Genomic DNA, 72,089 nt, shown 5'->3' with positions numbered 1-72,089 from the left:
TCAGGGACAATTGCTGCATTTTGGGTGAAATTGCTGGCAGGCTCTATCACCCCAGACCCCCTCCCACTGCTCTCACCCCTCCCGACCTCCTAATCCTCCAGTGAGGAGACGGGGCCCTCTCTGTCCGTGCAGACCCCCCACCCGGAGGGACCCTACCAAGGCAAATTAGACCAGAGGGGTGCCTTTTGTTTCGCAGCACTCTGCGAAAAGAAAAAAATCCAAATTATTTCTCGAGCTGGAGCAATTTGACATGCTGTGATAACTGCTCTGCAAGAAACTTCTTTGACAGTATTGAAAGAGAAGATTTTGTGTCGTAAAATACCCTCCCTCCCTTTAAGAACCCTTCGTGCTTACAAAAGACCCACAAACTCATTAGGCTGTTTAATTACGGTCTCTTTCTTTTCTGTCCTTCTATCTCTCATCTCTGTCAAAACACGGGTGAAAAGACTGGTCCATTCAAGGCAGTTAGAGCTCTCATTAGAATGCTCTTCCCAGTTTTCACTTCCACTTTCACAATCCGTTTCCCTGTCTCAGTCTCTCGGTTCTTGTTGTTGGTTTTTTGTTTTTTTTGTTGTTTTTTTTTTACTTTCTCCCTCCAAGCTGTGTCTTTCACTTTACACTTTCTCCCTCCAGTCCACTGGTCTCCGTTGTCCCGGCTCTGTGACGGACTCCCCACTTAAGTGATGGCTGTGCTCTCTACTTGTGGGAACTAGAGAGGTTGGACTACAATTCAGCAGCTCTCTCCTGTTTCAAACAGTTGAGCTGAAACAAGGGCTTGGTCATTGTATGAATGTCCACTGCCAAAAAAAAAGGAAAAAAGAAAAAAGAAAAAGGTTCTAACACTAAGCTCCCTGTTATCACACACTTCATGAAAAGTGTGTGATAACCAAAAAAATTTAGTGGATAGAAATCCTTCCTCTTTCTGAGAGTTACTTGACAAATGGGCAATGCATTTTATATGCAAATTAGAATCACTCAAGCTTTAAGGGAAGAGATTGATCCGGACAGATCAGTTTTACAGATGTAAAGCTCATAATTAATATTAGAAATTATCTTTAGAACACTGAAAGATCATCTTGACAGTATTTTGTGAAAACAGTTTATCTGTCCTTGTCAAATTCTCTTATTACTACAGGGACTGCCTTGTCTGCTTAGGCAAATATTAAAATATTTAATGTGAAGATAATCGAAAAATGAATGTGTTTCTTCTCTCTGTCTGCCATCTTTCCTCTTTTTACAATATTTGACAAACATTTTTTCTTCATCTACAAACTTTCCAACATATTGTGAAACTAATAATCAGAGTCACACTGTAAGTACAGTACCGTGGAATATTCTGGACAACATTTTTGTTATTTGTGTCTGTCAATATGTTAGAAGTGGTTGTGCCACACTTCTTGCTAGCTAAATTGCAGTTCAATTCAGTCATGAAAATCTCTACGTGTAAGAAGCATTTTGTTACACATATTACATTTTCTGATGAGGAAAAGCAATGGTTTAGCTAAAATGGCTCTAAAGCAGTTTCTAATGAAGCCCTGTCAGGTACTGGCAGCGGGAGGATAAACTGGTCATGGTTATTTTGTTTCATCTTGTTCAGAGTTGAGGTAAACACACACTTTCTACTGGCTGTCATTCCCCTCACGATTAATGTTATCCCTATGGCCAAACATCTCCATTCTTTAAACACACCATCCTTTGTCATCTTGTCAGGACTTCAGCACCAAACAGGAAATTTGACTTTTACAGATCCAATTACGGCATCCTCACCCCACCTCTTACCTTCTGCACACACATCTTCTTCAAAAAAACTGAACACACACACAAACACACACACACACACAAACAAGGCATGCAAACAGAAATGTCCGTCCGGCTGCAATCATGTCAGTCAATCCTTCACTTTAAGGGGAATCTCAGAGCCCAAAAGTACATTCTCTATGCCCATTCCATTTCACTGACTACACACACTAACAGCGTGTCTTCCATCACTACTAAGAGATCAATCCTATTCACTCAATACTGAGGTGCTTCCCAACAGCTCTGCGTTCCCTCTGATCGGAATCAATGTATGCGCTCTGCCTGTCTGCCAATGCCAGTGATAGGAAGCTATCAGTAAAGTTACCTTGATCTGTATTGATATATTTAACGCAAAAGAATCTATAAATCTTTTTGCCCAAGTCTCTCTCTCTCTCTCTCTCTCTCTCTCTCTGTGTGTGTGTGTGTGTGTGTGTGTGTGTGTGTTACCGAGTCTCTGTTCAGCCAGGCGCATACAGGATATTAGCTCTTCTCCCAGCAAATTTGCTTCTCACATCTATTTCTTTCTTCTTCCACATTCCTGGCTTGTTATTGAGCTTAGTGTCCACAAATGCCATTGATCCAAGCCGCCACTCGGATCCATACTCCAGCGCTTGAACACTCTCTCAGCATGTTAGTAATGCTAATCTTGCTCAACCTGTAGAGCCATTGATTTTATAGATCTCCTGAAAAGTTGTGATAATGATATATCATTGTTAAATTTGGTAGAACAAACTGCTTTGTCAATCTATCAATGCAGTGCGCAGGCAAGAATTCTAAGGTGGTCCATTACTGAACTTCCTTTTCTGTTCATGTTTTCTGTCACTCTCTACTCTTTCCTCCTCTTGGCTGTGAGGAGATAACAGGCTTCTGGTCATGCTGGTAAGATCAAAGGCTGGACACATCTAACCACACAACACTGGAACAAACACAGCCAGTGAAAGCCACTGATTGTAACTGGACGCACATTTACGGTATATACTCAACAACAATCACACCATCACCCCAGAAAATCTCACTTAATCAACGGGGCAGAATTAAACCCACCTGCCAGAGAGAGCTGATGGCCGTTGCTAATGGACTTACTGTCAGGGCAACAGTATTCCAAAAACTCCCCGTATGGAATAAGGTACAATGTAAGGTACATGTTTTTTCGTACGTTAGAGGGGGAGAAAAAGCAAGATAAAAAATGTTTACTTTGGCAACAGCATTCCTCTAATATGAGTGAGGAAAGGAAGAGGGGAGGAAGGGGAGAGGTGAAGGATGGAGCGCAGGGCAGGAATACGAGCACAGGGAATATTGAGGCCTGGAGAGAAAACTAATGGGCTACACGGCAGCAGCTAAAACCAGAGGTGCAGTCAGGCAGCAGTGGCCTGACACAGCTGAGGGCCTCAGAGGAGTGAGGCCCTATTAGGGGAGGATAAGGGTCTGTTTGGAAGAAGACTCCTCTCAATGCTGCACTGGGCACCAGCACAGGGTGTGCATCAATTAAAGAGAGAAAATATGACATGGAAGTAGAACCACATTAAATAAAAAACAACAAACTGGCCAAGCCCAGGGCTCTCCCCGCTATGCCGCTCCAGAGAGGGAACGCTCATCACCAGCTCTGTAATGTGAGGGTCGATTCTGTCCGTGAGTTTCTGCGTGTGTGTGTACGTGTGTGTGTGTGTGTGTGTGTGTGTGTGAGTGTGTGCACGTGTGTGTACGCGTGTGCGTGTGTGTGTGTGTGTGTGTGTGTGTAAGGGGGTTTGAGAGTGGGTGCATTGTGCAAGGCAGTCAGGAAATGAGCAGCTATGCCTTCTAGCACAGGGCAGAAAACGTAAATGAGGCCTACAAAGTCTAACAGAGAGAGAGAGAGAAAAAGAATAACATGACAATGGATGATGGCTGTGATGATGGCTAATGTACTTTTAATTCATCTTCAATTCCTTCCTCTCTCCAGGCCTAGAGGCGATCACTCTGCCAGTTCCAGTGGCCTACATTTCCTCTGTTTAAGGGACATTAGAGTATGTGCTGGCTATAGAATCTCCTCACACAGAGAACTTATGAGCCCCGGCCTCTGATGGGCCAACGCTAAAAACCATTCAGACAAATAGGTGAAGAGAGCCTTTATCAAGGCCAATGGATAAAAGGCGAACAACGAGATCTGGCATCAGGCCAAAACTCTTTATTGGTGTCTAAAGACTCATAAGTCAAGACATTGTGGCATGCCCCAGAGCTACTTGTAAGTGCAGGAAAATTAAACTAGTAGTGTGCATCTAGCACAGATGAAAATTAAATTCCCTGTCAATCATTACGGTGAAGCAGAACATGGACAGCAGCAAGACGGTAGCCTTCATAATGGGGAAAAAAAAAAATCAGAAATTTCTTAACCTTCTCCACACGAATGAAGTTTATGAACTGTAACTGCACACTGTTGTGGTCTTGGAGAGTGTGAAAGTGAATTTATCACACAGTTTCACTCCGACGTGGATAACACCGAAGAGCAGTTAGGGAACAATTCAAAGCTTACGACAGTTCAGTTCTTCTCTACGATACCACAGGGAGAGATCAGCTGGCATAGATCAGTAGAGTAGGTTCAGCAACACCCTAAAACCTCACAGAGCCTCAGCATGATCTATCTGCATATCTTCTCATTGGCTAGATATCAGCATTAAGCAGCGTATTTACATCATCACCTCTGCCAACTGGCCCCTTCTGCATGGCTGACACACGCTCTCTCTGACAATGCCCTGTAAACAACAGTGAGCTGAACTGACACCCACTGCTGATAAAGGGAGAAGAGAAATGCCCATTTTTAGTTGTTTGCTTGTGTGTGTGTGTGTGTGTGTATGTGTGTGTGTGTGTATGTGTGTGTGTGTGTATGTGCGCGCGCGTGTGTGTGTGTTTTGGTTTAGGGTGGGTTAATGCGATTTCCGTTCCGCCTGTCGGCTCCAGAGACCTGGCTTTGTGAGTGTTGGTCAGGTGAAGTCTCGGCTCAGCCCCCTATGGCCATTAGTGTGGACAGGAGACAACCCAATAAAGAGAGGAGAGTTTGACACGCACAGGTCACTGCACAACTGGCAGTCAGAACCCATCTCCACTTACAGCAATAACAGGGAGGAGGCTTTCGAGAGCCTAATTACTGGTCACTTTCACCGCAGCATTACACAGATTCTAGATGCTTCTATGAGAGCCAATAACATCAGCGGCAGAAGGGCACAGCAATCAGAGCACTCTAAGGAGTGAAGTTACGTGTGCAAACAATCTCCCGGTTACTTCAGGGAGAAGGTTGCACTCAGAGCGTGGGGGAGGGGGATAGGGGGGGGGGGGGCAATCTTCATGTCAACCGTTATCTCCTTAATGCGTTGTTTTCTGTTTATTAATACCCCTCCCCACTCAAATGTTTCTTTGCTATTTCCTTTGCATGCCATCCCGCCCCTTGAAAGGCACTGAGAGGAAAGCCAGCAGTGAATCTTTAAGGATTTGACTTGCAAAAAGCACCTCATATATTGTTTATGAAAAAAGCAGAGTTGCCCCCCACCCCCCATCCCCTCCCCCCCCTCCCCATCTGCCCCCTAGCATGTTAGTTTGTTTTATTTACTTATTTTTAGACTCGTGCACTAGTTAGGGAGAGGCGCACTTGTCTGTGTACATCTGTGCAGATGAAGACAGACTGTGTCCTCATCTGTCATTTCTTATAAGGAGAGTCAAAACGCTTCTATTCAGGTTAAAGATTCCTGGGTGACATTTCCAATTGAGTCAACAGATTTTTTTTTTCTCTTAAAGAAAGAAGAGGGAGAGGGGTGAAAGACAATGAGAATTCTGAGTGTGTGTAGCTGTAACGATGAAACAAAAAAAAAAAGGTAAAAAAAAAAAAGAATCTGTCACCCATGTGTCAACTCTCTCCACTTGGCAGAAACTTCCTTTTGTGCCATCATAAGGATGGAAGAAAAAAGAGAAAATTACCCTCCATAATTGGCATCCTGATCAAAGACAGCCATGGCAGGAGAACAATAAAACCTTTAATTTATCAGAATTCATTATGAGCTACCGTTGTAATGCCAGGAAATATTAGAATAAATAGTGACGGAAGAAAAGAGAATCAAAGGTTTTCTGTTGAATGGTTTTGTTGACTGCTTTTCTCTCTCCGCTGCTCAGGAGGGTGACAGAGTGAAGAAGGGTGGGGTAAGAGAGGGGTGGGGGGGGTTCACTTACATACCTGATCACAGTTCATTCTAATCATGACCTTGACAGGTAAACATGGTGGGGGTGGTGTTAAAATGTGTGGGTAGCAGCCTCTTTTGCTGTGCCTGGTGTGTGACTGGGAAGGGCATAAAGGAGAAGGGGGACTGACAGGACGGCTTGGGGACCATGTTCCAAACTCAGTGAGGGGACAAGTCCACTGAATCCCAGTGTCCACAACGGATAATGGACACATCACGGCTGACTCATAAGCCTTGCCATTCAGGGTAGCGTGGCAGCAAAACAACCATCTTCATTATTCATTAAACTCAATGTCGTCTCTTATGAGAGCACTACCGAGGTATGGGGACAGGGATAACACAGGCTAATAGCCTAAAGACTGTGTCCTGCACTTCAAGTTAAGAAGCAGACCCAGGTACAGACAGGGGGAAAACAAAATACTTAAAATTGTAATTTCACGACATCTTTGCCGTTAGCTTGCTGCTATTTCAGCAGGAAACAAGGCTTTTCCCTCTTACCTGTCACACTGGACATGTGTCCATAATGATGGACCCTGCTTTTTATACTCAGTCATTCACCCATGCAGGTCACAGATTATTTATGATCTAAATAACCTCCCCACCCCCATGTGGCACTGCACCAATCTCTAACTGCCGTGTAGCCAATGACAACCTTCAACCAGGGCCAGCTGAGGCTGTTTCCTGTTGACAAATACATTACTGTACATCAATTAGACTGATTCTCCACACTGGGCCCAGACTGCCGACATTAATAAGGAGAAGAAGGATGAGCCCCCCTAAAAGAATTACGCTGACCAGGGTCCTGAAGTGACAGAATGAATATCGGGGTTATTGCCACTGGTGGGCTCCCTTCACCCTGAGGATTTTACTGCAGTGGTTCACCTCTGTGACTGTCCACTATTCACCTGCCCGAGTTCTCCTTTGGCTGCTAACACAGCACGGCAGCACAACCTATTACCTACATTTCTCCACTACAGATGCCCTGACGCACAGCCCCTGTTTTTCTCATTACCCCAGAGAGCTTCTGGGATACACACACACACACACACACACACACACACACACACACTGCTTTTTCTGTATGCCTGCTTGGACATGTAGACATAAGCTCTAATATATGGTACTGACAGATGAGAAAAGAGCTCTACTCACACTCTCTGTGAAATGTCATCAGGGTCGGGGTGAAAGATGTAGACAGGCTGAAATGCATATTGGATGTGGCAATGACTTGAGTAAAGCTGAGGACACCAGAGAAGACCTAATATATGGGTGCATATGTTAATTTTATACAGTATCTCTCATACGTGTTTATAAACTCAAAATTTGCTATTTATGTTCAAAGACTTTGAGCTGATTTTAATCAAGAAATAATTAAACAGGGACATAAGCCAAAATTCTATCAAATTTTAGATGCAACCCATACGTTTGATGATACATATCAAGAGTCAACAGCTCTGGGAAAGTTTGTGTGCGAGTCTCATTAAATTCACTTACACGAATGCGTGACCACATTAATCGGAAAGTGAACCAGGTAGCGGTTGGGTAGAGGTCAGCCATTGGTTGCATGTGATTTGCAGCTACTGACGAGAACCCTGCAGTTGTGCCTCTGGGTAGCCATGCACACCTCCAGCAGGAAGACAATAAGGTGAACACAACCCGGTGACAGACAACAGGACTAGGAGCTAATTATCACTTCCTGCTAACTGCAAATGATGTCCAGTGCTGAGCAGGGAGAGCTGGTTAGCCATTGGCTGAAAAGTGTTCTTTGGTGGAGTGGTGGAAGGCCTAGCAGTAGCCTCAGTAACAGAAGGCCTGGGTCAGCTCTACAGCATGAAGACATGAGAGCTGAACAGGGCAACTCTACCAGTCAGAACTGGCAGGTATAATTGCACTGAAAATCACTTTAAATCTGCTCCGGAAGGAGCCCAGGGCACGGGGGATGTCAGCACCAGTCCCATGCGGTGAAATATGTTAAGACTGGAGCGTGCTCACACATTCACACACACACACACTGTCTCTCTCTCTCTCTCTCTCTCTCTCTCTCTCTCTCTCACACACACACACACACACACACACTGTCTCTCTCTCTCTCTCTCTCTCTCTCACACACACACACACACACACACACACACTGGACAGATGAAGCTGTTGGGCTGATTCTGCAGGTTTTCCTCTTGGCATTGAATCCACTCAACTGAGAAGACATTTCCTCATTAGCCAGCTTCAACCACAGACAGCTGTGGGGCTATGAGAGTGAAAGTGTGAGAGTGTGTGCGTGTGTTTGTGTGAAACTAAGAGGTATAGAGTTGTATGTCTAAAGGACTGTTCTCTGTTCTCGTACATAGCCCCTTTTTGATTTACACAAATGAATGTCACCCAACATATCAGGATCATGACTTCTGCCTATACTATATTCTGAGCATGTAGCAGATTACTGTATCAGCTCCCACACTCTCAGCTTTTAACTCAGATGTCAACATGGCCCACTCACACAGTTCTCTGTGTCTCTGTGTGGGAATTGATCTGTGGTCTTCAGAGTGAATTCGATGGGCAAATATGGGTCCAGGGATGTCAGGGGTTGAAGAGCGGGTTTTGAACCCCGTCCACTACGCTGGGCCTCACGGCAACACGCGGGTAGAGAGACTAAGTCCTACAGCATGGAAGATGAGGGGATTGTAGTTGAGATAAATCACTAAGTGCCTCACCTTGGGTCAGCGATCACATGAGAGGCCGTCGGCAATCTCTATTTGAAGCACTGTCTTCGCACCTTCAGGGTTGTGCACCCTGACTCCTCTATAAATCAGCATACATTTCTCCCTCCCTCCTGCTCTCTCTCCCTCTCTCTCTCTCCCTCTCTCTCTCTCTCTCTCTCCCTCCCTCTCTCTCTCTTTCTCTCTCTCTCTCTCTCTCTCTCTCTCTTCCCCTCTCTCCAACCCTGCCTGTCCCATTTCCAATATTACAGTTTAACCATAAAGAACAAAAAATGGAAATAACTAAAAATTTGAAAATAATAACAACAATTCAGTGTATTATCTGCATGAGGTATGTGTGACAAAAAAAAACCCACGTATTTAAGTGTATGGTGGAGCAGAATGTGCCTGTTCAGTAGGGCTGCTCTCAGCACATGGTATGGATTGCAGTGTCTCACATGTGTAGCTGGAGGATACTGAGGCTTTCTCACGCCATCGGGTCTCAGCTGGATGGCCGGCGGTCAGTGGAAAAGCCCATTTGCGGGGGAGAGATCTCTGTCCGGATGGGACCTCCTGCTGTGGTCGGAACGTGGCCGGGGCAACCCAGTATTACAGGAATGCGCGGCGGAGGAGAGCGTGTGGTGCAGGGCCGGAAGTAAACGGCCCGGTCTGATAGGCTGGTTGCACAGAGGTGCTAGGAGAGAGGAAGTGGCACGAACCCAGCCCGGCTCTCCCGCGGAGCGGTGCAGAGAGCGGACCAGTGCCACATGTGCCGTCTGCTGAGGGATAGCATTCTTACATACACACGGGTGATAACCAGTGGGAGAGGGGTTTCCCAAGGCCAAGAGATTCCAAAAAAACAAAGGGGATAGATGCACTTAACACACAGGTTAAAAGGTGGTTATTGCCAAAGTGGACACATCACAATACCCAGCACTCCAAAAAAGAAGTAGAAGACCTTCTAATGACTGAAAAACAGACAGACATTGGCAGCATAGTTTAAACACAGCATTACTGAAGTGCTCTAATATATATATATATATATATATATATATATATATATATATATATATATATATTCATATATATTCTTATACACACACCGCAGGTCTGCTCTACAGTTCTACAAAGAGACACATGCTAAGGGTGAGGCACAGATGTAATACACGCACACTAAACCATCAGTTTGCTCTGCTCTCTAAACACTTTGTGACCATGCACATTCCTCTATGCCATCTGACCGCCAGGAATGATTACACACCCATAATGACAATCATTTGATGAAATTATGGAACACAGAGGCAATTACCAAATTATTCCAAACTGTCATGAGCACAGCATACGTAATAATTTCAAAATTAGCCTCCAATAGCACTGCAGTCATAATTTCCCTTTCAAAATAATCACTATTTTGAGATCATATGTCATTAGGTATCCCTCTTAATTCAAGCTGTGTAATTTACTCTATTTTACAGGTCCAAAAAATTTGTTTGAGACATTTAATCAGATGGTCATTTACCCTAATTGTTGTTCCTGCAGGAAATGAAGACAAGGATGTGTTTTTTAGAGTAAAAGGGTTCTGCGGCCTTCATTCCCTTACCTGCACACATGTATTATATAACCAGAACACAAAAATAAATAAATCTTACACGGTACCGGCACCAGAGGTCAAAAAACATAATTGCCATAAGAAAGTTGTGATAAACATAACTGTAATAGATGTAATAAACTGACACTGAGAAAATCAGTTCTCTACCATAAAGCTCTTGCAGATGACCTTTAGGAGTGCCGTGGTACAGTGTGGGGTGATTCACTCTTAACAGTCAAGACAGAGCTAGTCAGAGATGAGGTATGGCTTAAGCATAGACTTGAGAGAGTGTCTGTCAGCCTGGCCCGGCTGAACGTGGGTCGTCCACCGCTCGGAGGAAGAGTGGACAGCTAGTGTCAGGAGTCATGAAAACATGTGATGGAGGGGAGTCAAAGCAGAGCCAAGGCGTGCTACAAGACAGCACGAGTCAACACCACACTAGCTTCAGGTAATACTCAACATCACCTGGCACCAAGAACCCTGACAGTATGACACCACAAAAAAAAAAAAAAATGCTGTTAGAGTGTGTGTCAGTGTGTGTGTGTGTATGCATGTGTGTGTACTAAAAAAAAAAAAAAAAAACTAGAATGATAGAGAAAAAGATAGCAGGGGAGCGAACGCCAAAAAAACAAGGCAAGGGAGTGGGGGATAGAGAGAAGAAACATATTCTGCTCAGAAATGAACAGCCCATTAGGGTTTGAAAAGCTGTCGTACCCATCGGAAAAGAAAGCCCCCTGTGTCAGCCACTCACACCAGATTCTAATAATCATCGCTACAGAGGGGAAAAGGAATAATGCATTTTATGGTAGAAAAAAAATATATTTATAACAGCACGATTTCAACTGTGCTTGTGAGGAAGAGAAAGAGGCAGTAAGAGAGAGTGAGTTTTAGAGACAGCCACAGAGAATGAGAGAGTGAGCGAGAATAATTTTACTACTTCTATTAACGTGACGCGATTACAATGGCTTGATGGGCTGTCTTATTTCATGGAATATTAAGTTCAAATGTGGCTAGCAGGGAGGACAATGGAGGTAGTCAGGGAGGTTGGGGGGGGGGGGGGGAGGGGCATACTGGCCTCGCACACTTCCCCTGGGCAACCCACGTCCTGCTCCAGCAACCAATAAACACCACCCGATCAAAGAATCAGTTTAAAAAAAAAGAGAGATCTGGAAGCACTGTTTGGGTGAAACTTCTTCACAAGTCCACTATCTAAGGCACATTCATTCTGACAAATGAGGCTGAATCAAAGTGTTGCTAACTAGAGATGGATGCCAGTGAAGGACGATGATTTGACAAAAAGGCTACACAATCAACTACTGAGATGGAAAATTGTGATTAGTTTATATATATATAGTATTAGGGGTGTAACGGTACACAGAACTCACGGTTCGGTTCACACCACAGTTTGGACATCACGGTTTGGCACGAGTTCGGTACAACGGGAAAAAAGCAACAAAATCCCCCAATTGCATAAGGCTAGGTTTCTTTCATTTATTCTCAACAGACAGCAGTGCAAGTTAGTTTGTTCCACCTAGTGTCATATAGTCCCCCTGAGGTAGTTAATACAGTCTGTAGTGCATTAAAGGTCGTTAATTAAGGGCCGTCTATTTTTCGTTAAGAAATGTGGTTTGCCTCTTACTACAATGTACCGCTAAATCACGACATAAGGTCCTTGAAAACTTGTCATGATCTGGTTCCGCATTATGTTGATCAAACTTCACTCATATGCGACACTCCTAATATATATAATATATAGTCACTTAGTTAGTTAGTTTAAATCACTGAGTGTAGTAGTAGTTTTCACCACATTTTTATGATTAATCTGTTCCCTAGTTTTTCTTTCGCAATGTTTGTCCCCATTTACAGAGATACCTCCTCCAGCCAACTGATTTTTCTCCTCATAAGGTCAAGGTTTTTTCTTTACTTGTTTGTCTGTTTTTTTCCCCTTTTCCTTTTTTAAAGAACACTACTCACAGACTGTACTAAGAGCATTTGTTCCTTTTGACTGCAGTTAGCAAAAAAAAAAAAAAAAGTATGTGCCCAGAAGAGGCTTCGTGGATGAGGAATTTTGGAGTTGTTTTCGCTGTATCACACCGTTCACTGTTGTCACTGCTCCTAACAGAGCTTTCTATGTATCTGTGTCTAAAAATATGCAGTCTTTGGCATATGCTGATGGTGTCTAAAAAAATTCATAATTCAAAAGATTTTTTTTGTTTTGTTTTAAGGTTGTGCATGTGACAAAATATCTCTGAAAATTAAAATGGCAGTTACATAAAATGGAAGACTATTAGTGGCTTCACAAAGGAAGCAAAATTAATCTAATATAAACATAAGAAAATCAGCACAGTATAGATCTAACCGTACAAATATAATAGCAATAAGATATGTTTGCAAGGCATATATGCTGTAATTGTGGTAGGTGACAATGATGATAATGATGATGATGATGATGATGATGATGATGATGATGATGATGACAATGAGTGGATCTGTGTCAATGTGGAGCAGAAACAAATGAATTTGTATTAAAACGCAGTCATGAGAAAGCATATGAGATATTGGTCTCACGTGTTTCTCTGTGTGAGTAAGTGAAAGACAGAAAGAAAAAAGAATAGAACGAGATGGGGAGAGAGAGAAGGAGAAAAACTGAGTGCGTGTATAAGTGTATGTAAGTGTGTGTGTGTGTGTGTGTGTGAGTGTGTGTGTGTGTTAATGTGTGTGTATATGTTAGTTCAAAATACTGCATCTGTTTGACCAAAACCAAAAAATAAAGATCTGCTCTTCTTTCAAGAAACTCTCCCGTCACTCTTTATCTCTGAGCTCAAAGAACGAGAGCATACAACATAGCCCTGTGCGGCACAAAGTGCAGCATATTAGCTGATAAACCAAAACAAGCCTTCTGTTTTGTTTCCTTTAAGATGAAGTGCTGCTTTCTGTCAAGTGTCAGAATACCCATACTGCATAGATGTTGTATACGAACCAAACCGTGGTGCCGGAAACGCGGCTTTTCTGAGAGCAGCTTAGACTGTTTTATGACGAAGAATTGCACCCAGCACAGTGAACTGTGCTTGTACTTTGGAGACCGCTCAGTACTTAGAGATGTCTCACACTGCACTCTTTCAAGTTTTGTCATAACCACGCAGTCTCTTCCAAAATGAGCTCAGTTCTCGTGTATTGGAGAAGGTCATGAAACAATATCCTATAATTGCAAACCCATCGGTTCATCATCGCGGCATCTAATGATCATCAATCCTCTCTCGTCTGTCTTTTATTTGCACCATTCATCCAGATTCAGGAGACAATGTTTGCCACTCAAACACTCCCCATTCTTACTAATGTCTACTTCAAAATCACACCAGAGCAATACCTTTTTTATTTCAACAGTGACATTTCAATCAGAAAACGCACAAGTACCAGACTGCTTTGTATCTGGCAATCTATCTGCTGTCAGAATATGGAGCATGCAGAAAAAGGCATCAAGTTCATTTTCAGAGTGACTGTTCACACTAACACTTTGTACCCCAGCCCTCTTCTTATTCTAATGATATTAAAGTCAGCTATGCTTCTCCACACTGCTTCTTGTCATTTATCCTAAGCAGCTTGAGGAATTTCATAAATAACTTGTGTCACGAGTAGAGAGAAAAATGAAGAAAGTTCTGTAATCAGAAACATTAGCCCTCAAAAAGTCAACTGAAGGTTTAAGCGAGACGTCACTAAATTAGTTACAGAACAGAGCTTTCCACTTTGTGCATTTTCATGGCTTTTTCAAACCACTGAATACCAGCTTCTTTTTTTTTTTATTTAAAAAGTTGAATATAGAGAGGCCTAAACCTTCCAGCACTTTAGTCACACTTTCCTTTCACAGGAAAATCACTAATGTTGCCATTTAAAGCACAATGGCCCCTGAATAGCAGCATGACATCACAGCCCAGGTGGAGGCTGAGGACTCCTCCTGACACTAGAGCCATGCCAGCATGAGCTATAAGAAAAAAGAGAGGACGGGCTAGTAAAGGAGAGATGCTCCAGTAGTGTAGCATATTCAACATCTTATTTAAAACAATTCATTTTGTCTCCTGGTAAAGCTGGACTCTTTGATGCCTCATTGAACAAATGCACCTCAGCTACTTCATTCACAGTTTCGGAACACTCCATCAGAAAGGCACAAAAAAAAAAAGTGCTGTTGCACGGCAACACTGAGGGGGGAAAATGAAGTCAGGAGGTAAACTTCTTGCCATAAGTCTTGATCAGATGAGAGTGAGTGTTCAAGCATCGTTATCCAACCCTGGCTTTTATGGGCCTCCACTCCACTCTCTTACGGGTTGCATTACAACCCCCTCCACCAAAAGGCAGACTCTCTATTCATCATTACCAGCTTTACACACAGCATCAAACTAGTCCAATTTAAACTTGCTCTGCTTTATACCTCTGTAATTACATTACAACGATGCACACAGCCAGGATTCTAACTCAGTTATAATTCTTACCAGTTATATGTAGAAACTGTGTGACAATGCAATGACAGATGAAGGAGAACTCTTACTTACTGCCCTTTTATTATGTAATTTAACCTAAATCAACAGAATAAGCAACGACACACAAATGGCTTCATTTTTCTGAAAATCCATTTATGGAAAGCTTTTACTTGCTTTTTAGTTAACTTTTTAATTGTAGCTAAAAGTTTTTATACTGAAAACATAACTTCAAAAGAACACCAAATTTTTGGTAATACTGGATACATGTATCGTGAATAAAGTATTAAAAAAGATATAGTATGAATTATCCCGGTAGGAAGTGTGTATTAATAATACATATGTAAAAATAAATAGAAATATGTCAATTATTACCCATTCATAAGATAGTGGATAGCATCTTTTGGAAGGAGACCCATATAAAATACATCAAACAGGCAAAATGAAAACTACATGAGAATAATGAATTTTATATTATATATAATACTGAAAAAGAGAACAGACCCTGAATAAAAAAAGTTCTCTGAATGAGACATTCAGGCATCGCCGTTTCAACCTCACAACAATGCAGAAGAGCCTTCAAGGAAAATTTCATTTGAAAAATAAAAAATCAACCAAAATACTATACTAGATTTATCCTGCTTAAATCCATAATATTCATGGACATTTATGGCCCTTCTATGTTACTTTACTTATCACCACACCACCTTTACTGTATAGCTGCCTTCTAGGTTTCTCTCTCACTGCAGACAACACATGGCAGGACTGCAGTGTGTAACTACAGCGGGGATGTGTGCTCTTGGCAGACTGCTGGTGTTTCTGTAACAGATAAGAACTCTCCAACACTGCGTTTTGTTTCCTCTTCTTTTCCTCCACCCATACAGATCTCTGGGTGCCTCTACCGTCGGACAAAGGAAGGGTGCAGAGAAGTCTCCCATATTAAATTCTCAACTACTTATATCCGCAAAAATCAGGAGCTGATAAGGGCCTTTCCATTGTTCATTAATACAAAGAAAATAGTAGCAGATGGTAAGATAATTCAGATTAGAACAGAATTTAAAATATGACTTTGATTTTCACTTTCTTGGCAACTAACAAATGTTTACTGTGCCAAAATGATAAAATAATTTGGTAAATTCCACAATTCTACCTTCAGATTAAAAGCACAAAGATATTACTCAGCAATCCTGCTAAGAGAAGCCTACTAAATAACAATTTTAAAGTTTGTGACATATTTGTCACACACTGAGCCAGATTAAAATTTCTATGTGAACCTTCATTTCCCTTAAATATAAATTCGAGTCAAAGAAGTACAGGCGGATACCATTTACAGTTTCACAAGAACAGATGCCATTTGCTCCCTGTAAAGTAAAAGCCTCGTGTTTTGAGTCCTGAGCATGAAGCTGACTGCTGCTTTATCTGACTGAAGCTGTTTGGTCCTCCTCTTGTCCTCCACATCATAGGTAACAGAGGACAATAAGGCAAGTGGCATTTGGTCAATTTGATCCCTTGCCAAGAGCCACATTAAAAGACAGAGAGTCTCACTGAAACCAGCGACAGTGTTATATGCTGCGTGTGCCATCTCTGCTCTCAGACCAGACCCACTGCTGTGTTTCCAGAGAGGGGTAAGCACAGATGTAATTATCATGAAAGCTAACATCCTCCTAAAAAAAAAAAACAAAAAAACTTCACTTCTTTTTTTTTTAACAACCTCTAACAATTCCTCCTCCATTGTATTGTGGTCTTTTGGGGTGCTACAGGGAGTGGGGCTGTACCTCAATTTTCATATTTGATAAAAGCAAATGGAAATGAGAGGTTCGTGCGTGTGTGTGTGTGTGAGATGAGGGTGTGTGTGTGTGTGTGTGTGTGTGTGTGTGGAGCGTGTGTTTTTAAGCGTGCTCCATGAGAGGCATTGGAGATACACCCGTCCCTTTAAGTCAACGTCCTGCTGGGCTCCTCTGAGAAGGATCCCCTCATTTGAGGAACTCTCTTCCTTTGTATTCCTTTTGCTCTCTCTCTTTTTTTTTGTCTCTCCCTCACTCTCTTTTTCCTTGTTTCTTTTTCTTTCTCCTCTCATCGTGTCATCCCTTGATCTGTCGGACGGTGCTGTTGCTCTCTGGTCTGACGAGAGAGAGGGGGAGTAATGAGAAAACAAAGTCAGGGCAGAGCAGCCACGACCAAACGCGCAGACACAAGACTGAAAAAAAACCCCCAAAAAAACCTTTCAACTGCATGGACATTAACACAGGCATCAAACTCAACGCTCTAGCTATGCAGCTCTCTGACAATACAAGAGTTTTCACTGAACTTACAAACAAATCTCTTCATCTCAATGACAAAATAACCTCAAAAGGAAAACATTAAACACAAACTTTACAGCCTTTTGGTAAAACTAATCTTGAACAGAGTAGTATTATAGAAATATACTCTAATTAAAAATAAAAACACGCGTGTGCTGTTATTTCTGTGTCCACTGAAACAACAAAGAGAGGCAAAAGCACTGTCATAAAAAGAGGAGAAAAAAAAGGCACTGCTGCATTGTTAGCAGACTAGTCAACATCAGGGAGACAGTTTAGTGTACTGAGGCTACTTTGGATGAGGTCGTTCTCCATCCTCCCTTTTCTCTAATGCCAGACACTGGATCATGACAAGCCTTTATGAACAATGTCCAAGTTCAAAATGAAAAGCTTTCCTGTCTGAAATAGAAACTTTTTTTTTTTTATGTATTTCAGTATAGGTCTTTTACTCCTCTGGAATAGTATCTAAATTGGGTATCCATACCTTTTTTTCTCCTTTAAGATTGAAATTCACCTATTAACTGTACTTCAAATAATACAGGTGTTTTATAATTTATACGACAAAATCAAAAAGACAAGGCGTCATTAACACCTTTACCGTGTATAATGGAAAAAAATGATTTGTTAGAGGTCTGAAAATAGGTCCTCTTATTCCTACCTATAATTATATCTTTGAAACATATTAAATTCCAGGTATGGCTTCAAAATGTCTCCTCCAGAGTGCTAACAAGGCCTGCTGAAACTCAAAGAGAGAAGGCAGTGTTCTTAATTACAGTGCTGCATATATTACTATAGGGCACACTAACCCATGTTCCAGCATTAATTACAATATAGACAATTCTTCTCACCCTTTCCTCTTCAAGCCTGTTTCCAATTTAACTTTTTCTTTTCACTTCTGAGCCATGTGTTGCATATTGATAATTCATCCAATTAGCAAACAAAAAGAGAAAGTGCAAGAACTTGATTATGTAAAGTATAACTCCTTTTGCAGTAACAATTTAAATAGGACACTTTGCCCCCCCCCCCCCCCCCCCCCCAAAAAAAAAAAAAACAGTATAATCAACCAGTGAGGTGTCTCTCATCATTTTGGGTAAGCTACCGTGAAACCCTCTCATGCCCCCCCTTCACAAGTGGCTCTCTGTGTGGACTACAAGTCATCCTAAGTCTTATTTCCATCCCCTGCTTTCAACACACAGCATTCTTCAGTAGCCTGTCGAGGGTCAGTTCCTCAGAGCCCCCGGTAGACTCTCTCTCTCTCTCGCTCTCTCTCTCTCTCTCTCTCTCTCGCTCTCTCTCTCTCTCTCTCTCTCACTCTGTTTCCCTCCCTCACTCACACATACACATACACTCATACACACACACACTCAGCACACACAGCCCAAATGTAAGAGCCACCAACGCCATACTGTTTGAGTCCAATTCCCAGGATTTATAAGATAAGCGAGAGAATTACATTGAGTGTGCATGTAAATGGATGCACAGAATACAGATATGCATGGATGCTCACACACGGACATATCGTTGATATTTTTGGGTAGAAATGGTCAGGGAAAGCATATATTCATACCTGCACATGTATCTATGATATGATAGAGAGTGAATCTGGGCAGGAGGAGAAGCAGAGGAGGGGTGGGGTTTGGCTGGGAGGGGGTAGTTCAGGGCGAGGGATTCTTTGAAGTCTGGATTCCAATTAAACCCCTGACTGAGTTCTAAGCGCACAAGAAAAATGACTGAGGTACATGACATGGCCAGGTCCCCTCGTCCAGCCAAGCCTTTCCATTTTAGCCCCTTTGTCTCCCTGCAGCTTCTAATATTTATGAACACTCCCCTCAACATAACCCTCAGACCAGCAGCCAGCCCCTCCCTTCAAGTGAGAGAGAGAGAGAGAGACAATGAGTGAGAGAGAAAGAGAAAGAGTGAGAGAAAGCAAGAGAATGAGTGAGAGAGAAAAAAAAGAGAGAGAGAGAGAGAGAAAAAGGATAGAGAGAGAGAGACAGACAGGCAGACAGACAGACAGGCAAACAGAAACACTGACAGCCCCCCTTGGACCCCAAGGTTTCTCTCTCAAAATCTCATTCAACCACACAGAGAATCTCTGATAAACACATTCATACACAGCACAGAGGGAAAAGGACTTGAGAAAGAAAGAAGCAAAGTATGAATTATTAGTGAAGCAAATTTAGAATAAAAGAAACATTAAAAAGTAAATATGCACATACATATGAAAAAAGGTTACATTATGCGTTACATGGTAGGCTTCCAATTAGATGACCCCACAAATCTCACCTGGGTGGAAACAGCATTCCAGAGCTCACTCATCATTTAGATATTTATGTTGGTATTTCCACATCACAAGCTGTCCCACTACTGATGTTTTTAATACACATCTTATTAGAGGAAATACTGGACGTTAAAAAAAAAAAAGATCTCCTTTCTTTTGTGAAAGGCAAGTGCATATTTATTTGTTGGCATATTTAGAGAATGTTTAAAAACATTCAATATTATCATAAATGTCAGCAATCAGAGGATCTATTACAATAGTACTGCCACAATATTTTAATGAAATATTATTTTAATTTTCTAACATATTGCTTTCAGCCAAATGATCTGTTTTTGAATAGTTTTTCTTTTCTTTTCTTTTGAATGGTTTTACCACAGAGGGAACTCAGGCCAAACACAAGAAACACCACAACTGCCAGCATTGTGTTGGTAATACAACAAACTCCGTGGTTTCTTTTCGCGTACGCGGCTGAGATGGGGGGGGGGGGGGGGGGGGGGTTAGGGGCATTACCCGAACCCCTCCAGCCTGCCTCCGCAGTGCAGGGATGACAGGTAGAGCAAACGCCACACGCCCAGAGTCGGTTTAATACTGAAAGCAACCGGCACACCTTTACAACATCCACTATCTGGGTTGCCGTTCTTCACAGTTTTGTTTTCTCTTGAAATAGTGATGGTGAAAACAGTGTCGAAGCACTCTAGCTGGGGGACATGTTTTTTTTTGGTTGAAAGGGAATAGAGAGAGATGGTGGATTTCAGAGCTATCAGTCCTGCAAGGCAACCGCAGGCACTGTATACCAAAAAACACACCTCAACCGCCAAACACGCTACAGATTCACAATTCATCTCCTGAAAAACACCCTGGTTTTCTCTCTCTCTCCTTCTATGTTTCATCTGTGCACGCGTGCACACACACACACGCACGCGCACACACACACACACACGCATACACACACACACACACACACACGCATACACACACACAAACACATTCATCTATGTAATTCCGAACACATGCACTACACACACAGGTAATACACAACACAAAATGTGTAAATGTAATCATATTTTCTATTTTTTTAGTATATGTCTCAATGTAGTAATTACAAGGAAACAGAATTCTTGTCATCAAACACACACATGCACGCATACATATAAACATATTCGCACAAACACACCCACACACACACAAACACACATGCGTACATATGCACACAAAGCAAAAGGAATAATATTTTTAAAGTGTCGCTCCAAACACCTGGTCAAATGCTCATATAATTCCCAGAGGGAATTTTCTGCGCTTGAACATTTGCTTGTGAAGAGCAGAAGCTTGACAGCAGGTTTTGGGCAAAAGGCACAGAGGTTTTATGATGTCCATTCCTAGCCCAGCCTGAAACGGAGCAGCAGGGGAGGGGGTTAAGACAGGCAGCGTACCTTTTATCACGCTGGAGGGAGACAGGGAGCTCGGAAATGCAGAATAGTAAATATTTCATGTTGATAGGTGACATAAACAAAGGTTTATTTTCATTCTCACTTTTTAACTTGCAAAATTTTTGGGATGGCAATTCATTACAGCAGTCCATCTTGACATGCTAATCCAGCCCTGAAGAATGGTCTCCAGTATTTCCCGGCCTGAGAAAATATCTCAGCCGTCACCTGCTCCAAGTCACCCAACCCGACTTCACTTGGAGGATTCATTTTTAATAGCGATTTAGGGGAACAAAAGAACTGAATATCAACTTTTCAATGCTAAAACGAACGTCACAGTGGTAACATGATCTACATAACATGCAGTTTCATGTTCCTGTCATTGAGGATGGCATAAAGCATTTGCACAAAGAATCTAAAAATACTTTGCATTTTTGGCAAATGAATACAATTAACTAGTTGGTGGCCTCATAGGTGAATGGGGAAAGAATAGTGAGTATGTCACAGTTCTCAACCCCCTGCAACCCCCCCCCCCCACCACCACCACCAGCTGGTTAATATATCAGATAATCAAGTCTCCATGCACCCACCTCCTGCATCTTATCCTCTGTACCCCTCTTCAGCTCTGTCCCTTTCACTGCACCCCTCTTTTAGATGAGGCTGTCAGGGTGCCTGGGGGAGCCAGATAACTCTTTGATAGAGAGACGTGAGGATGCTGTTGTCAGCAGCCTGCACCTTCTCCACGCCAGATATGAGGAGGAGTATTCACAGAGAGCAGCAGGGGCCTGAGCTAACATGGATGCCCAGAACAGCAGCAGGAAGGGAAGCAGCAGGAGGAGAGGAGAGAGGGAACAGCGCAGGATGAGACAGGAACCACAGCGGCCTGCTAGAAGACAAGCGAACAACTGGGCCCAGGAAGCTAGTGTCTGTGTGTGTGTGTGTGTTGTGTGTGTGTGTGTGTGTGTGTGTGTGTGTTGGAGCAGAGAGGTAAGCACTGCACTGCTTTCATTCCATTTCTTCATTCTGTTTCCTTGGGGTAGTTGTGCTGGGGGGGGGGGGGCATGCGGAAATGGAGAGATGGAAAGAAAAAAAATGAAAATGAAAAGAAATGAAAAGAAAAAAGGAAGAAAACATGACCACTATTTTTACAAGACAAATGTGGCAGTTCATAAGACACAGCAATGTGAATAAGGGATAAGGGGACTGGCAGGTAGATAGCTCACAGAGACTTTACATACACATGGTGCACTGAAAAGTCCCCATAGACAACAGCACTCTTCATTTAGCACAAGCATAAAGGGAATATACTGTATCACAGCTCTAGTGTATACATATCCATATCATGCAGCACTCTCTGTGAAGGTTTACTTTTGAAACAATCAAACATCAGAAAGAAAAATTACTAGCTCTTACGATAGAGAACAAAAACAACGTAAGTTAGAACAACTTTAAAATTCAAACACCCCTCAAATATAAAATAATCAGTGTATATGCAGTACATGTTACCAGTGTAGTACAATAAACAACCATGTTTTATGTATATGCTTTTAGACCACTACAAAATTACTGAAAAAAAAATATTAATAAATAATAAATAATTAAATTATGTCAGTGAGCCACATTTAGTCTATTGATGTGTGCTAGAATTATTAGCATGAGCAGAACTAAAATCATGCTAACTGATGAGTGCATAATGTTTTTTTTCTCCACAAAAACTCAAACAAAACACAGTAAAGCCATGAATTCCACACACTTTGATTAGCTGTAAAAGCACATCATTTTTACTATCAAGCAAAGCAGAAAGGGTGTAATTAAGTTTTTGGAAAATGTTATTAACGTATGTCTTGTATTTTAGTGATTGTCTTTGAAGCAGTAATGGTAATCATAATGCACCTGGTCCATTTTGTTCCTGTGTATGATAGAGCGAGTGAAACCGGCAGACAGAAAGAGAGAAAGGGAGAGAGAAAGAGAAACGGTTTGAGAAAACGACTGATACTGCCCTCTTCTGCACACTACCTGAATGAGACAGACTCCATCTTGTCATGGGCGTTATCGAAGAAGAAATTTCCTGATTTTCTTGTCAAATATTCAAAACATTTCATTTAAATTTAAAATTGTATTCTTTTAAGTCAGCCCGGCATATGATTAATTATAAAGTTTTTAATTTTACAAATTAATAATATTAATTCATTTCATAGTTTTACATAAACTGAGCATAGTGTAAATGATTTTGAATCTTTCTAGAATTGCTACCGGAAACATAAATAATTCTATTTCTCTACTGGATGACTGAGGTATAGCTTCCCTTTGCACTCATTCTTTTCATTCATGTGAATATGTAAGGTAAGCATCTATTGTCACGGTGTTATATGAAGCAGACGAGAAGACAAGGGGCCCATGTCATAAAGGTTGTTTAGGAGGAGAGTGAATGGGGACTGATAGGTCAACCCTAGTCACATTTATGATACATTCTGTACATGTGGGTGATATAGAGCTGAAAGGATTTTAGCCAATCACACGTGCCAAAAACATGCGGACAGGCAGACAGCATCGTTGGCCGGGAACCAAGGCATCTGCACTTGAATCGCCGAGGAAAAACCCCAAAACACGAACAACACGCTACCCCATACAACGCAGCTACAGTTACCAAAATATCCTGTACGACACACAGCTCCTGTTAAACCAAAACGTACATCCCGATTATTTAAAGAGACCAAGAGGACCTCAACATAGCCTGAAAATCTCTTCAGTGTTTTTTGAAGAACATAAATGTACCAACCATTTAACAAAGAGCATCAAATACAATGGATATGAATTATCCAGCTTTCTTCCAATATGGGATCTTTTTCTTGTATATATATATATATATATATATATATATATATATATATATATATATATTTTGCTTGTCATATTTACAAAATATTTACAAAACAGAGATCAGGCTGCTGCAGCATTTGGACAAAAAAAAAAAAGACCAATATTTTTTGGTATACTATAATAAAGAGAAACAGATAACATCATATTTTAATCCAGAAATGAAATATACTCGTAATAAAATTGCAAGGATTGAAAGTTAAAATTACAATTATTTTCTTAAGACTTGCAATCATGCTGATACTTTACTATGTGTTTTTAAAGCTTTTTTAAAATTTGTTTAAGTGTACAATGACTCATGCCTCCATAAAAGTTTTATGGTTTGTATAGTTTTGTATGTTTAGGTTTATATTTTTGTTATTGTGTTGTTTTTTGCAATATTTAGAAATCTGGTGTCTATGATTCTGTATGTCATGACACAGCTATGATAATAATACCTACTTGTTTTGAGTGGTACAGACTTGCTTGATCATATGCTTCTGTGGGTGCATGTGTGTGTGTGTGTGTGTGTGTGTGCCAGAGACTGCCTGGTCTTCAACCCTGTTAACATCAAGCCTATACAAAACCCTGTGTGCGGTGGACAGCTCAGAGGCTGTGAAATGATGACCTATTTTTTCAAACCCGTATTTGATTACCTGGTTTTATTAAAATTGGATCCGAAGAGGCCAGTTTCCCATTTGATTTTAATGAAGGGAGCGTGGTTGACAGGAGGCTTTTGATTTATACACTGTTATTAAGGCTGGCCAGGAAGGCCGAAGCACAGAGAAACCAGGGCCCAGCAGTAGCCAGTCTTAGCTCCTCTCAGTCACACACACACACACACACAGATGCGCATGCACACGCACACACACGCACACACACACACACACACACACACACTCACAGATAGATGCAGCAGTCCCCTCTCGCACACACCTCCACCTCTCTGTTCCAAGACTTCCTCCATTATTCATAGTCAAATATGGAAGGCCAGAGATACACACTGATGCATGGATGAATAATAAATGCATTCACCTGAAAACAAAAAGTGTTGAACCTAGACTACCATTTACTATTGGAAGAGTTTTAAAATACAAATTCTAATTTAAATAAATTAAATTTTCATGTATCAAGAAATTGTGATTTGTAATTAAGTCACTAGTTGTGCTCAGTGACTCCTACAATTGTAAGATATCTACTGTGTTGCATTAAAGCACTTCAATCAATAAATTGCAAAATAAAATGATTTATAATGCATTTGTAAATATTTTTAGTATGATTTTTTGGCAGTATGGACATGGAGCGGTACTCTGATGAGACTGCAGATGAAGTTGAAAGAGCACAATACTGGCACAGGGCTGAACAGGAAAACCTAGTGCTTCCCCCCTCTATCCAGCATCTGAAATGCTCTGGTGTGGAATAAAGAAAAAGGGGGAGAGAGAGAGCAAGAGAGGGGGGGAAGAGAGAGAAAGAGAGAGAGAGAGAGAGCCTCTGTGCTGACTGGCCGACTGCACCCCTGTCCCCTGTCCTGTTAGGGTTCATGGACAAGGGCAGGGGCCAGACAAGGGCCAGACAGGACACAGAGCATTCAGGATCAAATGCAGGGGAGACAAACCGCTGATGCCTTTCACCCCTCATTTCATTAGAAGAATTATCCAGCTCCTGGGATTTGTAAATAAAACATGTTTAAAGTATTGTGCATTCTTTTCTGTTTATTTTTTAAGGAAAATTATAATTGATAATTAAAGGAGACTCATAACAAATTACATGTTATAATCCCACTGATAACACTAATGCTGTATCTACATGACTGCTGATGATTTTCATTAATTCAAATTAAATCATTCTGCATTGCTTTGATGTCTATTAATCAATTCATGCAGGTTTTCTAGTACAATGCAATATCTAACAATTAAAATGGATGCAACGAAGCAAATATCAAACATAATCTGCTGGAATAACTAACAAAAAAAAAAAAAACACATGAAGAAAACTGCGTTTTCTTTTTCTAATATTTTGCTCAAATAGAGCAGTGCTGTCATGACGTTTTTTTGTTTTGTTTTGTTTTGCTTTTTTTTTCCTTTCTTTTTTATGCGGAGTGTCAGACAAAAAGCGTGGAGAGGGAGAGGGAGAGGGAGGGCTCCTGGGGAGGGGGGGGGGGTGGCTTGGAGGTGGAGGGGGTGCTGACATGCACTTGTCTCCAATCTCTTCGAATACATTTCACAATTCATCTGCTTTGTCTCTACTGCCACGACTGAGGACAATCAGACCAGACGCCCATTAGATTTCTCCTAGTGCAGCCCCCCCCCAACCCCCCACCCCCACTCCCCAACACCTTTTTTTCATATGACATGCTGGCTGAAGGAGAGCTCAAGCAATTCACAATCTTTCCCAAATGGGGTAAATGTCAGGAAAAGGAACCAACATCAAAACCATGTTGTCATGGAGATACAGTACAGACCAGATATTGCACACATTCGTGGGTCCATATACAAATACACACATATGCATACACACATCTATGCACATACATGCACGTACATGCAAACACACTGCATCTTATTTCTTTTTTCTTTTCTTTTTTTATCCACTGGAAAATCTTTTTTTTTTTGGGGGATTATGTGATACCTGAGATATACATTCTTTCTACCATATTTACAATTTTAAAAAAATATATTATGCAAATATGTGCAAACTGAATGGTAAACTGTTCAGATACCACTCAAATGCAGTGTTTTTAAGATTATTTGAATAGTTTTAGCTAACAGTTACATTCAGTAGACAAGAAATGTAGCCACAACTCTGTGCAAATTATTTAGTTACACAACATATAAGCATCACTAAAATATTGTAATGTATTTTACAAACAAATCATAATTGCTTTAGATTTTAGTTTTTTCCTATATATTCCAATTGTATATTTGTGAATGACTGAAAATATAGTTGTGGCCACCTCTATAATTATGCTTATATTGTTACTCCACTTCACTTTCTTCATCATTTTTATTTAAGTATATTTTAATCCAAACATCAAGTATATTTTGGTCCAAATACCATAGCAAACAAAATGTCAAATAATCCAGAATGTCTATATGTGGAGTCTTTCTTTTGAGTCTCTTTTAGATAGGCTCTGGAGAGAGGTCATGTGACCAGTATGCCCATCAACAAAGTCATTTTCAGACAATAGTGTTGTCAGAGACACTACGCCGCCGGAACGCTTGGCATTTCCATGATCTGCTCCACAGCAAGAAAAAAAGGAAAAGGAATGAAAGAGAGAGAGAGAGAGAGAGAGAGCGAGAGAGAGAAATAAAGGAAAAAGAAAATAAAAAGTCCGCCTTCACCCTGCTTGTTTAACACAGTGCCAGTGGTGGGTTGAAGCCTTGGGGAGGTTGTGCTGTGGTCCTAGTGGAGCTTGTTTCAGGCCAAAGTCTAATAACAGTATTCTCATGCAGCACAGTCTTGCATAAGGGTCAGTTTTAGAGGGCTTCTTCTGCTCTCCGCCACATGAAAAAAGGAGAGATTGGGGGATATTAACGGTAAGCGTGGCATAGTAACCATTGTAAAACCCTTTCCTAGCCCTCCCTTTTTTCTTTGTTTGGCCAGAGGAGCTGAGGGCTTAGGGATAAAGGTAGTGCTCAAATCATGAGACGGGGATAAAGCTGCGGAAAAGATAGCAAGCACCAACCCAACACCAGAGAGTCAGTATAATTAAAACACCCCCAGCCCCACAACAGTGCTCATCCATCTCTCCTCTTTTTCTCAGTTACTCCGTCCTCACCTCCACATCCAAAGAAAAGATACGCACACACACACACACACACACACATACACACGCACATACACACACACACACACACATACACACACACACACACATGCCGACTTATTATGACAATGATCTGCCAGTAAGTACAGCAGCCCATAGATCCTATGGGTACAAATGCATCAGCTGGCTCCTGGTGGGTTTTCAGTTGTCTATATATGTTTTCATTTGTGTTTTTTCTTCTTTCTTTTTTTGAGGATGATGAGCAATCCCTGTTTTTATCTGATTACACCCAGACTGTCTGTCTCCATGTGCATCATCAAAACACAAAGGACACAAGCAGACTATATGACACCCACCCACTGGTCCCACTCTGTTTAACAATTGTCCTTCAGGTTACATTTCACATTCATTTCTTCTTCTCCTCTGCTTAGAAAAGACACCACACATGCAAATTTAATCAGTGAGGTTATGGCAAAACCATGAACAATGCCAGGTCAGAATGCCCCCTCACTCACACTCAGCTGATGCTATTTTTCCACATGTGTAACTTATGAATGGAGCTCTCCATTGGACAGAGAGAGTAATAGACTATGTTGAACAAGGGGGAGAGGGAGATAGAGAGAGTGAACAGAGGGGGAGAGAGAGAGAGAGAAAGAGAGAGAGAGAGAGAGAGAGAGAGAGAGAGAGAGAGAGAGAGAGAGAGAGAGCACTCTCCAGCTTGATACACATACTGCTGCTGGGACCAGCCCTGCCCCTCACACCAGCATGGAGAAACAATATGGGCAGAAAACACAGCAGGGCCTGTGCATCATCTCTGTGTCTGCAATAACAAAGACAGACTGAGAGAGAGAGAGAGAGAGAGAGAGACAGAGAGAGAGACAGACACAGAGAGAGAGAGAGAGAGAGAGAGAGAGAGAGAGAGAGAGAGAGATGGAGTGATTTTTCTCTGTACATAGCTCAGACAATGCACTGAGCTCAGTCCGTGGCAATGCGTATAGGCAGAGCACACTGCCCTCTAATGGTCACTGTGTGTCTCAGCAGGGTGAGAGTAAAGAAAGAGGAGATGCAAAATCTCTCTTAAAATGAAAGGCAGACTCTCAGGACCCTTCACAATGAGAGAACCATTTGAAATATAGTAAAAAAGAATAAAAAACTACAGCAGGTTCACAAGCTGGGTAATGAGTGTGGGGTAGATCTGTAGTAAAGTGCCTGTTTTTACTCTGCTTGTGAACGGAGTTTTTTTTCTTCTTTGGTTTTGGAGTCGTTTGATTAGGTGAGAGAAAATGGCCGTTTTGAAGTGACTCTCTTGGGAACATGTTTCAGAGCCATGGCAGCCTGTGGCGGACATGTGTGTAAGTGTAAGTGTCTGTGTGTGTGTGTGTGTGTGTGTGTGTGTGTGTGTGTGTGTGTGTGTGCACGTTTGACAGGGCTGCTTTGAAAGTATAGGGTGAACAATATTTTTGGTGCAGCTGAATGAACCCATATGAGCAGCTACAAAGTGTGAGTATGTGGGATCAGCTGTGACACTGAGGTGTGTGTATGGTTTTTAATCACTGTCACCGCTTTGATTTCATGATCAAAATGCCTTGAACACCTTTATCAGTAACATCAATACTTCACAACACCATCTCTCACTAATTGTGGGTTTGTTCTGAAGCTGCTTGGTTAAAACTCAGTGCCTAATATATGCATCTCCACCTCTAGTTAATGTGAGGTTACGCTTGATGTCTGTGTTGTCAAAGTATGTTTTATGTGCACACATGTGTATGTATGTATGTATGCGTGTGTGTGTGTGTGTGTGTGTGTGTGATCATCACACCCTGAGACAGTAAATCAACCTTCTTTGAACACCCGGAACAATCTACAGAAATAGATTTTTCAATATAACCTTTTCAAACAGTATTCAATAGGAGTTGCAACACTTATAGATTTGCTAAAGAGTTGATAAAAAAAAAACTGAAAGCCAAGTGCATGCCTCTCATTTGTCCTCCCCTCCACTGACACTGAACTGAATGAATAGAGCTGAGGAGACAGAGTCCTCATGATAATACTGAGCTGCTAAAACTCAAGGTAAGAGACACTTAGTCCTGTATGGGAAACTAGCCTTTCGTGTCCCGCCTCCTCAAACTAACACAGCAACAGGTAAGAAAGCTTGAGGGAAAGAAATAAAGAGAGGGATAGGAAAATATGATAAGCAAAGATGTAAACAATATGGCATTGGGGGTGAGCTCTGTATCTGGAGTGGTTTGATAAGTGGCCATCTACCTTCGCCCAGTATCAATGAGAAAGGAGATGCCAATCAGGAACTGAAGATCAACATGCTTTTCTACAGAAGAAAGCCGCCCATCACAGATAAGTGAAGCAGGATAAGCTCCAGTGAGCTAGTAAAAAAAAAAAAAAGCATTTATGCGTATTATTCAACGATACAAAAAAATGAAGTCCTGGATGTCAAATTTGACACTGTCGTGTCAGTTGAGGTACAATTCTGACTATTTTTAATTGCAATGTGTGCATTAATATGTTACCATTTTTTAACAGAATAAAATTTAATTTGGAACTTTAAAAGCCTAAAATAATTTAATGAGAACATTTCTAATAGCTTTATTTCATAAAATATCTATCTATGGCTGTACTTTGCTTTACACAATTTAAAGTTTACACAGTTTATCTCAAAAGTTGGAGACATTCTCAAGTGCTCATTTTTAGGAGGCTGTTGTTCTTGTCTTTCTTTTTTTTTAACTTCTCTTTTTTTTTATTTTGACTCACCAGGGCACTCTGTGTGGCTCTGGTTGTTAAGCTCTGATATACAGACCTGTGTTGCTGAGGAATTAGTGAAGAGGAAGTAGCCATGGTCTAACACAGGGTCCAGGTCAGACACAGGCTCCGGGGTCAGACGTGGAGGAGCCCCTTCTCTACCAGGCTGCCGGGGGGCTCGATCAGAGCAGACACCCCGAGACTGGGCTCTCTAATAGGGACAAATTGGCAATGTCTGTGCGGCCCGGTACTGTGCGCTAGGAGCTGTGGATTGATAGTGATGCCTAATGATCCCCCTGGGTAGATCAATACCAATAATCCTCTTTCCTGCCCATCCTCGTTATTGGCAATAGAGCACCAAGAGGAACCAGGGAAAACTGCAGTGTGGAGTGACAGGACCAGGAGTTTAGCCTGGACCCCCAGCACACACACTCACACATACACACACACACACACACACACACACACACACACACACACACACACACACACACACCTCTTATTCTTGTCTAGTCCTATCACATAGCTGCACTGACGTTTCAGGGAATAGTTAGTCCAGCAAGCACAAACATGCACATTCAGTATCCCGTTCAGCAGACAAAGAAGCTCTCTCTCACACACACACACACACACACACACTCAAACAGCAATGCTTCCCAACAAACTGTGGAAATCAAATCAAATATGTATTGTCCACATATCTTGAGCGATCGATATTTATTCTGCCGTTATGTATTTATTAGTGTGTGCAATTTCACTGGTCCAATAACACCTACTTTATATTAATTATATCTGAGCCTCGGCAGCCACAGGCTCCAAAACCCAAATTGAGATGTGGTCTGAACCAAAGCAAAGCTCACGTCTCTGTAATGCAATTAAGGCTATGTCTCCAGCAACACTAAGAGAAATAAATGATATCACATTATTCATTCTCTACTGTGATACTGGAAGAGCATTTGTTTAGTACATCAAATGCTCAATATTTTTACTGGACAAATAAAACAAGTTTGCCTCAACTTGCATGATGGAGGCTTATTAATCTAGCATAAATCTGACATAATCTATTAGTTCTTTTTTTTTTTTAGGTAACAAGTATTGATATCTGTAAATGAATGATTTCATCTTCATAATACCCCGTAGAAACATTAACACCATAAATTCTTGATATGTGTGTTATAGATTAGGCAAACTTAGCAAATGCTTTGGAGATATATTTTAATAAAGAAGATGATATGAGTGGTCATGCATTTGGGTCTGTGTGCTCAGCAGTGCAAAGGGTGAGATGAAGCGTGCAGTCCCTGCGGACCTCCGCTTGCAAAGTGCCTCTGTGTCTGTGTGTGTGTGTGTGTGCGCGTGTACGTGTGAGCGCGAGTGACCGAGCGTGCGTATGTGTGTGTATGCATGTGTGTGTGCGCTCAAGTTTGTGCACCACAGCCATAAAGCATCAAATCACACACATCCCCACCCCCATCTCCGCAGTCGCCTCATGCAGCTGATTACTCCCACCAAACACATCCATACACTTTAGGCCAGCTGTCAAAGTGCATCCTCATTACCCCGCCTACAATGCAACACTGACCCCACTGCACAGGCAGCCCAGACACACAGAGAAAGACCTTCCAATGAACTACTTCCATTCTCTACAAAACAAGTCTGCAATATTCCTTTGTCATTACTCTGACATTTCAAATTGGAAATGATGTTATGACAAAATATAAAATACTTCAAAATAAACTTTTTAAGAACACGTACAGTAATTGATACTCTCTTGTCGTGAAAAATAAATGAATATGTGCTAAGCAATTTTAATGACAGAAAAATTCCTTTTCATGGTTGGGCCAACACTAAGTGTGTTTACAGTGTAAGAGCATCAAAATGTACAAACTTTTGATGAACTTTTTTAGAAGTTATTATTTTTCTTCACTGTCTTGACACACATTGAATCTACATTTGTATTTTAATTTTATAACACTGTTACAGAACTGGTACGCATCTAAAAAAAAAAAAAAAAAAAGATGACCAGCATAAAGCTGAAAAGACTCCACTGGTATGACACCACAAATCAATAGAGATGTTGTCGACTAAAAATGAAATGATAAAAAGAATATAAAACACAGGAAAATTAAGTTTTGAGAGACAAGGGACCAATCCTCCTGCCAGCCACTACACTCAGGTGAGATGGTCAATAGTATTGAGAGGACCACAATATGGTGGAGACACTCCCGGTTGTCAGGAGCTTACGGGTGATATGTGTGACACACTGCGCGCGGTTACCGTAGAGACCCACAGGGGCACAGGCAGCGTGCTTCTGTCTAACTCAGCTTCATAAAACCACCGTCTCATCCTGCACATCAATCAATGTGAGGCTCAACAGTACAAAGCCATTAACTAAAACACACACTCCGCACAGAGCCGCATGGAGTCAGAGACTTCTGCTAGACGCTCTGGAAGGGTCTGTGCACAGTCTCCCAAGGCGAGGCGTAATGAGTGTTTTATGAGATGTACTGTATATGGAGGAAGATGGGGGGGCGGGGGAGGTGTTGTTACAGGGTAGGCTAAGCCTCATACAATTGTTTCCGTGTCTAAGGGTCTATTCACACAGAAGAGGTCAAATGCCCTGTTTCAAATCACCATCTCAACTAAAGGATTTCAGGCATGAAGAGGAGGAGAGGAAAGGCAGATGAGCAGTGTAAGGAAGGAGCAGAAAACTGGGAGAAACTGAACAAGCTAGGCAGGAAAAAAAAAAAAAAGTAAATACAAAGAACTAAGGAGAGAGTGAAATAAGAAGGATGAAGGGGGGGTGGAGGGGAGGGAAATGAGAGTAGGAGTGAGATGTTCGTAAAGAAAAGAGGGAGAGATATGGAGAGGAAAGAAGGCTCAGCTCTGCACTCCTTCTAACCCTTCTCCTCAGCACGCCAAGAATTACAGCGGATTCCCTCTCTTTCTCATAGACTTAGTGCAGCTCCTCAAATAGATACAAGAGAATCCCACTCTGAGCAGGGTCAACTAAAAATGTTTATTGTTATAATAATAATCATAATAATAATAGCAATAATAATAATTATTCTTATTCTTATTCTTATTGCTGTTGTTGTTGTTCTTGTTCTTGTTATTACTGTTGTTGTTGAAATATAGCTTACGAGGGTTTTGTTTGTTTTCATTTATTTATTTTTTTATTCCTGTTTTTAAGCCTTATCAGAGTGTTGAGATCAAAGATTTTGCAAATGTATCATTTAGTTGATGTCACAGTCACAGATAGTCCCCGACTGTAAAATATCTGACTGATCACTGATTACAATTCAGCACAACTTAGCCTCTATGACTACGAGCTATATGGCTCTTCAGCCTCGAATATTGTCTCAAATCCAGTGAACTGAACGAGGTCACGCTAAACCTCAACTCTGCAAATATACACTTCTATTCTTTTATCATTTTTTATTTTATTATGCAAATGAGTGTATGAAAAAAAAAATTCCAGTTTTTCAAAAGAAAAAAAAAAAAAGCACTTGTTGGACCAAATGCAACAGAGAAAGCAGCTACATGGATATTCATTTTAAATAATAAAAAAAATACATTTACATCACAAATGGTACTAATGTAAGTACAGAGGGAAAGTGAGAAAAGAAAAAGGATGAGGAAGTTTCCAGATAAAAAGGTAAGAGTTTCTCTCTGTCCATATCCCCTTTTTCTCAGTCCAAGTACCTCTAGCACAGTACAGCGCAGAGCAGAGCAGCGCAGCGCATCGCGGAGTGCTGTGCATAAATGCCAGCGTTTAATTCATTACATCGTTATGTCATCTCATACTAATCTGCACAGTGGCTTCCATTGCTTTGACATGCAAATGAGGAGACAAAAAAAAAAAAAAAAAAGCTGCAGTACTTTGGGGAGGGGTGGAACAGCGATCATCATGTCTTGTCAACTGCGTGAAAATACGCCCCGAAGCTTCGGTGCCCCCCCCCCCCCACCCCCCAACCATTTTTTTACAGTATCTCTCTATCAAATATTCCCACCTCTCCTCTTCTGCCCCCTCTATACCCACACCCCTCCTCCCCCCTTTCTTCTCCCCAGCCTTCTCTTGCATGCAACCCCAACAACAGAAACAGGGTGATCATACACAACACCAGCAATCTGCTGAGGATCAGACTCCCCATAGAGAGCAGATAAACACAAGCACGCGTGGCACTCTCACAAGAACAGCCCTCCCCGTACCCCCACCCCCCATTTCTCCACCACACGCGCCCCTCATCTGCATATTCACAAAGAGGCCTGCCAACACGCAGCCAGCTGGCTCTCTCTTTCTATCTCTCTCTCTCTCTCTCTTTCTCGCCCTCATCAGCTAACCCCTCCCCAAATTTCTCATCAGCACGCGTCGCAAATGCTCGTTAACAAGGGGTGGGTGGCTCGTGCCAGGACCACACACATACAAACTAAACATCACAGTAAACAGACAGAAATCACCATGCCTTTCTTTCAAATATATGAAGATGCAAGCTCCCAGTGTTCATCAGGTTTTCTTTTTTTTTATCATGCACTCTCTCTACCTCTCCCTCTCTCTACCTCTCTCTCTCTCTCTCTCTCTCCCTGTCTCCCACGCTTTCGCTTTTTTTTTCCCTCCATTCCCTCATCAGGCACCTGGTGACGAGCGGCCCGTGATAATCCAGAGCTGCTAACCAATCAATCAGCAGCATTGTAATCAGCAGCACAGAGAGAGAGAAAAAAAAAGCCCACAACTTACCCTGAGTTTCCTCCCAGTCTCGTCAGCTCAGGGGGGATGGCTTGGGCTGGGCTTTTAGCCAGACCAATCTTTACCGTTCTAGCAAAAATAAAAAGAGAAAAAATTTGTTTTTACCTCGTGCTCTTCTCTACTATCTGAATGGATTTTTTTTTCACTGCATCATGAACATATCACACTGAAAAGCTTTCAGCCTCTCTTTCTCTCTCCCTCTATCTCCATCTCACTCTCTCTGTCCTCTATCCTCAGCTCTGCCTGTTGCGACAGTGTGGGTATATACACACTATAGAGTTGGATATATGTAATAAAAAAGCACAAATCTACTGAAGTAGATATAAAACGCTGGCGACTACGATATCCTGCAGATCTGTTGGCCTGTGTGTGTGTGTGTGTGTGTGTGTGTATGTGTGTGTGGTGGTGGTGGTGGTGGTGGGGGGGGGGGGGGTGGGGGGTGGGAGGGAGCAGAAAAGCAAGGGAGGGTCAAAGCTAAATGTTCTACAAAGAACGGGAGGACTGAGAGGACTTGGGTTTTTTTTTTTCTCCCTCTGAATCAAACACCCGAACACTCCCTCCCTCCTTGTCTCCTTCCTTCCTACACTCTTCGCCCGCCTCCCACTTTCCTTCCCTCCCTCTCTCTTTTTCCTGCTCATAGGCATTCCCTCTGCAGTTTTTTAGCATCCTTTGAGGGGGTCAGCTGTCTACAAGAGTCGAAGAGGTAGCGCTGCTTAAAAAGCCCTCGTGTATTTCACCTCGGGGGTACGATAGCTACAAAGCTATACACAATCATCAGTTTTTGAATATTTAGCCAAAAAAAAAAGAAAAAAAGAAGCTGAGATTACAGATGAGATCTAGTGTGCAGAAAGATCTAGTGTTGTATTTAGTGCTGGATTATATCAGACAACATCCAGCAGTACCTTCCCCAGATTTTCCTTTTCCTTTCCAAGACAAAAACATCTTGTCCATTTCTCCATATGGCAAAGAAACCTATCAAGGGAAAAGAATGCCTTATCTGTGAGATGGCCAAGCAACAAAATACAAGCTACAAATTCTGATCAAAATGAGCACAGTCAAATAAAACACGGAACTAATTAACTGAGGTATTTCTGAGGAACATGATCGGTGTTGGAGGCTGCATTTTTGGTGTGACAGAGCGGATGAAAAGAGAGCAGCAGGATGATAACAAGGCAGAGGAAAACCCTGGCGAAGCCCAGAGCACCTCAGCCACACATGATCTTTGTCCCGGTTAAGTAGGAGTGCATTACAAGAGGGAAAACACACAAGAAATCAAACACAGCGATCCCTCTCCAGGGTCCGTGGGGATCCATCTCTTGCTAATATTAGGGAGCAGTGGGGAGAGTGAGGGGAGAGTGGGAGGTAGTCTATTGGTTCCTTTGAGTCCTGTCCTGCACTCTCTGTTGTTTTATTAATCTATTTTATTTCGGCTGCTGCCTACCAGCCTCTCACCTGGGAGTCTCTCCTAGCCCTCTGACCCTGTAACCACCTCCTTTCTCCCAGTTTAAACAAACACACACACTCTCTCACTTACACACATATACAATATATATATATATATATATATATATATATACATTCCCCTCTGTTCTTCCATCTCTGTCTCTCTCTCTCCAGCACCTGGTCAAGTAACTCCACTTGGCTTGGCTTCAGCAGAAAGGCTTAGGCCTGTGAATAGCAGGCTTCACCTGCAGCACACATGTGCTCCCAAAAGTGCACAGAGGAGAAGATCAACAACATTCACCCCAAACAGAGCCCAAAGCCTCTATTTACTACACAACACAACCAGCCAGCCCAATACAGGAGAAACACCACTCTATGGCACAGAAACAGTACTGTCTTTGTCTTACTGGGAAACACAGGTCTATCAGACGCAGACCTTTCAGTGCCCTACGAAAAAAAAAAAAAAAAAAAAAGAGAGAGAGATATAGAGAGAACAACACAGCAGCGTTCTGCTGTACTGCATCATGGTTTTGAAAGCAAAACCGTCACTTCTATTAAACATCATCACATGAGTAAAATACCAGCAAAATGTCTTTGGGGCGAAAAATGAGTGTATGTGCTTCGGTGTGTGTTCGTGCGTGTGTGTGTTTGCGTATGTGTGTGTGTGTATATGTGTGTGTGTGTGTGTGTGTGTGTGTACACGTACTTGTATTTGTGATTGAAAACTAAGCCCCAGTGTCTCCATATTAATAGGGAGGTTGGGGGTGACCATGCTTCCCTGGGTGTCATGAATATAAGGCAGAGGATCCATCTTCCTGAAATACAATTTCACAGGTTGTGACAGAGACTGAGTCTCCCTCCTGAACACAGACAAGGAGAGACAGGAGATGGAGGGAGGAGAAAGCAAGAGAGAGAGAGAGAGAAAGAGACAGAGAGGAAGAGAGAGAGAGAAAGAGAGAGAGAGAGAGAGAGAGAGAGAGACAAACAGACACAAAGAAAGAGAAAAAGAAGCCTCCAGCTATTTTATGTGCTGCAGTACATGTCAGGTTTCTAGCCGCATAACAAATGTAACTTTTGATATAGTAAAATAGTGCAATTCCACTAAAACATAACCACACTGATTGATTCCATTCTATTCTCTGCATGGTGACATCACTGAAAGCACGCTTAGAGAGCCAATCCTAACAGGACTTCATTAGTGTGATAAAGACATAAAGTCAGTTTGGTCCAACTGTACATATCTGCTCCAACTTCACAGGAATACAGGCATGCTCAGCATATGACTTTTTAAAAATCATATTTAAATAACCGTCTTAACAAATATTGTTTAATACTATATTTATATTTATTATTTATAGTTTCATAATTATTTATTACATTGTTAAAAATAAAATTTGCAATCTACCAAGTCCTGTTCATCTGCCTAAGCATGAATATATGTATTTAATAATTATATTCAAATATACATTTTTGTAATACTTTCTGCAAATCTTAAAATGTGTTATTTAAAGAAGTTAAAAAGTACTCATTAAGTTAGTCTGTATTTAAATATTATTCACATTTCCTTCCTGACCTGTTAATGTAAACTGATTATAAAATTAGTTGTCAAATGAAGATGTGACAGATCTTACACGTCATATGTTTCATAATTCCATGTGAATCTCATTAAATATGTGAGAGCACTAATTACAGGTGGGAATTTTCACAATTGTACCTGATGTACCACCGATGATAATTAATATCATTAGAGAATGAACGGTGATTTCTCCCCTGGTTAACTCAAGAAAGTCACGGTATTTAACATTTAGAAAATTATCTTAATTATTTGCTAAAGGAGGAATTAATTACAGCAATTAAAACTCAATTAACATCATCAAGAGAGTCAGGCAATCATTTAAATAATGAGTATTTCCACAGTACTGAGCACAGTATATGAATAATTTTATGGCAATGTGTTTTTCAGTAAGGCTGCAAATTATTTACAGTGTATGATACATGGTTAACACTAAATAACAGCTGTCTATACACGCGCTCTAGAGACAGGAAAAAATGCCCATTGTCAAAACAAATATAAAAAATTTAAAAGGCTTCCATAAGGGAAAAAGTGTCAAGTTCAAGCTGGAGGAACAGTGTTTTGACAAAGCTACGCAATTACAACAAAAGAAACACAGTGTTCGTGTGGAAAACTCAAGGAGAGAAAACCTGACAACAATTTGAAACTAGATACAGAGCTGAAATCTGTAGATACACAGGTGAGCCCTGCCTTCCGAAACACATTCAAAACGGAGCGCTAACAACAGTTTCACTGGGTTATTCTTTTTTCCTCCACCTGAACCCCCCCCACCCCCAAACCTTTTGCTGAAGTCTTCCGTTTTCTGCCCAATTTGATTTTTTTTTTTTTCTTTTTCTTACAGTTTTGCAAAATCATAGTATAGTCCAGGCTAATTTATGTCAAATATTAAATTATTACAAGTGTGTTTTATATGTAGTTTTCAGAGGTGAGGGACAGGCACTGGGGCATTTCTCTGTTCTGATGGATGTAGAGGCTGTGATGGTGGGACCGGCGCCCAAGGCTCAGCAGTCGTCTCCAGGCCAGTGTGTGCTCCACTGTCCGCTGCACAGCCATGAGCTGATGAAAACCATGAGTGACAAGATTCATGGCTATCAGAGCAGCTGATGAGATGGAAGGACAAGAGGAGGGTTTGAAAAAGGGCCCCGCTTTCTTTCCGATTATTATTCAAAGAATAGAGAGAAGATGAAAGATACTGATATGTCACAGGACGGAGTGTCTGTGAAAAATAAACAACACATACGGCCCAAACCACCGACCCCTCTCCTTCTCCTCCTCAAACCTCTCCAAATCCTCACCTCATCTGAGGGATGGTGCAAGCAATGCCATTATCAGCCACTTTAACAACTTCTATAAAATAATGTTTAAAAATATTAATATCAAAATAAATGCATAAATGCAAAATATGTCCTGTCAAACATAGCTATACAGGATTTATGTTTCAGAAAAAAAGCCACGAATTATATGAATTCTGAATTATTCATTAACACAATTAACCATGTTAATTTTTTTTTGTATTCACTTATATTCAATTTATTTCATTTAAATTAATTACACCTAAGAATTAATTATAGCTATATTTAATTAGCTATATTTGTGACAACTGTCATAGTATGAGCCAACCATAACAGTATGTTTGTCATCTAGATTAGAATCAATGCAGAAATAATTAGTATTAGTCTGCACATAAAAAGTAAGATTTTGTTTGGAAGTTTTGCAAGCTCATATAAATATTTTGTCTATAGCTGGAGGAAGTACTACAGTATGATGTGTACTTTAGAAACAGTCTCAGTATTTGTTGTTGTTGTTGCTGTTGTTGTTTGTTTGTTTTGTTTTTGTTCTTGTTTTTGTTTTTTTGAAGAGTGTTCTATTGGAGACAGCAGTAATTCTATCAGTATGATCACAGCTATGGTTTAAATGGTGGTGAGGAATTGTGTCTGTGTGGTCTCGATTCGGGCAGTTTGGCCGGAGCCTCTGTGTGTAATAGCCTTTTCCCGCTCACTGCTCGGTAAAATCAGCTCAGTCAGAAAAGAGAGAACTAACGCAATGATCCTGTGGTATATGTTAAAACTACTGTACAATGTGGAACCTGTTTCATTCTAGCACCTGTTTCATGGAAAGTCCTTTAATAATTCAAAAACAAGGTGCAGACTAGAGCAAAAAATTATTTTAAAATGATGATATCATTTTATTTTACGAGACCTTTTATTTTAAAACATATTAAATTGAATAAATTACTTATCAAGAACACAAAAAATATTTTTCAAAGTATGATATTACATTTTGGTAAAATAAAATCTAATTCATATTTCAATTTACATTCACATTTACAAATATTTTTAAAATTATACTTTTACCAATTAATAAAATTTACATTTAAAATGTACAATTTACAACAGAGGTACTGCATTTTTAACTGTGGAATGGAAAAATGATAAAGATCCATATTTTGGCACTGTACTTGGTATGAGCAGTCATTTTAATGAAAATAAATATTTCATTACATTTAATCTTTATAAGCTCTAATTTCCGTATGAAAATAAAAATGCAGCATTTGGCCATTACAGAAATATGAAGAATAGATTTACACTGCTTTGAAAAAAGTAATCAGGTTTGGAATAGATGCGGCAGACACCCCATCACCTGCGTCACAGCCGGATAAGTTAGTCAGAGTAAATGGTCCCAGTGCTTGCTTAGGGGAGGGTTACTGCAGGGGCACTGCCGGAGTCTGAAGCGCCCCACATATTCCCAACCCCCTTTTGTCCATTTCCAGTGATTTTAAGTGTCTCTCTGCTGAGATTGCCTCCATTGTGTTCGGCCAGAAAAACCAAAGCAAAAAACGAGCCCAGCACTCCACTAAGACACAATGCTCACAGAAGCGTTTAGAAATGACTTACAGTCCAGCTCCAATGCCAGTGACAATGTCCTTTTATCAGCTATTCTAAATTCAACATTGCTCATAATAAGCACCTAAGCTTACACTGTCCAACTGAAGAAAAGTTTCAAAAGCCTCCTGCATGTTGTTCACAACTTTTCAAAGTATTGAACAGGAAAAAAAAAAAACTGCATTCATCACAAGTCACAGGGGGGGACAGATGTAACTTCCAGCCATATGAAGAGATAGTAGAACCCGTTTAATCACAAGAACAAGTATTTTATATGTTAGGTAAACATTATCAGATTAGTTAAGCCCCGCTTTTGGTGGAACAGGGTCAGAGTGAAACTGTAGGCCCATAACACTGTTGCTCACCACTTCATACCTTTAAGTCAACCCTGTCACTGTCACCCTCTTACTAGCACCCTGTTAGAATATGCAGTTTTCCAAACTCAATTCAAGGCTTGAAACAGCTTACAAATTTATTCACAAAAATCAGTTATTGCCACAAAGCTTAGTGACTCAGTGAAAGGTATGACAAACAAAATTATTCTATTCTATTCTACAGAATATGAAATTTTGATTTTATGACATTAAGAAAAAAATCATTGCCGCTATGAACAGATACACTTTGAAATACTGAAATATAAAATATACCACTATCCTAACAAACCACTACACGGCAATCCACAAAGTCTCTAAATTTGCAAAAAAAAAAATATATGGACAGTACATTACACCCATTACAACTGTGAAGTAGCTCATTGTGACTGCAATAAAACATACATTTATATATATTAATATATATTATATATTTTCCATCGCATTTGTCCGAGGGGAAGCCACACAGAATGTAGTGTGGTCAGTGGAGTAGAGATAGAAAAAGGTGCCATTACCTTCAGATAAGCATGCAGAGTCTTCTCAGACTGGCATCTGGTGAAAAAGCATCCTGCAGAATAGGCTGAGGGCCTGGGGTGAAACCATGTTCACTCTGTAATTCTTTAAGCTCACTGAGGCTGAAAAACACAAAACGCAGAATAGAGAGAGGGGGAAAAAAAAGGGTTTCTTGTGTTGCCATTTTTCAAACATTATAGGAATTCTCTAAATTGTGGAATCATTGTAAATCTGAGTTCAGCGCACTGAGATGGGACCAATAGAGACAAAATGGAACCATAAAATGGCTGCATTTCCATATACATTATAATACACAACATTTTGCTTTCACTCTCTTGGATGAACAATTTGAATGGTCTTTTCTTCATGCCAGGTGCATTTGTGGCTGTAGATGATAACCCTGCTTTCATTTTGCTCAGTGTGGTCGCCTGGTCTCTGGTTTTAAGAAAAGCACAGAGTTCTATGTCTAAATACAGATGAAGAAAGAGTGTGTGTATGTGTGTGTGTGTGTCTGTGTGTGTATGTTTGCGTGTGTATGTACCGTAAGCTCAGGAGGTGACAGACTAAAGCCGCCAGATATGGGGGAGGAATGTGGTGGGGTTTTCTTGAGGGGGGGGTGTTTTTGCTTTCTATCTACGATGACCTGAGCCCACAGAGACAGTAGAGACATACAGATGGCAATACAGAGAGGAGATAAAAAATTGGACAGGGATAGAGAAGGAGCAAGGATGGCAGATGGACAAGACTAGAGATCTGTAAAGTGCAGAGAGAGAGAGAGCGAGAGAGCGAGAGAGAGAGAGAGAGAGAGAGCGAGAGAGAGCGAGAGAGAGAGAGAGAGAGAGAGAGAGAGAGAGAGAGAGAGAGAGAGAAGAATATGAAGGTGAATAAAGGTTGTGCTGCTTTACGTCTAAACCACAAGATGCTCAAACCATGAGAGCTCAAAAGATCTTCATCACCTAAGGTAAGCCCTCAGACTTGCCTTCTTCATGCTTCATCCTAGCACACAGAGAGCATCAGCTTTTTACCAAATAAGCCAAAACAAAACAGAACAGAACTTCATCACTCTGCCTTATAAAGAAAAAAAAAACCCACACGAACATACACACACACACACACACACACACACAACACAAATGAACAGACTCCACTGATGTTTTTTTCCTGTTGGATCGTCGGCATCACGGTCCGCGGATACTGGCGAGCCATAGCTGTTGTTTTTCATATTTTGGTTTGTTTTGTGTCAGAAACATTTGAGTGGAGCTGAAATAAATGTGTAGTGTATGTAGAGGGTTATCCTTGGGCTTATCATGTCAGGCCATACCAATTCATTTCATATTCTGCAGAATGGCTGTTCACTGCGGGGGGTTCATGGCACTACCTATTCCCACTCCCCTTTTTCTCTTTGATTTGGCTCATTTGAGCGGCACGGTCCCCAGCAGCTTGTTAGAACTGCCACCTCAGTGACTCGGCCTCCTGGATGGGGAAGAGCGGGGGAACGGAGAGCGAGGACAGCATGGTGGGAAGGCCTTGCCAAGAGCGTCGCACGCCCCGAGCCAGCGAGCACTGAACAGAGAAAGGAGGAGCTAGTAAACCTGAACATGGCATGCCATCTGCTGAACAAACAGGAGAACTACACCCTGAACACAGAAAGGAAACCTACTGACCAAGTTGAGGACCAAGCCGTTTCTATAGTGTGAAAGACGACTAACGCTCAACGATCAAATTCCGTTTTGTTTAGTGGGTCTTTTGCTATGATCCCAACTAGGAAAAGCCATTCTGAAATTCTGATTTTTTTCAACATAATAAAGGTGTTGTAACGTCTTTTATCTTAGGGGGACATGTGAAACACACTGGTATTGCTCCACAACGGTTCTGTTTCTTTTGTAAGTGTCTTTCAATACACTGATTTATCCAGGCATGTCTAGCATTGCTAAATATGAATCTTAGAAGGTTGTGGAAACTGAGAAAAGCCAGATTTTATTCAAAGGGACTGAATTTCCTCTAAAAACTCTTTAAAGCTTAACTGCAAAGCAAATTGTTTAAAAAATAAAATCTTAGAAGAGCAAACATGGAGCCAAAATTCCAGAGCTACCTGCTCCTTTTTTATTATTTCTGACAAGGTGCAAAAAATGATCTGTTTAGGTCAAGGGGACAAGAGGCATAACTGCCTCAATTACCTATAATAGCTCACATATGTAGAAATGGCCTCCACTTTGCTTGAATCAATCTTAAGTGTTCAAATTCGTGCCTGCATTAGACATGAGGGAAAGCGGCCGGTCCTCTGTCAGTTCCGCACGGGTCATGTGTAAAAAAGAACGAAATTAAAAAAAAAAAAAAATTCAAAATCATTGTATTTCAAACTCTTTATTTGCCAAGGTCAGGTTCTGCCATCACAGCGGGGTGTGCTTCAGAGACTGGATGAAGGCTTGAATGTATAATGGTGGAAGACAGACAGCATGCAATGTGGGGATGAGGAACAGAGCAAATGTAGCCCCAATGCCCTGCTTAACTTTGACCATCTGATTAAGCATCCAGACACTCCATAACCTTGGGGTTCACCAGATGAAAAGAGGCAGGGGAGTAGGAGGAGGGGGGGGGGATAAGAAAGTGGGGGGGGGGGGGGGGGGGCTCCACATGATGGACAGACACACAGAAAACCAGACAGACAGACTGGAGCAGCATGGGGCAAAACTATTCACAAATTATTTTCATTTTCTTCCTTCCATATATATAAAAAAATACAGCGAGGCACCATTACCAATCCCCCCCCACACCCCCCCCCCACCCCCATCCCCCTCTCTACACCCTATGAAAAAATAAATCTAATTTTTCCATCTCCGCCACAGAGCGACATTCCCCTCCTGCAGGCTCCCTCGGCCCCTCCCAGTCTCTCCTCATACTGACGCACTCTTTTTTTCTCCAAGCAAGGCTCCATTTTGTAATAAGTTCTGATCAGTGTTTCAACCAATTTGCATTCTACTTTGAGAAAATGGAGGAACAGCCTTGATGGAGAAGAAAATGGGAAGAGACAGTGGGAAAAAAGCAGAGAAAGAGAATGAGAGATACAATCAAATATCCGATTGAATGGGTGTGTGTGGTGTGTGTTTGCGTGTGTGTGTGTGTGAGTGTGTATGGGTGAGGGCAAATGTATGCATAAAAGGTGCATTGAACAAGCGTGTTACTGAGCACAAAATGTTGTGCTTCTTTAAGCATATGTATACATCAGTGTGTGTGTGTGTGTGTGTGTGTGTGTGTGTGTGTGTGTGTGTGCACATGCACATGCACGAGACTCTTCATGTGTTCATATTTTTCAGTACGCATAGCGGAATCTCAGGAAACTTTCCTGTACCGCTTGCGTATTCAAATTCAATCACACCATCTTACTGTATGTGAGAATGGCTGGGTGGCAGTGTGAATTTGTGATCAGGTGGCTGACAGGTTATGAGGTGGATATGCAGTCCTGCTCTCACTGCTGCATGGCTGCCTATCAATGAGAGTCAGGGAGGAGGCGACGGGAGACCATTATCCGCTCAGCCTTTACCTTTAGCATTCTGTGGCTCAAAACACTATAATAAGCATCATCAGGAGCGGGCTGCTAGCCTGTAAAATTTGTGTTTAAGTGTATAAACGCCATATACACCATATGCTTTCTTGATTCTATGTGCTCTCAGGTCAAATCCAGCAAAAGCCTGTTTTTACAAGAAAAAAGAGAAAATAGACAGTTGCAAAGCCTTGAAAATATTCTGGCACAGTAAATGAGAAGTAATAGCCAACTGCTTAACTTCTGCAGTTACTCACAATGGCCATTACTTTTCAAATTTCTGCGCGGAGTCTTGGACAAAAATACAAGTTAGGTTTGATATGTGTAATGTTCTTTAAGTGGAAAGACTATGGGGTGATCATGAAACCTGAATTTCTACGTACTTGACTAAATAAAAAAATATAAAAAATAAAAAAAAGCTACTCACTCTCTGACTATCAGAGTGGATTCGGCTACGGAGGACATGTCCACAGTGAAGGTTCAGGCAGCCGCAGACGGAGCTACAGGGAAACATTAATGGATGGTTAAGATGATGTTCAGGATTGGAGAGATAGCAAAGTTAATTACAGCTTGGCTGAAACGGCCCTTTCGCACCCTCTGTTAAAAAAAAAAAAAAAATCAGTTTTTCATTAATAGCATTGAGATCTGCGGCTATCTCCACAACCAGGGGGACAGCGGGGGGAAAAAAAACAATCGCACATTCTTTCGCACAGTTTCTACATCTAATTTCCGACCACGCATTTCAGAATGAAATTAATTTTCTCAGCTATCTAAAAAATCAAAAACAAGTGATTGCTGTTGCTGCCAATCCAAGAGGACACAATGAGATCTTCCTGTCGTAGCTGCTGAGTCGTGTCGCCAAGCTGAGGCTTATGGGCTTCACAAAATATAGGCTATAACCAGAGATCCTCTGACATCACATGTCTGCATGTTTCTCACCGACAGAAACAACCATCCATTGTCCTCTGCTCCACATGGACGACTCCACAGAAAGAGCATCATTACTGTAACAACAGTCATCACATTAATACTGTTTAAATATATTCTTTAGATTAAAACTAACTACTGCAAAAAAAAAAAAAAATAGAAACACATATGACTTTGCACAGCAGGTGTAAATATGTCACATGTCTTCACACAACAGTAAGGAGGTGTTAGCTGTAAGGCTGGCTTTGAGGAATACTCTTCCATTATGATTTTATTATTCATAGGGCTATATTGCGTGTCATGCGTTACATTATACATGCAGTATCTTGTAAAATTCAATGCATGTTTTCTGCATGGCTTCCTCCTGATTCTACCGGGGGCTGAAGAACACTGGCGCTGAGCTGTGGAGCCCCAGGCTATCTCCACAAGGTCTGGGGCACTAGGAGCGTGTGTGCAGATTCAGGAGGTGATGGGGGTCTCTCACTGTGTGGACTCTACACTTTCCATCTCATTCCTCTAAGTTAGGCTTCAGCTCCAGCTACAAGGGAGGTCTCCGGTAAGATCCCAATGCAGAAATAAAAGGATGGGGGGGGGGGGGGGGGGGGGGACACTTGAATGGTAGCAGGGAGGGGTTAAACGATGCTGTTGTAAAACATTGATCTGCTTTAGATAGGGTGTTAGATATCCCAGAGCTCTTCCCCTGCCATTACAGAATTACCCTAACTGCAGCCTCACCCAGCCTAAGCAGAGAGGCCTGCGCTGAATCCCTCTCTACCGTCCTATTGATTTTCACACCCAGAGACAGTGCACTCCCAAAGGACAGTAAATTACAGGGCATTTTACAGGGAATTACACCTGCACTGGAAACTTTACAGGGACACGCGTGTCAGGGATCAGTCTCGGAGAGGACTATTCTCACCTGCTCCATGCACCGGGACTGGCCGACTCTATCTAATTTATAATCCCACAATCTCCATCCCTCTCATTCACACACAAGCGGAGAAAAAGAGAACTGCTCCCTCTAAAAAAAGCAACATTTCAAAAGCAACAGCGCTGTATCTGAGTAGCATTCTTAAGACAACAGAAGCACATGTAACGGGGACTGAGTCCGAGGGAAGATGGAGTGTTTAACCACAAACATGGATGCCTGAAGCTTTGGGAGAGCTATATGGGAGGGCATAACTAGAGCATCATAAGGACATTAAGTCATACAAGTATAAAACCCACCCGTTTTGATCCCAAACTTTAGTAAGTGCTTAGTAAAGCTAAGCTTCACTCAAACCACATTTCCTATACAGAAAACCAAATCAGTGCATTGAGACACATATACAATGATTTTTTTGTTTGTTTGTTTGTTTGTTTGTTTGTTTGGGGTTTTTTGAAATCCATTGACATGTGTTGAGTTATGCCGGGATTGTACTAATGCTTGTGTTTTGTTTTTTTGGAGGGGCTTTTTTTGTTTTTGTTTTTTTCTATAAAGCAAATTAATTTTGATGTTATTTACTGTCTACGGTGTGTGTTTGATCCTGGTTCTGAACTATCATTTACAATTGCATGTGTCATGTCAACGTTACTGAAAGGTAAAAGCCCTGAGGATAGAGGTTCATTCAAGAGGAGCAGACCTCGTGAAAAGCTTCCCAGGTCTTTTTAATATGTGATAAACATCAGAAACTGCAGGAAGCTGCAACCTGACAAGTGTAAAGATTTCATTTATATATTGTTGATAAACAGTGTGACGTATAAGAACAGTGTCTAGGGTTTATTCTCAAACAAACACAGCAAGCTGTAATAGGCTCATAAGACACACTCATTGAGACAGAGGGACAATTCAAGGTTGGCTGACTTATAAAATTCCCTTTTTCACTCTGGCACCTGGCAATCTCCTGCAGTATACAGTTACAATTCATTTCTTCCATAGCTTTGCTCTTGCCTTGTAAAACTCATTCTGTACACCAGCACTCACTGACCTCAGTGTAGCCCCACAAACATGAAAGGACCTTTATTTGTTCCAGGTGTGTGAGAGCTCATGCTGCGTGTATGTAGGTGTGTGTGCATGTGTGTGTGTGTGTGAGTGAGTGAGTGAGTGAGTGAGAGAGAGAGAGAGAGAATGATAGATGGGGCAGTATGTGTGAGAAAGAGAAGGAGAATGAGAGAAGGTGCTACAGCTTGCCTACATTCTGTTCTTTTCAGAGTGAACACATTTCATATACAGCTGTAAACACACTGGTGTCTGAACAAGCCCTTCTTCACATTCTCCTTACCATACTGCATTCTGTTGCTATCATACAATACAACAGGGATTTTTTGCGCTTCAGGGCGGTATTCAATTATTGTAGGAAGATATTCAAGTAGAGATTCAAATTTTTGATACTTTTGTATAACACAAATATGGTACACACACACACACACACAAACACACACACACACACACACGAACACACACACACAAACACACAATGCGCGACATGGGATCCATACATCCATGTCAGGCAAACCAAAAACATGGTGGTATTGCCCAACAGTCTGAACTTGACCCTTCACACTTGATCTCTCAGACCCCGTTCACAATAGAGTGGCGTGGGGTACACAGCTGTGAGGGAGGGCCCACAGATTGCGCTGCTGAAAGAGACGACGCACTTTCAGACAGCAATGAATTCAAACAGAGCATATCAAACTCCAAACGGTTGCATATTATTAACTCGCCCTAACTACAAACATTTTTTTTTTCATTTTCTTCCAATTAACCTCCAGCACTTGATGGCTTGTATCCTTGGGAGCAGTCCAGTAGAAGGGAAAAGATGAAAGGAGAGATAAATGAACAGATGGACTGTCAGATAGTTCCACAATCAGTGTGAACTGGTACTGCACTTAACAAGCACCTATACCACAGAACGTAAGATTCAGTTGAATTAGACCATTCGCCCAACCTCAATCAAGTGCTTAGGTGCCACTGAGGGTTATGATAAATGATGGAGAGTTTAGCTACCTTTACATTTTGCTGGACTCATTATTTTCATCGTTTCTGCCCAGCACTGTCACACGCAGTGAACATTTGATATATGAACAGTGGTCCATCACTTAAATCCCTCCCTACGACAGCCAATGAGTGGTGTGGGTGTGCGGCACTGAGTCGCCTGCCTCCCCGCAGCGCGCAGACAGAGACTAATGGCAGGGCCTGACTTTGGCGATGGGGAGCAGGGGACTCTGCTCTGGATAGGTTACAAATAGGCCTGAGAGTGAAGAGCTGAAGCTGAATAAATGCTGATCTTCCACAGAGCCACTCATCCACAAACTGTCATTTCAGCAGGACAAGCTACCGTCTCAAAGAAAAAAGAAAAAAAAAGAATCGACTAGAGCCAGTTCGCAGGGCGAGGAAAAGCTCTGGAAATAACGTGTACAACTCTCGCATCACAACAACAAAAGCACAAACACAAGCGCAGCACCTTATTGATGTAACACACTCCAATCTATTACCAGTTCCCTTAGCTTTGAGGCAAATTAAAACATGGGTGGAAAAATTCTTAATGAAATCGGCCAGAGCAGTCCTCCTTTTCCTGTTCTTTGGCTGCCACCGCCAATGTCTCTTTTCTCCACAATCAGTGTCAGGAGAAGAGGCGAAGAGCGGTTTGTGAGAAACACTTATCTAACGCAGCCGCAGAGCCCTGTTCCTACACCCTTTATCTCTCCAGGAGATGGAATTCAATATACAAAAACCCCATCATGCAGCAGCATCACGCCTGCGCTGGGGATAAGGGCAGGGTTGCCAGGTAATTGGTTGGCGGTGGACGAACACAAGGTTTGAGACTACCCGCGGAGGAGTGGAGATTACAGGGAGGGGGGGAAGGGGGCATTGGAGAGGACGGGGGGGGGGGGGGGGGGATTGGAGGGGGTGGTGGTGGTTGTGTCTTGACAATTTTTTTTCCCCCCCCAGCCCCACCCGCTCCCTCGGTAATCTCCAGCCACGCCGTACACTGGATGAGTCTGTGGCTCCTGCTCAGCTTTAATAACAATGCATGTCACAACCACAAGCACACAGAGAGGGGGAAAAAGCCATCGCTTTGTTTCTTCTTTCTTCCAGTTAGACCTTTATTTTATGCACATTAATTACAAAAATCACTCACATCCGTGACATTTAAATTAAAATTACACCAGATAATGTCATAATGTCATAACAAGAAACCGAGCACCATTAAAGAGCAAAAATAATTTCTTCTCTTTGAGATAAACGTAAATGGTGGGGGGTGGGGGGGGGGGTGGGGGGGGGGTTATGATGATTCCTTGCAGGGAAGTGACAGAGCCCAAAGGAGGAGGAGCACACATGAACCCCGCCTGTACGCCATTTCCCCACTCAGTCCACTCATTTTACCCCGAATAAAGGGAGCGGAGGAGCAAAACAGAAAGAAAAAGAGAGAGCGAGGGGGGGAAAAAAAAAAAGAACAGGAGAGGAAAAAAAAAAATCATTTCTCTGATTTATTTATGATGCAACGAAGGTATGCTGAATGCATCAGAACAGGCAGCAGTGGTCAGACTGTCAGGGAAGATGAAGTGTCTTCATAGTCGAGTGAGCGAAAAGAGAAAAGAAGAGAAGGGGAGAGCAAGCAAGCAGGCAGCACAACTGCAGCAGGGTGTTAACCATCTCAGCTCCACCATGCCATCGCACACTCGCCGCAAAATGGCCACAGAGTTACTCACGGCCCATCACCACCATAACCACCGCCGTCATCTAATTCACCACCATTCACACATACATACACACCCTCTCAATTATACATTTATACCACAATGCCTCTAAATGACCTCATCAGAGCAACACAAAGGCACAAATATACTCAAATCAAAGCCTAGAGTTTTATTCCTAAATCCTTACACAGCATAGTAACTATCACTGAATGAGTCTATTCATTACCTTTGCACATGTCTCTTAATTAAAAAAGTATGAATACATGAACAAAAAGTATTCATTTGTTGATTGATTTAAATGGAAGGTAAATGCCACTGTTCTTTAAGGAATATTTCCAAAATTTTGCAATTATTGTAATGGGTTCAAAATATTCTACAAAAGCATTCTGTGTTAATTGACACTGCAGGCAGCATAACTGTGCCAGAGAGTAAAATATGCAATGTTCACATGATCTGTATGTGTAAGCAGTGCAATGTTTCATACCCTCATGCACCATAAAGGCAGATGCAAGAGACAGGCCCTGTTCAAAGAGGAAAGAAAAGACCCATGTTCGAGACAACATCGCCCTCTGCAGGCTGAGTAATGAGCTCACTTGAAAACGTTGCAGTTGCAAACTGCTAAACAGTACAAACACAACCTCAACACGGTCAAGGTAAAAAACGATCCCGGTATGGTTAGACCAAATGCACCAGCTTCATTAAATCCAGCCTTAATTTAATATACATTTAAGAGGAAGTAAATGGGTTTTAGTGTGGGGGGAGGGAGGGAAAACAAGATGATATAGGCTATTTGTATTTGGATGGGGACACTAAATGATACTCATGGTATAACTTACATCTTATTTAAAGAAAGGCTCTTGGGTTTGTCAGAGTATGCTGTTAGTGAGGTTTTCAAACATTACACAGAGCTGAGATGGGACCAGAAGATGAAGATTAGCAGGGAAAAGTGAAAGCTTCTGCATTGCCTAATTCACCCCCATTTACCTCATCATTATTGAAGCAAAGTAATTTCCACAGACAGGCTGAAATCACCTTGATGAAACACTCATATTTATGTTACCACCGCTCTTTCCCCTCCGTAATGCTCATCCAAAGATTTATTAACAGTTTTCAACCCTGCATGTATTTGAAAAATGCCAGGGATTTCATATAATTTAATGGGCTGCAGATGGGCTGGATTCAAACCGTTCGGTCAGAAAATACAGCACAAAATTGCTGCGCTTTCTAATATTGCAGGCATTCCAGACAGATGGAAGTAAACCAGAATGAAGCACAAATGCACTTTTCATATTTTCAGCTCTGCTCTGGGTCTCCACCTTGTAGGTGATAAAAATTGGACAACTGCAGCTCTGATTCAAATAAGCTGGAGCCATGCAGCCCACATCCATCTTACTGCTGCAGAGAGGGGACAGGGGAGAAAGAAGAGGTAGCTACATCCAGTACAAGACAGAACAGGCCTTTCACAATAGACTGGCGGTAATGCTGCTTTTTCTTTCTTTTTCTTTTTTTTTTTTTAAAAAAGTCTTTTTAATGTAAATGTTCTATCAATGTATACATTTTTTATTACACCTTGAAAAAAGCAATGGTTGTTTCGATATTTTTCGAGGAACCCAACCTATATGATTGTTTTGCGGTTACAGAAAAAAACCCCAAAATGGTTCGCTCCCCGCATTACCACAACCCGCTGACCCACAAAGATGGGGAGAGAATTGAAACATCTCCTCCGTCGCCTCCTCCTCTGTTCTGTGAGCCGCATTACAGAAAAATTCCAGAAATCAGCTTGACTAGATTGGGTCTGAAGCAACCTCTTTGATACCTCTGTGTGTCCTTTCATCTCTGTGAACGGTTCCCTTCACTTTAGTTTACCTGAACAACACTTTACACACTAGGGAGAATACTCCTGGAATACAACAGCAAAAGTGCCTTTTTCTTCTGCACGGGCACAGAGTAGATTCAAGGCTTCTTTTTATGTTATTTTCCTTCCCACCAAGTTTCCAGATGTAACACTGATACCTCATATACAAATGCAATGCTGTTGATTTTCTCTTTTTTGAAATACAGAAATTCATGCATTCAAAGCTTGTTTGATGGGTTCCCGCTCAACAAGTTCAGAGGGACTGAACAGAGCTTTTTTTCATCTGTACTCCGTCTCTCTATGCATTTAAATCAATTTCTAACAAGCTATCTAAAAGTTCATCTATCGATCACTATCACCAGATATTACTATTCAGCTCAAGAAAATATAAAATTGATAAGATCTCCTTTTGCTTATACTGGGTTTTATTTTTTCACAAGACTTATCCTGAGATTGGCCTGGCGCTTTCGACTCTATGTTACCCGAAGTCTTGGCAGATGAGCCTTTGAATCGACCGATGTCTTAGCAAAAGCGCTCAACTCCAAGGTTATTTCAACAGGATTTTCCTCTAAATTCTTAAAAGAAAAGGCTAACATTCCAAAATACACACGATACATAAAAATGCAGCCAAATAAACTAACAAAAGTTTAAGGATCGCAAGCATCAAAGGTTTCCGGATCACCTCGGACCTCATGTCGAGCCCAGTCTTTGTGCGCAGAAGCTCCGAGATGTTGCACACATTTCAGAGCACTTTTTCTGTTTTTTTTTTTTTCTTTCTGTGGATTATCAGGAGGCCTTTGAAGCCCCGAACCCACCTGCTCCGATCCCCACAGTGCAGCTCTTCCATTTTACAGGCAGAGGTCCCATTGGACGACACACGGCGCAGCGATGAGCTCTTCCCTCAGGGGGATTCCGGTGTTGAACTCCAAACCTGAGGAAGAGAAGAATCCTGAAAGGCCCTTAAAGCCCATCACGCCGTCTCTGCCATTTCACTCATGCAAAGCACCTCAATCATCGGCCGCATGCAAGACGTGAGCCAGGCTACACTAGTCTTATTCTGCATATTTGCATTTGTGAGCAATGGTTGTTCCAAATATATATTTAACTAAAGGTATATTCAATGATCATAACTGGCAATTAATGAATGGTGCCATGAAAGGGAGTTTTTGTTTTGTTTTGCCTTAGTGAGACTCCACAGGAAAGGTTATAAAAGGATACACAGAGAATGTTGTATGTCTTTTAATAGTGCTCTTGCTTCAACACTGAAAAGCCCACTCTCTCTTTTCATGAGTGAAATACACAGTTACAGAAAGAGAATCAGATACACTTCATGCTCTCTTGCTCACTGTTTCCCTCTTCAAAACACACACACACACACACACACACACAGAGTGTGTCTGACTCTTGATTTTTATTTTTCAGGCTAAAAAAATAGAAATAGAAATAACCTCTGTGTGAATTACCAACGCTAGAGCAGTGCAAAATGTCAGCAGAGGCACACAGAATCTCTCCTCACAAGAAAAAAGCAAATACAGGAGTGGGCAGTCGCCTGCATGAAAAGGGGGCCATCTCGCATGCTACCTTCAAGGTAGAATGAATAATGAATGGACTAGCAATGGACACAGAGAGAGGCCATCAATATTTCAAAACTCTCCCCTCTAATTTCAGACTCACTCTCCCAGACTACGACCGCTGTCCCAACACAAATCCTGAACTGTTGCTGCTGAGCAATAAGCCTGGTGTATACACACCTCCCAGGGTCAGCGTGGTAGAGCAGTCCATTTAAACAGTGCACTGATTTCTATAGCTCATATCAGCCCCACTCAAGCAGCCCTCAAAACACACACACACCCACACACTCACTCACACACACACACATATATATACACAGACATACAGAGAGAGAGAGAGAGAGAGAGAGAGAGAGAGAGAGAACACACATACACCAAAACTTTACATAGCCTAGCAATTCAATTTTAAATTTTAAAGGCATGAAATGAAAGAAAGAAAGAAAGAAAGAAGGAAAGAAAGAAAGAAAGAAAGAAAGAAAGAAAGAAAGAAAGAAAGAAAGAAAGAAAGAAAGAAAGAAAGAAAGAAAGAAAGAGGCTTAGTGAGGGATTGTGAGTGTTTGGAAAGATGTCAATTTGGAAAGATGTCAATTTGAAGTCAAGGCTAGTTAATTCAAAACAGAACATTGGTACAACACTCAACTCTCATTTATAGAAGCATCAGTATCTGACTAATCAGATGTAAATGAATGCATGCAATCAAGCTAAACTGGATGCACTCAAACGTAATTCCTTCACTTTCTCTCTTATGCATTTACATCCGCACTAATGACTGCATTAGCTATTCTTACACCACACTTTGTGTGTAAATCCAGTTGACATCCCTTTTGTCATATGGTGACATTGTCCTGATTAGCCTGCAGTAGAGCAGGGAGATGGAGAGAGAGTGAGACTGCAGAAGAAGCACTATGTTTGCTGACCCTGTCACTATCACACACAACAGTAGTCTGATCTCATCACAGTCCAGTCCATGTGAGCCACTCTATTCAACCTAAGCCTCATCTCTACAGACCAGAGGTAGAGAGCACTCACTGAGTGAAGAGAGGGAAAGATGAGTTCTCTAGGGAACTTAGGTGGGAACACAAAGGCAGTATTAGTCCTCATCTTTTAAAAAAAAAAAAAGAGGGGAAAAAAGTCTTCTCTCAAGAAACCAACAAGTTGCAAAGCAGCATTCTCCAGACATTCATTAGTTGTTAATCACCTGGCGTTACGCGTCAAGGCGCAGCTTTGAAGGTTAACAAATCAATATTCCAGACGCTTGTCATTCATTAACAGAGGAGAGTGACTACCTAATGACGCCACCCTCCGCACACAGAGATGCCACGCCATGTCCGGGCCATTAGAGAGCACTGCCAAGGCCATTCTCCAGAGAGAAATGAGAGGCAGACCAGGAGCGGGACTCTAATTGAAAGTATGACTGTTTGTCTACATCACAGTCACCTCTAATGTCAGAGTACTCATCCCTCTAGCAAGACTTGTCAGGTGGATTAGCGTCCATGCTCCAGCGCTTCGGGATGGCTGACTCTAATGTTTGGCGCAGACAAACCTAATTATTTAATTTAACACGGCTCCAGAAAAGTTTGGTCACCACTATCTCCCCCCTTCACCTAACTTACAGAGCGGAGGACAGCAAGTGAACTGGTGCGGCCACCCAGCAGGGTTTCACAGATCCACAACGCCCAACTACACGCCAAAGCGGAGCGCCACGCAGGAAGAGGACGTACAGAGAAGAACGGGAACACAGAGGAAACGCGCGTCTGATCAGATTATGCCATGAGCTGACGATGTTAATTAGTCAAGGCAAATTTACATTAGTGGATTATGTAAGCACCCGCAAGCGGAGGGCCCGGGTAACTAAGCGTGGCACCAGCTAAATCACAGCTTAGAGAGCGCTGCTCTGCCACTTCATGCCAATGTAGACATGGCCAATCAAGCAGAGGAGCCTCTAATCCCAATTAGACATCAACGGGTAATTGTGTCAGGGAGGGGCTGGTGGCACGAGGGACCCTGTTACATGTCCTCAGGCAGCCAATGTCTCTGCTCATTTTAATATACATCAAATAAAACGCCTGTTCTCACTAATACACGGAGACAGAGAGACACACGCACACACAATGATCAAATAGTGATTTCAAAGGGGACATGGGGACAGTGGGCAGCAGCAGTAGCCTATATGAAGGGACTCATAACTATTATTTTCATGTCATTTCTACATCTAATCATTTTACTGCACAACTGTAACGAGGGCTGTTGTACCCGACTTCTGCTTTGACACCATATAATGATATTGTGACATCGGAACTTCAAACTACAAACTTAACTCTCTCTTCTCAGCTCCTGAATCAAACAAAATGGAATCTCAAAAGCAACTATAGTCCTACTCAAAGCTACTGAGATTGTCTAATAATGAGCTAAAATGAAAGAAAGAAAGGAACAAAAAAGAGGAGAACTTTTGAGTTAAGGGATTAGACTCCTCTCTTAATTTATAGAATAATGTTTGTTTTCTGCTGTTTTCTTCATGTCAGATAAGGCAATGAGAACTGTAGAAAGTTAGGGCAGCAATTTATTAGCGGACTCTCCACATGCAACCCTCTTGGAATGATAACGAGGGAGGTATAAAGAAAAAAAAAAAGAAGCTTTCTTTGTCTTTATCTTTGCAGGGGAGGGGAGATTTTTGAAAGTAAACACCATACTGAGGCATGCATCGCTCTCCTTCAAACATCTCTACCGATAAACAAGAGGGGAGGAAACACAAAGTAAAGAAAGGGAAAAAGCTGTACCATGCCTTTGCCCTCTCTCTCCTCCACTCGGGTGGTAGAGGAAAGAGCTCTCCAACCAGGAGCCCTTCTCCCCCCCCCACCCCCCCTCTCTCTCTGACCCCTCAGCAGGCTGGAGCAGGCAGGGCCTCTCGCTGAGAGAGCGCCTGCCTCTCCTCTTTCTGGGCCGCTCCTGACTCTAATTGGTTCAGATCAGGCTGATATTGGTGTAATCCTTGCATGTTAATACTCCCACGGTAACATTCTCTTGCCTAATGGCCGCACAGCAAGAGGCATTTTCAACCGCATTACCTCTTATCGAGTTACGGAGCCCCACCGTTCCAAATAAGACAAATTTAATTGATCCAGTCTATAAAAATCCCGCACCGCTGTGAACGGCCTGTTTCTAGGGTTTATTTATTTATTTATTCTCTGTGTTTTCTCCACTTGGGCAGACCAGGCCCTGCATGTGGCACAGAGAAATTAGGTTTATTCAGCTCCTTACAAAGAAGAGGGACAGAGGAGAGAAATTCAAAGGCTTCAAAATTAGATCAATGGTCTCAACAATCAATCAAAAGCAGCTAGGCTCTCAAGAAGATGTGAAATGAACCTCTAAAACAGCAGGCATTTGGTCCACACCTCTACAAGCCATTCAGGGGGGAGATACTAAACTGCAGAAACTCACACACACACACACACACACACACACACACACACATATTTATAAGAATTCTGTTCACATTTTAAAATGTGCAGAGTGCCACAGTACAAAAATGGTAGAAATTGGGGGAAATTCCTCTTTTCATAACCTGTGCATTGAGACGTTGTTGTAATAGACTTAGCTTAAGTACTAAAAAAAAAAAAAAAGACAGGGTCTTAGAAAAACATGACTTTATAAACAGATACGAGATACAGACATGAATGGCCTTAATTTTACCTACTGCAATAGCTAATTCTGTTATTGCATGTTGGACTCACTGAGCTCAGTGCATGATTCTTGGAAGTAAATACCATAAACATCCATGGTAAGAGCGGGGAATGGTGAGGTGATTAACATGCGTCTCTGCATAATAAGTCACAAAAGAGGAAAACTGTGGCCTGGGATAAATGCTGAGGTAAGATTATCAGCAGAGCATTCTGTTCAAATCCTATTTCCAGGCACTACATCACACAAACAAGACAGTGACACAGGGAAGGGGTAGGAAGAGCGACAACTGACCTTGTCTTTTATTGAAAGTCACTGGGGCAGGCATTTATTGGCCTCAGTCTTTACCTATGACAAAAACAGGGCACACAACAGACTGTGCTAACAAAGCAGACTCTCAGCTCACTGTAAACTCAAGTACCCACCGAGAGACTTCCTTATACCCAGAGTAAGACAAAATAACTGATAAAGAATATACATTGCATGCACAACCCCACACTAAAAGGAGAGGAGAGGAGAGGAGAGGAGAGGAGAGGAGAGGAGAGGAGAGGAGAGGAGAACTAGCAGTATGTGAGGGGTTTTTGGTATGCCTGGGGAAATTTTGCAGCTTCTGGTGTTGTGAGGGGCGGCGGCTAAATTAAAATCCTGTCCATTAAATCCTGTGTCAGATTTGAAAATTCCCTTTCCTTGACCTTTCAGATAAATTTCCATCAATCTCATTTTACACACGATTAAGGTTTTAATGAGAGATGGGCAGTGGGCAGTATTACTGGTGGGGCTAATCTGGACATTCTCTTCTTTAATGCTGCTAGCAAGCCTACGCGGCGCTGATAAAACTCGGACTTGAGGACGAATAAAAGTAATTTACTTTCTCTCAAAAGCACTTATCCTTTTATTAACTGCCATAACTGTTCCATAAGTAACCACAATTTAAAACATAATTGCTTATTACATACACTGAGATTTATCAAAATAATCAAAACTCTCTCTTGAGGAGTTTAATCTATTAATGACTGATCTTTCATATTTTACTGCATTAGTCAAATCTGTAAGCTAATGAAGTGGCATAATTTGTATGATACAGATTCTAAACCTTCATTCCACCTTACTTCAAGTCTCATGAAGCAGAAATGAGTGGATTTTACTTTGTGTATATTTTGCAATACAGGACAGCTTTGGTCCAGATGCCAGATGTGCCTTTGTTGATCTGGTTGAAGATCATCTTCCTTTAGAAGTCCTGGAGTGTTCACTTCAGTATTACAGGCAATGATAGCTCAGTTTTCTGAGGGCTCTCTGAAGACCACTCCACGTGCATATGAAAGCAGTAAAAATGGAGCTCTGTTCATCATAAAATCTTACAAATCTGACAAACAGATTAAATTGATACTGCTTAAACTGATTGAGTTTTAAGAAGTAAATCTGCAACCAATTCAGGTTGTACTTTCAAAAAAAAAAAAAAAAACCAGATCAGCTAAGGTAATTAAACATGGATTAACGATAAATATAAAGAACAAATACAATCTTACACCTCTTTTATGCAAATGACGAGGTAAAGTCAGGGTGGAGTGAACTGGGTGGACGTTATCTGGGGGGAAACAGCTTTTTTGAATACATATGGATATGGCTGTACTGCTAAAACACAGCACGAGATCCTCAGGGCACTTCCTGTTTATTACTCCTGTTCTGTCTATCTGTCCCAAGGGTTTGCAGTCTCCCTCTCAGGAGAGAGCCTCGGGGAACAGGAAGGAGATTGCTACACGTTATCTCCCCCTGTGCCCAGCCACATCAACACATACCACCAAGCACACACATAGCACAAGCATTTTACAGATCAAAGACACGTCCACTACTCTCTTTTTTCACAGGAAGCATTTTGACCATTGGAACAAAGATGTATTCAGCCACTTATTCATGCAAAACCAATGGAACGACGCAGAAAATCAATTGCAAATATTTGTTTTATTACAACATTACCATAATCAAATTTCAATAAAATAATGTTAACAATCAGCTCAAAGTGAAGAAAAAAATCACTCTTCCTTGTGAGTTAAACATGCAAGCAAGTTACACAGTGAATGTGCATAGTGTTTAATTGTGCATGCAAATGAATTAGAAATGAGCATTATAAAACTGTGTTAACTTCACTGTTAATGAATCAGTAAGATCAGGGTGGGTGTGGGGTGGGTGGGGGCACTGGCTAGAGATTGAGGCGGGGGGGGGGGGCAATTAAAGAATGCCTGAAGCAACAATATTGAGTACAAGGCATGTTGTCTCCCTAATTAAATTCTGTGGCAGACACCTGCCCTTTCACCCAGCATTGTCTGTACTCTTCAATCAGTCACCCCTCACCAACTGTGACCACACCACAGACAGCTCCTACCATGGTTTTTCCAGCTCCATTCAACTGCAGCCTCAAAGACTACAAAACCAAAAGACTTAAATGACTGTGTCTGTTTATAAGTAAACTCATGTTACTAAAGAGTGGCTGAATGGTAGCGCTCAGACAACCTCATACTGAAAAAGAGCAGTTTAGAATCCAGAGAAGTGAGTACAAATGATCAAAAAGTAGTTTGCAGATGGTATGTGTGTATGCAAGCATTCCACACATTCAGGTCCTGCAGGATAAACAAGGACAGATTCTTGCCCTTATATTGCCACACAGAGCCAGACAGTCATAGACACAGTGCCAAGAATCAGACAGGGTTCTGACAACGGAGGAAAATCTGAGTGAGGCTTGTATGGTTCTCTAAAGAGTGCCAGCAAAGTGAGAAACCAAGAAGGGGAGAGGTTGGTAATGGCACAGAAGTTAATAAAAAAGAGGCCAGGTAATGGAAATTGGTTTTAAATCACTGGCCAAGTTCCTCCTCAGACGGAGACAAGATTCATTAATGAACCCTGACAGCCCCATTCCAGTGTAACTCCACAGTTACAGCAAATTCCTCTCTGCCGCTGTCTCTCTCATGCAGCAAGAGCAGGCACAGAGAAGTGGAAAGTTTAGGGAGACTAACTACTGCCCATTTCCTGGTTATTTAACACCCAATCTCACTTCAAAGTCTGTAATGGCGACGTGATTCCTCCAACATCAAACGCACCAACTCACCTCTCTCCGTCTGTCTCTCTCTCCCTTTCTCTCTCTCTCTCTCTCTCCCTCCCTCCCTCCCCCTCTCCCTCTCTCTCTCACTCTCCCTCTCTCTCTCTCTCTCTCTCTCTCTCTCTCTCTAGTGGCACAATTAACTTTCTCAATCGAAGCCTAAAGCACCATATCTCCATCTGAAAAAGTTAGAGTTATCCTTACTAAATAGTTTATGTCTACACCAGGGGCATAATTTGTGTTTTACTGAATGGAGTACACTGGCCTGACCGATACAAAACAAATGTGGAGACCACAAAACATATACAATGTCATGCACATTCAGGCCCTTGAAAGAAGTCTGAGGCTGCAATTCTGTGGACAATTAAAATAGAAAACTAGTTTCCTACTGAAACATTACTTTAGTCCCATCTCAGTCTGACTCCCATCAAATTATATACACCAACAGAACATTGAAACAGAGAATGTATCGCTGAAAATGATTCAGTCAAACCCGTAATTATTCCAAAAAACACATCTGCTTTACTGTTTTTAGACAGAGTGACCAAGACAAAATGTGAAATGCTTGTGAACCTGGCCCTTGAACATATTTCTTTGCCTCTGTAAAATGAAGAGAGAAAGATGTGGGGTGGAGGGTTTGAAGTACAGCTAATTTACAGCACATGGCAAAAACAGAGCAGTAAGGATAGAGAGAGGGGTTTGTCTAGAAGAGAGCAAGAGAGAAAGAGAGAGAGAGAGAGAGAGAGAGAGAGAGAGAAAGAGGGCTCAGGGTCTAATATGAGTCCCTGCTCACTAATAATCCCCAGCTTCCCCCCTGGAGTGGACTTCCTTTAACCTCTCAACTGTGCTCCTCTATTTCATGCGCTTCCAAGACGACCTGGAACTAATGTGCTGTTTATTTCTCCAAGAAGATAGAGTGCTGGAGAACTCTGCTCACGCAACCTGTCTTCATCCACAGCAAGTCACAAGTGGCGAGAGATAAAGAAGGGGACAGAGAGAGTAACTAATGAGCAAACAGAGTAAACAGTGAATATTTGGACTTGTCTCATTTTGGTATTATTTTTCATTTATTAAGGCCAAAACTCCAACTCATTGCAGAACATCCCTCCTATTAAGGACATATTTAAAGTGTCTTTATGCTTAGACTGATCTCAGTAAACCACAGAACCAACAAAGAAATGGTCCGTTTTTGTTTACAGATTTGCTCAGACATTTCTATGCATTAAGTGTTTTGTCACAACTGTCATTTCCTTTCCATTATAAAAACTAAAAAGGTATTTTCCAAATACTAATGATGGGGGGGGGATATGATCTATTATTTTGACTGATATGACAAAACTGAAACCATTGTAATGTAACTGTTATCCAACAAGAAACTGTAATGAACTGTGTGAGTCACACAATTCAAAAGAGAACATGCAAAATAACAAGTGACAACAGACCGCAATGTCACCTGCGTTATCACGGCAGAGAACATTTTCCTCCTGTCTCTTTTAAAATGAACAGCTGATGGGTTCACCTGGTGATTTGTAGCTTTTCTATTGTTGGTTGAAGAAAAGACAAGTTGAAATGATTTCCAACAGACTGGTCCAGTCAATTCCAATGAGGAGTGACAGCTGCTGTCAGACTATCTAATACATACCCTTTCAAGACTCTCCCAGTGATAAAACATAGCCTAGGATTGTGTACCCTGATAAAAGTTCCTCCTGCACAGCCTGTAGAAACACATGAGGATCTTTGAAGTTTCGACACTGGGGATGTAGTGGTCCCAAGTTAGGCTACTATGGGTGTCTGAGAGCAAAGATGGGCCTGGCCCGCATTCCACTCCCTGAAGATACGTAAATAAAATATCAAGGCAGTGAAATCCTGAGACCATCTTTTTTGGAGCTACGGATGGTAGTCACAAGTGCGCGGTACGGCCCAGGAGAGCGCAGACGGGCGGGCATGTGTTTGAACCCCAGTGGTGTTGGGGAACAGTGTTAATGAGATGGGAGAGAGAACGTTTTCATCGTGCCCGTGCCCTGCTTTCACTGCGGCCCCCGCTAGACCCCGCGCGTAAAAAGGTGCTCCGTCTAATCTGGCTTCATTTTCTGCCTCTTTAACCGCGACCAATGTATTTAAACGGCTGCTCCTTTGACAGATGCTCAGTTCAAATTATTCCTAACTGGAAATTTGCTGGAGTGATATTAAATATCCTTCAGGCCAGACTGCCTAAAGAGAACGCCAAACATCAAAAGGCCGTACACTTCAAAAACTAAAACTAATGACCCCAGCACACCTCCAGGGAACAGGAGGGGTCTAACATGGTCCCTCGTTTTTAGATCCTGCCTGGCCAAGATTTTAGTCCTTTAAATGTAGATTTGACCATTTCCTCGACTCTGCTCTTTAACAGTGAATACAGAATGAGAAATATATGGTGCATTTCACTGTCCTCCACAAGGGTGAGGATGAACTAGTGTTAGACATTATCTACTTACATCTACTTACATCCCAATTTTATCACACTCCCTTAAGTTAACATTATAATCGTATCACCAAGCACTTGACTTCAGTTTGGCCTGTAGGCAACCATGGCCCTAACCAAGAACAGATAGTTGAGCAAAGCTCCTGAAGGTCCTTGTAATGTATCCAAATTCAAGCCTCCATCCCCACCATGAGGCTGCAGCGTGTGTGGAGTGTGTTGAATTTGTATGGGAGAAGAAGAAAAGAAGTTAAAACAGCTGGCAATGTTCATCCCAGGCCTGTGATCAGATTCGACAGGAGTCATTAAGTCATAAAACCACACAAACTCCCACACACCATATGAGCTGAGTGAGTGTATTGGCATACTTGGTCAGAGAGTTGAGGGTTGTAAGGGTCTGACACAGCCTCAGTGTATTACCCATACATGAGAGAGAGAGAGAGAGAGAGAGAGAGAGGTGGGGGCTGGGGGGCTTATGATCATGGGACAAATACTCGAAAGAATAAGATTGTAAAACAGGCACGACATCATAAAGAGGCAACACCTGTATGACTGATCATCTACTTACATGAAATAATATTTACAGTGAATTAATATGCACATAGGAAAAGGGGGCTTCTGGAAACTGTGTGCTTCACTAATTTTGTTGAAATATAATTACGTGGAATATGAGCAATGCTTAAAAAACATATACTGTAGGTAAAAAAAGAAATCATAAAACAACAAAAATCATTTTAGAACACTGACTTCTAAGTCTTTTATTGAAGGATGCGTAAACAGCATGAAGCAGTGTCAGAAATTTAGACATAGATGGTTTTCCAACTTCGCGTTCCATAAATAGCAAAAATTGAAGCCAAGGCACACTTTAAGTGTTGTAAAGCTAACACGCATAGCACAATACAACGGTTTCCACATACATGCCATAAAGAATTTGGAGTGGGTACCTCAAGAACTACTTTAAAGAACAACCTATGTGCATTAGTGACATTTTGAAATATTAAGAGTGAAATGAGGAGGCTCTGTATGGTGAACCATACTTTTTTTCAGTAAGGTAATTCAGCAATGAAAGGCGGTATTTTGTTTCTTCAAGCTGTGAGGTTAAACAAAAAGCAAATGTTAAGCCTCATTCCTCTGAAGTTGTGCCTGCCTTTGAAAAACAAAACCAAGCCCTCTCGCCCTGTCTAGCCCATCATTTTACAAGTCAAATTGAATGCCTTCTCATATCGCCACTCATAATTTATGACAACAGCACTTTTAATACCACTGTTGTATCATTGTTAAAGACAACCATGAATGAGCAAGAGACTCAACTCTTGACTGAATTCAAAGGCTGTCTTGTTTTTGGACGAGAAAAGCTTTAAGAAGAGACATTGAGGAATATTTGAGGAATATTTCCTCAGACAGTCTGTCCAGCCAGTTTGCTAATATTTGGTTAAGGGATGCCATAGAGAGAGAGAGAGAGAGGGACAGAGACAGGCCGAACAGGGAGCATTCCACTCGGCTTTGGAGTGACTCCTCGTCATACCATGCCTCACTGTGGCATTCCTCCTCCTGCACTGCTCTTGCCCCTCCTGTGGGCTCCCTCCATGTAGCAGCAATTCCAGACATGCCAGGACGGTGATGAATGAAACACTCCATAAAGCTCTAAAGCTCTACAAAGTGGACAAACATAGCAGTTTACTGTCCTTTTAAAGATTTTTTTGGTAATACATGCAAAATTCAAAATTCTATCTATATCATCATCTAAACACTTTTAAAGGCATATTGTGTTTGTGCCAGAGGGATGAAAACCCTTATTTTATGAGGGTTTTTTTTTTTTAGTTAAGAATGTCTCTTATGTCTGCAGGCCTAGAAAAAGAATGGGTTGTACCATGAAATATTACAATGCCATTAATTATGGAGCACTGTTCAGTTCAGTAAGAAATGCAGGGACTGAGTGATTGCTCTAGGCCAACCTCTCGTAGACTAATATAAGGTCCATTAGACCTCTCAGGATATCCCACCAAACACTTAAAGTCTTTGGGATTATAAGGGGCAAGGTGGGCACCTACAGAGTGTAATAGTACAGCATCATTATCCTTTCAGTAATCCTAACTAGAGTCATTTCTGATTTCATTTTTATTGGGTTAAAGGTTATGGGTCATTTTTAATTCAAAAACATACTAAGAATAAATTCAAAGTAAATTCTTCATTTTGAAAAAAATATTGATAAAAGCACCTCCCCAATGTGCACAATATGTTAATTGCCTCCCTCTCTCTGTCTCTCTTTCAAGTCACTTAAGTCATATGAGTATCTAAAGAGTATTTTAAAATTCCTTGGGATATGCCTACACAAGGGCGGAAGATGGGAGTAAAGAGAAAAGGTGTGTTTCCCCTGTGGAAATGTTGAAAAACAGCAGGGCATTCAGTGGGATGAATGTAAACCTGTGAGTGTTGACCCAGAACAGTTCTCCTCTGGCCCTCCAAGCACTGCAAGGTCCACTGTTAGAAGAATAAACCCACAGTCCTGTTAGCCACACGCTGCATGGATTTAATTTTCACCATCTGCTGCGTTCATGCTTCCACGCTTTCCATCCCTGCTGCACATTCTTCGCAAATTCAGTAGCTTCCTTCTTCTACATTTGTTAATGTTGTTGACTGTGGAAGGGGTCCATGTTTACTTTGAATCCCTGGCCATCTCAAGGCCTGGTCTAATTACCTACAGCTGTTCACTTCTCTACCGCTTTCCTTGGCCAGTGTCTTCAAACACAAACCTTTATTTACAATGTAAATTATAGATTTGTAATAGACTAAATAAAAAGTCAGATTGTTATTGGAAGCAACATGGCTCACAGTAATAATGATATTTCAAGTTTATTTTTCATGACAATTATCATTTTTCCTGGCAGCAGTCCATTCTTGGATGACAGCCATTTCTATCTGAACTGCCATACTTTCTGCGCTGTATCATTTTGTGAACTCCCCAGGCAGATCATAGTGTTGTGCTTCCTCTGTGCAGTCTGAGACCAGTGCAAAGAGAGACAGAGTTAACATAGAGACACAGCTCCATGTCAGTCTTAGTCCATACACTCTTATCGCCTGCCAACGCAATCAGTCCCCCAACGTAGACACTCACATCACCTATATTAAAAAACTATTATAAACCCATCACCTATATGAAAATTCATACTCCCACTGTGTCTGTCTGATTGTGTTTGTACTGCAGACACTTTAATAATGTGTTTATATTCCCATGTAGGAGGCTGCCCTTTAAGTGAAGAAAGGCAAGGGAAGGACAAGAGCGAAATAAAAAGCAGTTGACGCTTCTCTGCCTGAGGACCTTGTCTGTTCCCACCTGCTCTGTTTGGCAGGAGGTGTAACAGAAAATTTTACACAGTCTGGGATACAAATTGGCATTCTGAGCCACAGTCACTCTTTGAGTATAATCTAATTAAAGCACACTGCCAATGGGGCACTAAAAAAAAAATCAGACCATTGGAAAGTTCAATAGACAGACATTAAAGTGTCTGGCTCTCTCCTCCAAAGCCAACATCAAGTATGGTGAAGTATATCTAAAACTTTACAGCCTGGCCAGTAAAGGCAAACTGTGAGTAGTCTGGCATTATCAGGTTATGACAAATCCACTGGCTACACAGCAAAATATTCACAGACATCATTTGCACTGTAGTGAAGATATCTAAGATTTTAATGGCTCTTAACAGTTTCAAAATACAAAATACTTTAGATCTGATACCGCTAAGGCCATTTAAATGTCTTTAAATGTCAATTATGCTTAAACAACCCAAGTATATCTTAATTTTAGGGAAATGATGTCACCCTTTTCAAAATGTGAGTTTGATACAAATACATCCCCATTATCTGAGGCAACATTCTGAGTGCAGGGAAGACCACATCAGATTAATCACTCATAAATGTACTATCCTAGCAAGGTTTTAATATCACTTTATTATTTTTATTTTTTTATTTATTCATATCACTGTATTGTCATTATTATGGTATATGCAAATGCTGTTCTCATGAGTGTGCTCTCACTTCTCTCCAGTATGTATATGTACATTTCATATATTGCATCCTTATTCTTTAATAGAGCCTACTAATTTTAGTAAAAGGGCTTATTTTAAAATAATTATTATATTAATTATAACCTTTGTGTTATCTCTCTGAAGCATGAGTAAAACATATCTTTTACACAACATAAACATATAGTCTTGGCTCTATGATAAAACACTACAAGTCGTACTGCACCCATGTCTGCTGCAGTACAAAAAAAAAAGTTAAATCATTCCCATTTAGACTCATGTTTTTCTGGCACAGTTTGGGGATACAAAAAGTACTTCAACTGACACAAATATGAAAGCCTACTGTAATTCAACTCCACACACACATCTCCTGCACATGTGCTCAACATTCAACCAGAGTAAAATTACACTGACTGCTTTTTGCAGCAAGAAAAAAAAAAAGTGTTCTTCATGCAAAAAGAGAGACGACGAGAAAAGGTTACACAACTTCTATAATTCACCCATATGTAGATGATGATTACCTCACAATAGACACAGGCCATTCTAATTATGACCGTGTTTGTGCTCAGTGTGCCTGTGTACCACAGCTTTTTTGCAAAAGTTTTGTTCCACAACAGATAAGAAAACAGTGAGGAATAAATTATGACTGTCAAACAAAAGGGTTTAAAGAGATCGTGCGGGACATTGCATTGGGTGATCATGATACAAACTGAGGTTGTTTGGTCAGAAACAAACAAGTTTTGTAAGGACCCTCTACAGTGTACTAAAATAAGTCAATATATAGGCATAAGTAAGATTTTTTTTAAAAATGGGACCACAATACATTTTTTACAGAGTATGAGGAGTCCCTTTGTGTAAGATTTATAGCCTACATAGTTATGTATATAATTAAGTATGTATGAACATATAATTATATGCTTAAGAATGCCAAAATCCATTATGGTTTTATTTATACTGCAAATATTTAGCACTGTGCTACTCAAACAGAAACAAGAACCAAGTCTATCCACAAAATAAATTTCACTGCAGTGTAACTTATAAAAATACAAACTGAAAAAAATCATTAAAGCTATGAATCTAATGTCCTAAAACCAGCATCTCGTGCCTCTATGTAATAAATTAAGTCAATGTTTTAATTGTGGTTATGCTATGCGGTTTAGAGCAGCACAAAGTGACCTATGAAATAAGCATACCGCACTCTCTGCTCCTGTCCCATACACCACAGCAGTACCAGGAGCCCAAAACAGCCGTGAGTGATTAATTACTGGTCTGGAAGATATAAATATGCCTTTCTGAGAAAGAGACAGTATGAAAGGGCCTTAAGGCCTGGGTCCTTCGCATCCCAGTCGGGCGCTTTTCATTTCGCCGCCCATAAACTAATTCAAACAAGACTCCACCGCAGGTCTAGCCTCAACCAGAGCTCTCCTGCCAGAGTCCTCACCAGAAACTTTCATTCGTCTCTCATTCCTCTATAGATTACACACACCCCCAATCAGTCACACTTTCCCTATAGACAAGGTCAGTTTTTTTTTCTGCTGGAGTGCTAAATGATTGTTTCTTCACAAGGCATTCTTTTTCAGCCAAATCACAAAGTAACGTGGGGCCATCTTCTGAGCTGCAGTCTCCGTTAAAACAGAGGTTTACAGTATTGGAGAACACCTATGTTTGAGATGAGAACCATACAGCAGAAATCACAAGCACCCTCAAGCCCCAGTGAGTTTGACTGTGTGCTTTCTCTGTTTAACATACCAGCCTCACCATGCCCCTGTGGCTTACGCATAGCAGCCCGCAGAGTAAACAGAGAGCTCCTCTAGAGAATGCTTTTGTGGTCAGGGTACGAACATTTCATACCCACCCCAAACCACATGCCGGCCTGTCTGCATTACCTTAACACATATCTCAGTTTCATCTAAGGGTGTCTATATAGTTAAAGACACATAGCTGACTTCCTTCTTCTCAAAGGGATTGATGAGGATTGGTCCACAATCACTCTGGAACATCTGAATCCTCTTCAGTGTCTAAAAATAATCAGATTTTATTCTCCAAAATGCGACGAGAACCACTTGAATATAGGGGGCGTGATCAAAAAAAGAAAGTCAAATGTACGAAAAATGCTGCGTTAACATAATTTTGCATATCCCACACCAAATATATATGGATATTCAGAGAGAAAAACAGCAAACAGAAGAAAAGGATCTTTTCACAAAGTGAAGCAACCTCGGCCCTGGGTCAGGGCCAAACAGAGCAAACAAATTCCCTGTGAGACAAACAGCTCGCTCAGTAGCACTGCATCACTTGTCTAATTACTCCATTTCACATGTAATCCATCTTTTACAGATTTTATGGACATAAAGATGTTCTAAGAAAAATATCAGATTACCTCTAACCTTCTCAACACACCAGAAAGTTCGGCGTAGCCCTGTGTATCTGTGTTTGTCAGTTTGAACATAGCACAGTGCTTAGTGCAAATGTTTCACCTCTATGGACAATGTATATTTATAGATGGCACTCAGGAAATAATAATTCATTACTAATTTTTAAAATATTCTGAAAACCACCTGACAAACTGATCAATACTTTGATTATGAGAGAAACCACTGACCCTACAGCATGCAGACCCAGATTCACAAAACTATACTATCCATAATGATCATCAGTAAAAAGAACATCTAGATAACTATCAATATTTGAAAAACGGTTCGTGTGGAAATGTGTGTGTGTGTAGAAATGCGTCTTTCTCATTGTCACAGTCTGCTCAAACTCATATTCTTCATTTTACATGCCCCCCTCTCCTAATTTGGCACAGCACATTCCCAAGGAGCCAAATGAAAGAGAATGAATCTGAAATATGGCCGCTGGGTTTCCCTTTCTCTCTTCACTTGGCACCAGCTCAGGGTTTTTTATTAATTTTATTTAATTATCCTGAGAAACTCTTTTTACACTATACCACCGCTATACTAGACCTCCACTCCCACAGTGAGAGCAGTGTAATTTAATAAAGCCCCATTTAAGAGGGGATTTGATTAAAAAATTAAGCTGCCATCATCCCCCCCCCCCACCCCCCTGCACCTCAGGATGAGATCCAATATTTCATATAATGAACATGTTCAGCAGAAATGATCACCGCAGGACAAATTAATATTTTCTATATAATCACACGATGACATAAGCCACTACAGAGACAGATACACACCAAAGTTGTGAGCAAAATGGGAACTGATGTGTAAACCGCTTCTCTCTGCTCAGGTGTTCTCTCTTTCCTTTTTTTTTTTTACCTCTGTCTTCCCATTATGTGTCATGTTCAAATTCCTATTCATAATTCACAATTTTCCACTTCCCCTCACAGTGGAGGACTGACTCAGTCAAAATCAAATAAATCCCCAGGAAGTCTCTGATATTTCCACCTATTCACCGCGTATGACGAAACTGTCTTGAAATTGTACATGATGGGGTGAGGGAGATCCAGCACAGTACTGTCCACTATTTTGCCTAACTTTGGAAAATTGCACTGATCAACTTATTGTTTACACACAGGGTTAATGTCGCTTTGAAATTGAATGCCCTGCCAGTACCAGAAGCCTCCCATGCACATGCACAAAGACACACTGATGTAGAAAATGTGCAAGCTGTCAGTTTCTATCATAGGAGAAGGGGGTTGGGGGGCAGGGCAAAACAAAGCTAAATGCAATATGTACACTGCAGCTTAAAGTTAAATACCTCTCTGGCATTACAGTTTTGCAGGAGAAACATAATCCATGCAAAAATGCCAGAAAATTATAGCCTAGGCCTAGTGGTGGTTTTGAGGCATAAGTTATTGATTTGAAAATGAAAACCTGTAGTCTTCAAGGTTAAATCCAGTCCACCCTCATTACCGCTCTGTCCTTGAGAGGCCCCGCAATAGGGCCGCTGCGAGGAGGAAAGAGGACTGCTTTAATGAAGGTGAATTTAATGGGATTTAATGTAGCTGGGGGCAATGGAGCAGCAGAGATAGGGTTTTAACAAAGAGCTAGGGAGCAAGGGTAGAGCCCAGAGAGCAGCCATTTTCCATTCTTTTTATTTATTTCACAATTCGCCAGACGGGATAAAAGCACACCATGTCTTAGTCGTAAGTGGGTCCCACGAGTCAGCAGTTACACTTGAGTCAAGCCGAAAAAAAAAGTCCATGGCCCTTTCACCCCTCCATCCACTCTTCCATTGTGAAGTCCGTCATAACACGATATAATTTAGAAGAGAATATCCATTCCACATACTATACCCCACCTCTACGCCTACACCTAGTACAATAGGTTGGTGTAATCTCAAATTCTCCCAGCAGCTCACAACACATCAGCGGGTTGATGGAGTCAATCAACATATGCTGAATCTTATAGCAAACCAACATCAGTGTAATATTAATTGTAATTGTAAGTAACAACATTGTAAACGTAATTGTAATTAACAACATTCCTAAATGCTAAAAACTGTATAAAAACAAAGTTTGAGTCAGATAACATACAAAGCATTGTCAAAAAAGGAGTAGGCTAAAAGACAAAGCTTGCCTCCCAGGTTTGACATGAACACCTTTTGCAATCTGATAGAACAAAACTGGTGAATGTGGCTGCATTCTTCCCAGTATT

Source organism: Chanos chanos, chromosome 2 (assembly GCF_902362185.1).
Source record: "Chanos chanos chromosome 2, fChaCha1.1, whole genome shotgun sequence".
NCBI lineage: Eukaryota > Metazoa > Chordata > Actinopteri > Gonorynchiformes > Chanidae > Chanos > Chanos chanos.
Note: the sequence above shows the minus strand (reverse complement) of the source record.